A 72,089-nucleotide genomic window follows, 5' to 3' on the forward strand; every position below is an offset into this window, starting at 1 on the left:
GTGGCTTTGTTGCTCTCAGTGGTGACATCCAAGGTGCCACTGGTGGTACAAGGTTAGGTGGTGGCTTTGTTGCTCTCAGTGGTGACATCCGAGGTGCCACTGGTGGTACTAGGTCAGGTGGTGGCTTTGTTGCTCTCAGTGGTGACATCCAAGGTGCCACTGGTGGTACAAGGTCGGGTGGTGGCTTTGTTGCTCTCAGTGGTGACATCCCAGGTGCTACTGGTGGTACTAGGTCAGGTGGTGGCTTTGTTGCCCTCAGTGGTGACATCCAAGGTGCCACTGGTGGTACTAGGTCGGGTGGTGGCTTTGTTGCTCTCAGTGGTGACATCCAAGGTGCCACTGGTGGTACTAGGTCAGGTGGTGGCTTTGTTGCTCTCAGTGGTGACATCCAAGGTGGCACTGGTGGTACAAGGTCAGGTGGTGGCTTTGTTGCTCTCAGTGGTGACATCCAAGGTGCCACTGGTGGTACAAGGTCAGGTGGTGGCTTTGTTGCTCTCAGTGGTGACATCCTAGGTGCCACTGGTGGTACTAAGTCGGGTGGTGGCTTTGTTGCTCTCAGTGGTGACATCCAAGGTGGCACTGGTGGTACAAGGTCAGGTGGTGGCTTTGTTGCTCTCAGTGGTGACATCCTAGGTGCCACTGGTGGTACAAGGTCAGGTGGTGGCTTTGTTGCTCTCAGTGGTGACATCCAAGGTGGCACTGGTGGTACAAGGTCAGGTGGTGGCTTTGTTGCTCTCAGTGGTGACATCCAAGGTGCCACTGGTGGTACAAGGTCCGGTGGTGGCTTTGTTGCTCTCAGTGGTGACATCCAAGGTGCCACTGGTGGTACAAGGTCAGGTGGTGGCTTTGTTGCTCTCAGTGGTGACATCCAAGGTGGCACTGGTGGTACAAGGTCAGGTGGTGGCTTTGTTGCTCTCAGTGGTGACATCCAAGGTGCCACTGGTGGTACAAGGTCAGGTGGTGGCTTTGTTGCTCTCAGTGGTGACATCCAAGGTGCCACTGGTGGTACTAGGTCGTGTGGTGGCTTTGTTGCTCTCAGTGGTGACATCCAAGGTGCCACTGGTGGTACTAGGTCGGGTGGTGGCTTTGTTGCTCTCAGTGGTGACATCCAATGTGCCACTGGTGGTACTAGGTCGGGTGGTGGCTTTGTTGCTCTCAGTAGTGACATCCAAGGTGCCACTCGTGGTACTAGCTCGTGTGGTGGCTTTGTTGCTCTCAGTAGTGACATCCAAGTTGCCACTGGTGGTACTAGGTCGGGTGGTGGCTTTGTTGCTCTCAGTGGTGACATCCAAGGTGCCACTGGTGGTACTAGGTCGGTTGGTGGCTTTGTTGCCCTCAGTGGTGACATCCAAGGTGCCACTGGTGGTACTAGGTCGAGTGGTGGCTTTGTTGCCCTCAGTGGTGACATCCAAGGTGCCACTGGTGGTACTAGGTCGGGTGGTGGCTTTGTTGCTCTCAGTAGTGACATCCAAGGTGCCACTGGTGGTACTAGGTCGTGTGGTGGCTTTGTTGCTCTCAGTGGTGACATCCAAGGTGCCACTGGTGGTATTAGGTCAGGTGGTGGCTTTGTTGCTCATAGTAGTGACATCCAAGGTGCCACTGGTGGTACTAGGTCGTGTGGTGGCTTTGTTGCTCTCAGTGGTGACATCCCAGGTGCCACTGGTGGTACTAGGTCGTGTGGTGGCTTTGTTGCTCTCAGTGGTGACATCCAAGGTGCCACTGGTGGTACTAGGTCGGGTGGTGGCTTTGTTGCTCTCAGTGGTGACATCCCAGGTGCCACTGGTGGTACTAGGTCGGGTGGTGGCTTTGTTGCTCTCAGTAGTGACATCCAAGGTGCCACTGGTGGTACTAGGTCGTGTGGTGGCTTTGTTGCTCTCAGTGGTGACATCCAAGGTGCCACTGGTGGTACTAGGTCGGGTGGTGGCTTTGTTGCCCTCAGTGGTGACATCCAAGGTGCCACTGGTGGTACTAGGTCGGGTGATGGCTTTGTTGCCCTCAGTGGTGACATCCAAGGTGCCACTGGTGGTACTAGGTCGGGTGGTGGCTTTGTTTCTCTCAGTGGTGACATCCAAGGTGCCACTGGTGGTACTAGGTCGGGTGGTGGCTTTGTTGCTCTCAGTAGTGACATCCAAGGTGCCACTGGTGGTACTAGGTCGTGTGGTGGCTTTGTTGCTCTCAGGGGTGACATCCAAGGTGCCACTGGTGGTACTAGGTCAGGTGGTGGCTTTGTTGCTCTCAGTAGCGACATCCAAGGTGCCACTGGTGGTACTAGGTCGTGTGGTGGCTTTGTTGCTCTCAGTGGTGACATCCAAGGTGCCACTGGTGGTACTAGGTCGGGTGGTGGCTTTGTTGCTCTCAGTAGTGACATCCAAGGTGCCACTGGTGGTACTAGGTCGTGTGGTGGCTTTGTTGCTCTCAGTGGTGACATCCAAGGTGCCACTGGTGGTACTAGGTCGGGTTGTGGCTTTGTTGCTCTCAGTGGTGACATCCCAGGTGCCACTGGTGGTACTAGGTCGGGTGGTGGCTTTGTTGCCCTCAGTGGTGACATCCAAGGTGCCACTGGTGGTACTAGGTCGGATGGTGGCTTTGTTTCTCTCAGTGGTGACATCCAAGGTGCCACTGGTGGTACTAGGTCGGGTGGTGGCTTTGTTGCTCTCAGTGGTGACATCCAATGTGCCACTGGTGGTACTAGGTCGGGTGGTGGCTTTGTTGCTCTCAGTAGTGACATCCAATGTGCCACTGGTGGTATTAGGTCGTGTGGTGGCTTTGTTGCTCTCAGTGGTGACATCCAAGGTGCCACTGGTGGTACTAGGTCGTGTGGTGGCTTTGTTGCTCTCAGTGGTGACATCCAATGTGCCACTGGTGGTACTAGGTCGGGTGGTGGCTTTGTTGCTCTCAGTAGTGACATCCAAGGTGCCACTGGTGGTACAAGGTCAGGTGGTGGCTTTGTTGCTCTCAGTGGTGACATCCAAGGTGCCACTGGTGGTACTAGGTCGGGTGGTGGCTTTGTTGCTCTCAGTGGTGACATCCAAGGTGCCACTGGTGGTACTAGGTCGTGTGGTGGCTTTGTTGCTCTCAGTGGTGACATCCAAGGTGCCACTGGTGGTACTAGGTCGGGTGGTGGCTTTGTTGCTCTCAGTGGTGACATCCCAGGTGCAACTGGTGGTACTAGGTCAGGTGGTGGCTTTGTTGCTCTCAGTGGTGGCATCCAAAGTTACACTGGTGGTACTAGGTTGGGTGGTGGCTTTGTTGCTCTCAGTGGGGACACCCAAGGTTCCACTGGTGGTACTAGGTGGGGTGGTGGCTTTGTTGCTCTCAGTTGTGTAATGAGTGTACAAGGCCTCATGTCTCAGAGTACAGAGTGTACCAAATAAAACAGGAAACGTCCTGACCTCAATTTGACTCAGTGTGCCAAACACTGCACATACAGGAAACAGATACTTGAGCAACAACGAGCATAACAGGAAACCAAGAGTAGTTAAGCATAATTATCCCTAGACACGAGACACATAGCAACAGACGTCAGTCAGTAGACTGACCAATCAGATAACTACTGGCACAGTATAAAAGCAGCTGCACAGCAAACTCTCATGATATCGCTTTGGGTTTTACTGGTACTACTGTTCAAGTGTACTGTACGATCTCCGCTCTCTGCAGATTGCGTTCAATAAAATACTTCTACTTGACTCAACTCCTGCCTCCTCGAATTGTGTTCCTGCTCCCGGCCCGGGTGAGACGGCACTAAAAGTGCCTCTCAACAATTTGGGGGCTCGTCCCGGGATCGAGGGAGTTGTGAGGACAACATCGAGTGGACCATTCGGACCTAAACATTTTCTTCATGGACAAAGACACTAGCCGGCACTTACAAATAAGGTAAGCAGAAAACCTGTTAAAACAAATTCTGCATATTGGAAACTACTAAAATAGTGTCCTGTCCTATGTACTTGTAAGAAAACATAAAAACTAAAAGAGTCAGTAGAAGTGTAAATCTAAAATAACTTCGATACAGGAGGAATACACAGTAACCTCGAGAGTGGCGTAACTCCACCTGAGATCCGACGGGGTCCAGGAGCGGTTAGTACCGCGGCTGGGTTAGAGTCCCGGGGGTTGAGGTCCCTAAATTCTAGTTGTTGTTACGATATGAAAACTCCAAAAACGTTTGGGAAAATAGGTTTATAAACCTTGGAGAGATTGAAATATCGCTGTATAAAACTCCTCAAAACAACAAAATTGGTTATTTTACGTTGGAAAAACGAGGGGAGAAGAAAAATACAGTCGAAGGAAACTGCAGTTGAAAACAGAGACTGAGTAGTCTTTCGATAACACAACTTTAAGCTAAAGAAAATACTGTGTGGGTATCGAATGTGTATGTGACACTAACTTTGTGTGTGTATTTTAAGTGTTGTTGAGGTAAGAAGGGAAGTGGGGAGAATAAGACTCTGAGTAAATCGTTGTGTGAATACTCGTTGTGTGCTGGGTCTGCGGCTGATGAACTGACGGGATACCTAACGGTGTAAACGAACGTCTTTCATTCGCTACAGTTTAGGGCGGGGTGGGCGGTGAAAACCGTCCATATCTGACCAACAGACACGCAGCGAGGGCTAAATCACCCAGTTGATAAGCGAGACATCTTATCTTTGGAGTAAACGCTGTGGTTCTTGTAATAGGACACCCAGTGGGAGACCGGACCGACCTTTAGGGCCGGCCTAGAAGCTTGTCTCTCAGAGAACCGCAGTGGGCTAACGCAGCTATCTCCGGGAAGATTGTTGTCGCAATAAAACTGCGGAGCTCAGAGTCTAGTTAAAATGAAAGGAGAGTTTGATAGAAAAATAGATGATGATGGATGGGGCCCGGTCAGCCCATATGTCACCCTATAGACCCAAATTGGATCCACAGCTAATGCCCTAGCTGCTACATCAAAGCCAACAGAGAAGAAAGTAACAAAAGCAAAACAAAAATTAGAACAACTTATTCAGGACATGGGGAAAACATTGGAACATAGAGGGCCCTTAGGACAATTGATACTTGATCAACTGAACATAGCCGCTCTAAAGAGAGATGAAGCGGAAGAGCAGGGAAAGATTGCAGGTTTGTTGCAGAAGTCCAGTTGGAGGAAAAAGGAGCGCGACTGAGAGAAGGAGCGACGGGAGTGGGCTGAACTGTTGATCTGCTGGCAAAGGACCAAACATCTGCACCAAAAGGAGCTTCACTCCAAATCGGTAACTGCACCCCATGTCCCCACATGTCCTCCACCCTATGCGCCTCCAACCCATGGCATGTATCCCACATTTTACATTGAAAGAGGCACACTCTGGCATTAGGAGATTTCTGCGCTGTTGCTGCTCGGTGCATGACCCAGATTAATCTTAGAGATGTAGAGACGGACGCAAAAACTCTAACACTGTCCGATGAGGTCAGATTCACCCAACTATGCACTGCTCTTGGTGCTGCAATGCGTAGTCATTTCCCACTGCCTAATTCAGCCGTTATGCCTAAAATTAGATGGGACCCCAAACAAAACCCCAGGCAGTTTTTATGTGAACCCAAAGAGGCCTGGACCAATCAAACCGGCCAGCACCCCGGTAACACTGGGTCACAGGCTGAGTGGTTCCGACAAGCAGTTCTGAGTGGAGTGCCTGAGTCAGTGCAAACAGCCATGAAAAGTACCCCTGACATGTTAGGATGTCAACTTTGTACATGAGAGAAGCATCTCGTTCATCACCTTACCGCGGCTCAAGACAAAACACAACAAGATGAGAAAGACAAAGCAGATTTGCAGGCACAATTACTGAAGTTACAACTAGCCAAAGCTAGAGATGACTTAAACGACAAAAAGAAGGGCAAGAAAGATCAGGTCAAGGTTATGTCTCACACTGTACAGCAGTGGGACGGCGATAACGCTCAGGAGTCTGGGATGCCACATTTTAGAAGAGGGGGAGGACAAAATAGGGGAAGGGGAGGCCCACTGGGTGGAGGAAGGAGAGGGTTTTCCGGGGGAAGGCCTCAAGGAGGAAACCAAGGCTGTTTCCTGTGTGGGGACTCCTCCCATTGGGTGAGGGAGTGCCCATATAACCCTGCTCAGTCACAAGGAAGGTTTCCACAGAGAGGAGGAGTTCAGAACAGGGGAGGAACACACCCTTCTCAGTCTCAAGGGAGGGGACCCGCACCACAGTTCCCCTTGTGGCAAGACACTGAGTGACACACCCCACAGAGAAGCCCTGAACAGCACCTTACGGCAGAACCGGTGCTGTCAGTGACAGTAAATCAGGACTTGCTGCCTTTCTTAGTGGATACAGGTGCTACCGTCTCCACTATCAAGACTGTGGAAAAGAAGCTGCTTTCATCAGACGTCATGGGTTTCTCTGGGGTTCGTACTACGCTGCCTTACACCAAGCCTCTCACAACACGGCTTGGCAATCAGACTGTGTTGCATCCTTTCGTCTACTCCCCTGAGGTACCTTCCAACCTGCTGGGGAGAGACCTCCTGACTCGATTGGGGGATACTATTCTCTGCTCGCCTGACGGACTAACAGTCTCATTCCCTGATGGAACATCTCTACCCTGCGCCAGTATTGAGTCTTCACATTTAAGCCAATACATGATTCAGCCAGTTGCAGACAGATCGGCTGACATCTACTGGGGTCTCCTACACAGTGAAACTAGTGATAAAGGTGGAATCCTGTCGGCTTACCTGACTTGGAAACCCTGGATCTCCCAAATACACCCCTATGTGGCCCCTCCTGACCCTCCTCATATTACATTGTTTTATGATAGAGAGGATACACAGTGGTATGAGGAACAGTTTAGCAGGGACATAGAGGGAACTAATTGGGCTCTTTCCACTAATAACATTTATGTGGCTCCCATAGGTGTAGCGGCAGAAGTTTCTCTCACCCCAGAGCAACTACAGTGGTACATGATGAGTGACGAGGCTTCCCCCCATGTGTCTTTAGCCTTACATCCAGAGCACCAAGCCAAAGAGCTGGGTTCTATAGTTAAAACAGCACAACTGCAAACTGATTGGCAGAGGGTTGGCTCTTCGTTGTGGTATTCACCCGCAACTCAAATCTACAAAATACAAGTTTCTTGCACTAACCACGCTCTCCTTGAACACGCTCAAATCTCCCGCCACCATGGCCGAGAGAAAACAGATCACTCCGAAGTAGCATTGTTGTTAGATTCACTGCCTGACTCACTATGGTCCACTGGGCCCACGGATGTTGGCCTAGTCGACTGCCCCCCAGTTACTTTCAAGCTGAAAAATAACAACCCAGTGTGGGTTCCCCAATACCCAAGTAAAAAAGATGCCGAAATCGGCATTGCAGATACCATTGAAGGTCTATTTGAAAAGGGGGTGTTGGTAGAAACATCCTCGGAATGGAACACTCCCATATGGCCCATTGAAAAGAAAGGCACTGGTAAATATCGCATGGTTCATGATCTTAGGGCCATTAACTCTGCGTTATGCACGCAAACCATCCCAGTTCCCAACCCTTACGTTGCGTTGACTAATCTTGATCCTAGCCACCAATGGTTCACCTATATCGACCTCGCTAATGCATTTTTCTGCTTACCACTAGCCGAAGAATGTAGAAACATTTTTGCCTTCACCTAACGAGGGGTCCAACTGACCTATTCTCGTCTTCCTCAGGGATTTGCTCTATCCCTTGGCCTATTTAATCAGGTATTAAAGGATGTTTTGACTGATTTCGAGCTGCCACCGGAAACTACTCTTGTCCAGTACGTTGATGATCTTCTTCTTGCTGCACCCACTGCCTCACTCTGCTTGAAAGCCACAAAACAGGTACTACTACATTTAGCTGAGAAAGGTTTTAAGGCCAGTAAGTCCACACTACAGGTAGCTCGGAGAGTCGTTTCCTTTTTAGGCAGACAGATCTCACAGGAAGGGTCCGGTTTGTCACGAGAACACAGGGACACGATCCTACTCCACCCTAAACCCAAAACAGTTAAAGACATGCTTTCTTTCCTTAGGCTTACGGGCTACAGCAGGAATTATGTCGCTAACTACACAGGCCTTACGTCATCCCTTCGTGACCTCGTTCGCGAACACGGCATGCGAAAACTGTCTGCACAGCTTAATTGGACTACGGAAGCTGAGGTTTCGTTTATATCCCTCAAACAGCAACTTTCCCCATGCGGCTGAACTTGCGGTCCCTGACTACTCCTCCACCTTCTATCTTGATGTTTCTGGTACATCATACTGTGTCAACGGTGTGCTGTTCCAGAAAAAAGGGGGAGAGAGGAAAATATTGATGTACATCAGTACGATACTCGACAGCATGGAAAAACGTCACCCAACGTGCACACAACATGTCGCGGGAATAGCAAAAATCATACAAAAAACGCCACACATTGTCATGGACCACCCACTGCACGTTCTAACCACTCACAGCGTCGTGGCATACGTCAATTCTGCAACATTCACGCTCACAGCGCTCAGACAGAGGCGACTAGCGAAAGTACTAGAAGCGCCAAACCTGACATTCACACATGAGGGGGTTAACATGGCAGACCAAATGGGTACAGGTACACCACATCTATGTGCAGACAAGGTTCAGAAAGAGGAAAAAATCAGACCAGACTTACAGGCAGAACCATTTGAGGGAGGAAGAAACTTGTACACAGATGGATGTTGTTTCTGACATGAAACACAAGGCCTAATCTCAGCCTATGCTGTAGTGGAAAAAACAGAATCAGGCGTAAAAACAGTTGCTGCAGACAAGATTGAGGGACCCCAGTCAGAACAGAGAGCAGAAATAATTGCTGTAATCAAAGCGTTGAAAGCAGGAGAGGGCCAGGTAATCAACATTTACACTGACTCAGCTTATGCAATAGGGGCGGTACACATAGAATTGCCACAATGGCAAAGAACAGGATACCTTACGGCGTCCAACAAACCCATTAAGCATGAGGCAGAGATGAAAGAACTAGCGGAAGCACTGATGTTACCACATAAGGTAGCCGTAATCAAATGCAAGGGTCATGAGAAAACACACTCGCACACGAAAATAAGAAATAGGAAATGACGCGGCTGATGCAGCTGCGAAAAAAGCAGCCGGATATGTACATAATATGATGATGCTCTGCTCTGACACTGAGACAACCCCAGACACCGATAGGGAACTTGTACATGTAAAAACGGAACAGAGTAAAACCTCACCGGAGGAAAAATCACTATGGCTGGCCAGAGGCTGCACAAAAACCGACGATTTGTGGCGAAGTCCGGATGGCCGTATTGTGCTACCACCTGGAGTAAAAAACATAGCACTAACTGAGGCGCACGGAGTGGGACATATCGGGGCTGTACAGATGCAGAGAAACCTCGAAAATTGGTGGCACCCATTTTTGAAAGATATGTGTAAATATCATGTACATACTTGCTCTGAATGCACAATGTATAATGCACGACCAACAGTCAGACCGCATCCTGGACGTTTCCCTCTCGAGACGAAAACAGGGAAAGAAATCATCATAGATTACACAGATATGGTGAACTCAGTAAAAGGATACAGGTATATGTTGGTATGTGTGGATGCGTATTCAGGTTGGCCAGAGGTACTCCCTACAAAAAGGGAAGACAGTAAGACAGTGGTGAAGTTGTTGGTAAACCAGTATATCCCCAGACATGGTTTTCCTGAGAAAATCCGATCAGATAATGGTACACATTTCAAAAACCATGATCTGCAAAAGGTTGAAGAAATGCTGGGGTTGAAAAACAAGTTTGGTTCGGTCTACCACCCACAATCCCAAGGAAAGGTTGAAAGAATGAACCAAACACTCAAATCTAAATTGTCAAAAATCTGTGCACTGACCAAAATGAATTGGCTAGATGCGCTACCCCTTGCCCTCATGTCTGTTCGAAGCTCAATAAACCAAAGCACGGCCTTTACTCCCTTTGAGCTGACCACAGGCAGGAGGTTTCCAGGGCCCCAGTCCAAGCTTATTGGACTCAAAGGTGATGATCAGTCATTAACCCACACGCAGTATTTCCATGCTTTACAAGCCCTTGTTGCAGAGTATGCCAAGCAGGTGGGGGAGAGAAACAAGGAAGACACAGCGGCCCCACCAAGCACAGAGTGGGTCCTACTGAAGGTGCTCAAGCGAAAGTGGACCGAACCCAGGTGGACGGGTCCATATCGAGTGACTGAACGCACCTCGCATGCTGTTCGGCTGAACAGCAAGGGAGACACGTGGTTCCACTGGAGCCAGTGTGCAGCGGCGGACGCCCCTGCACGCACGTTGGGAGAGACACGTACCGAGTTACGTGAACAACAACAACGGGAGAAGACCACCAATAAACAAGGGGCAGAATAATCCCCTGGTGGCATCAGGGTGAGGTAGTCTACCCAAAATCCCTGTGGGAGGAGGTGAAATAGCGCTCCTCTCCTACACGTGGTGTGCCAAACCACCAACCAGATTCGTCGAGGGACCAAGAAGATCATGACAACCATCGACCTCCTTATTCTCTGTTGGTTTGGGGTACTCATGGTCTTTCTTTGGGCCCTGATACGTCTGTCCATCACGGGTACAACTCAAGTTTAAGGTGCCACTAAGTATTAGTACTTAGTCGAATTTTCACATATTATACGATGTTTTGATTTGTGATCTCTTTAATAGAGATCAAAAGGGGGATTAATGAGTGTACAAGGCCTCATGTCTCAGAGTACAGAGTGTACCAAATAAAACAGGAAACGTCCTGACCTCAATTTGACTCAGTGTGCCAAACACTGCACATACAGGAAACAGATACTTGAGCAACAACGAGCATAACAGGAAATCAATAGTAGTTCAGCATAATTATCCCTAGACACGAGACACATAGCAACAGACGTCAGTCAGTAGACTGACCAATCAGACAACTACTGGCACAGTATATAAGCTGCTGCACAGCAAACTCTCATGATATCGCTTTGGGTTTTACTGGTACTACTGTTCAAGTGTACTGTACGATCTCCGCTCTCTGCAGATTGCGTTCAATAAAATACTTCTACTTGACTCAACTCCTGCCTCCTCGAATTGTGTTCCTGCTCCCGGCCCGGGTGGGACGGCACTAAAAGTGCCTCTCAACAGGTGACATCCACGCTGCCACTGGTGGTACAAGGTCGGGTGGTGGCTTTGTTGCTCTCAGTGGTGACATCCAATGTGCTACTGGTGGTACTAGGTGGGATCGTGGTTTGGCTCTCAATGGTTCTGTCACCAGATGTGGTTGTATTGAGGTCTGGATAGAATTAATGATCAAGCGCAAAGTTAAGTGATTCACACAATAAATTGATAAATGGGTTTGTTTGTCTGTGTTAGGGTTGATAACTGGACCAAGAATTAGTCGTATATAGTAGCAGCTGAAACAGCTACTGACAATGTATGGATGAAAAATAGATATTTTGGGTTCGGTCCTTGGCCCTGTACTCTTCAGCATCTACATGCTGCCGCTGGGTGACGTCATACGCAAATACGGTATTAGCTTTCACTGTTATGCTGATGACACCCAACTCTACATGCCCCTAAAGCTGACCAACACGCCGGACTGTAGTCAGTTGGAAGCGTGTCTTAATGAAATTAAACAATGGATGTCCGCTAATTTTTTGCAACTTAACGCCAAAAAAACGGAAATGCTGATCATCGGTCCTGCTAGACACCGACCTCTATTTAATAATACAACTTTAACATTTGACAACCATATAATAAAACAAGGTGACTCGGTAAAAAATCTGGGTATTATCTTCGACCCAACTCTCTCCTTTGAGTCACACATTAAAAGCGTTACTAAAACGGCCTTCTTTCATCTCCGTAATATCGCTAAAATTCGCTCCATTTTGTCCACTAAAGACGCCGAGATCATTATCCATGCGTTTGTTACGTCTCGTCTCGATTACTGTAACGTATTATTTTCGGGTCTCCCCATGTCTAGCATTAAAAGATTACAGTTGGTACAAAATGCGGCTGCTAGACTTTTGACAAGAACAAGAAAGTTTGATCACATTACGCCTATACTTGCTCACCTGCACTGGCTTCCTGTGCACTTAAGATGTGACTTTAAGGTTTTACTAATTACGTATAGAATACTACACGGTCTAGCTCCTACCTATCTTGCCGATTGTATTGTACCATATGTCCCGGCAAGAAATCTGCGTTCAAAAGACTCCGGCTTATTAGTGATTCCTAGAGCCCAAAAAAAGTCTGCGGGCTATAGAGCTTTTTCCGTTCGGGCTCCAGTACTCTGGAATGCCCTCCCGTTAACAGTTCGAGATGCTACCTCAGTAGAAGCTTTTAAGTCTCACCTTAAAACTCATCTGTATACTCTAGCCTTTAAATAGACCTCCTTTTTAGACCAGTTGATCTGCTGCTTCTTTTCTTTTTTCTCCTCTGTCCCCCCCTCCCTTGTGGAGGGGGTCCGGTCCGATGACCATGGATGAAGTACTGGCTGTCCAGAGTCGAGACCCAGGATGGACCGCTCCTCGGGACCCAGGATGGACCGCTCGCCTGTGTATCGGTTGGGGACATCTCTACGCTGCTGATCCGCCTGCGCTTGAGATGGTTTCCTGTGGACGGGACTCTCGCTGCTGTCTTGGATCCGCTGGAACTGAACTCTCGTGGCTGTGTTGGAGCCACTATGGATTGAACTTTCACAGTATCATGTTAGACCCGCTCGACATCCATTGCTTTTGGTCCCCTAGAGGGGGGGGCGGGGGTTTCCCACATCTGAGGTCCTCTCCAAGGTTTCTCATAGTCAGCATTGTAACTGGCGTCCCACTGGATGTGAATTCTCCCTGCCCACTGGGTGTGAGTTTTCCTTGCCCTTTTGTGGGGTTCTTCCGAGGATGTTGTAGTCGTAATGATTTGTGCAGTCCTTTGAGACATTTGTGATTTGGGGCTATATAAATAAACACTGATTGATTGATTGATTGATTTAGACTTCTAATGAGAAACATCGACATCATTGTGCAAGATAACCAAATGTGTCTATCTCACCTTCACCACTCAAGTTGCTCAGGATGCTTCTGGTCTCCAGCTTGGTGACGATGTTCTCCTTGACACCAGTCAGCTGGAACACACATTCGTACTTGCCCTCCATGTCGTCCGTCACATTCAGGTTCACCGACATCTGGAAGGTTCCGTCCTGGTTTTCAAGCATTTCTGTTTGCTCCACACCCTCGAGGAGCTTCTCGCCGCCTTTTCTCCAAAACATGACGGCTTTGTTGGGGTAGAAACCTGTCGCGTTGCAGCTGACTGGAGAAGACGGTGTCTCCTGGTTTAGAGACACCATTGGAAGGTCTGCACAGGAAGTGAGGCCACATATAAGAGGACAATATGGAGAGAGAGAGAGAGAGAATGAAAAGAGTATAGTATGTAATAAAGATGCACAGATAGGCAATCATAACATCCGCAACCGCATCACCAAAGTCGTTATCCACCCGCCGTCCACCCGAACTAACATTTTATCAAGACCGTACCCGCCCGCCAACCGCCCGCTATAATATAACAGAGGTCGGCCACCTTTACTGCTCACAGAGATATTTAAACCTGTTTCACAGAGTATCTAAGACAATTGGAGCCACTAATGTTCTCGCGATTATCCAAAAGCGTTCATCCTGATGACAAGAATATGGCCATGCTGTGAAGCTATTGCCTTAGACACCTTCAACAACATGTACAAACCGATTGTTAGTCCGGCAACATGTTGTGTGCAGCTTCCACAATTACACGTACAAGATTGAAAGGCATACTGGGTGATACAGAGTACACTGATGGTTGTCATATAAACAACTTTAACCCTTACTAATATGTGCCACACTGTGAAGCCACATAACACAAGATTGACAAACACATTTCAGGAGAACATCCTCACAGTAACACAACATAAATGCAACACAACAAATACCCAGAATCCGTTGTATTCATGACATTTCCTGAATATATTTTACACCCCCGCACCCCCAACCCCGCCCACCTTACCGACGCATGTATTTGTTGTGTTGCGTTTATGTTGTTACTGTGAGGATGTTCTCCCGAAATTTGTTTGTCGTTCTTAATTGGTGTGGCTTCACAGCGTGGCGCATATTACTAAGAGTGTTAAAATTGTTTATATCACAACCATTAGTGTACTCTGTGTCACCCAGTATGCCTTGTTGTCGTGTGCGTGTTGCTGCGGAAGCCACACACAACATGTTGCTGGACTGACAAGCAGATCGTACATGTGTTGTTGGACTGACAAGCAGATCGTACATGTTGTAGAAGGCGACAAAGACAATGACTTCATGGCATGCCCTAATACTTCTTAATATCTGGGTGACTGCCGACAGTCATTCAATAGAATAATAGCGTCTCCTATTGTCTTCTTTGCTTTGTAACACGGGTCTTAAATGGCTCTTAAAATGGCAAAAGATACCAATCCCAGTACCATGTATCACACAAATAATAAATGAACCCACGCATCGCAATGGTAATACGAAAGACCTAGTGCTTATCAGGGGTATCACCGTGTGGACGACTGTTGCTTCCGGGTTCACCGGACCACCAGGGACAGACATGACAGGCTTCGTTCGATTTTGACAAGGCTTTATTTTACAATAAATATCCTTTCTGCTTTCCAGCAATTGTCTTTTTTCACATGTCCTTCTGCTTTTCAGCAATTCTCTGTCAGTCTCTCTCCCTCGCCGCCTCCCGACTGTGGCCTTTTACAGAGCGACAGGTGATTAGACAAACACTTTCAGCTGTGTCATCTAATCACCTGTCGCCAACCTCGAGGCCGGCCCTGCCAAACCCCGCTTCCCAGCAGGCGCACAGGCCACGCCCATCACATACCTCCACCGCCCGACTCAGGCCGGGACGCCGTCCGGCCGCACCAACTCCCCCCCCCCCCCCCCCCCCCCCCCCCCCTCCTGGAAGAAAACGGGACAGGAAGTCAGCCACAGCCATCTGTGCACCCGGTCTGTGGATCACTCTGAAGTTGTAGGGTTGCAAAGCCAGATGCCAACGGGTGATCCGCGCGTTGGCATCCTTCATGTGGTGGAGCCACTGGAGGGGTTTGTGGTCCGAGCAGAGGCTGAATGAGCGCCCCAGGAGATAGTATCGGAGGGCCCCGACCGCCCACCTGATGGCGAGGCACTCCCTCTCTACTGTGCTGTACCTGGCCTCCCGTTCAGACAGCTTACGGTTGATGTAGAGGATGGGATGGTCGACGCCCTCCCCCTGCTGGGACAAAACAGCTCCCAGTCCTCTGCCCGACGCGTCAGCCTGCATACAAAACGGGAGGGAAAAACCAGGCATGTGTAGAACCGGCTCCTCGCAGAGGGCCTTCTTAACCCTCTCAAACGCCTGCTGGCACCGCTCCGACCACTGGACCAGATCTGGAGCACCCTTTCGGGTGAGGTCAGTTATTGGGCTGGTCAGGTCTGCAAATCGGGGGATAAACCTCCGGTAGTACCCCGCCAGACCCAAAAACTGCCTCACCTCTTTTTTCGTCTTGGGGTTTGGGCAGGCCGCAATTGCCGCTGTTTTATCTACCTGCGGCCGCACCTGCCCTCCTCCCAAGTGGTACCCCAAATACTGTACTTCCCTCCGGCCAACTGCACACTTCGCCGGGTTGGCGGTACGCGCCGCCTGCCTCAGGGACTCGAGCACTGCCCCCACCCGCTGCATGTGTTGTTCCCAGCCGCTACTCTGGATGATGACATCATCCAGGTAGGTGGCCGCGTATGCAACGTGGGGTCGCAGCACCCGGTCCATGAGGCGCTGGAACGTGGCAGGCGCACCGAACAAGCCAAACGGAAGTGTGAAAAATTGGTACAAACCTTCCGGAGTGGAAAAGGCCGTTTTTTTCCTTGGACTCTGGTGACAAGGGAATCTGCCAGTAGCCCTTGGTCAAATCCAGTGTCGTGAAAAAACGAGCAGTGCCCAGTCGATCCAGGAGCTCGTCGACCCGAGGCATGGGGTACGCGTCAAATCGTGATACTTCATTCACCTTGCGGTAATCCACACAGAACCGCACAGACCCATCTTTCTTCCCTACAAGAACTATGGGGCTACACCACGCACTGTGGGATTCTTCTATTACCCCCAATTCCAGCATGGATTTTAATTCATCCCGAACTATTTTTCGTTTGTGTTCGAGGAGCCTGTATGGCCGAGAGCGCACCGTAACCCCCGGGCTGGTCTCGATATGATGCTGGATGAGATTCGTGCGGCCGGGCCGAGGGGAGAACACGTCAGAGAAGCGCCGCTGCAGTTTAGCAACATCCGCTTTCTGCGCTAACGTGAGCCGGTTATCGCAGGGGAGAGGAGAGGGAGGGACAGAGCGCGGGATCTCTGGTCCCAACTCCTCCTCCTCTCTCACTACCGTTACCATGGAGACAGGGTCCGCCTCCCTCCATGCCTTCAACAGGTTAAGATGGTAGATTTGCATGTCTCCGCCCCGGTCCGAGCGTCGAACCTCATAATCCACATCCCCCACTTGCCGTGTGACCTCAAAGGGTCCTTGCCACTTTGCAAGTAATTTTGAGCTGGATGTTGGGAGTAATACAAGGACTTTTTCTCCCGGTGAAAATTTTCTTAGCTTGGTCCCCTTGTTATACGTGCGCTGTTGTCGTTCCTGGGCACGGAGCAAATTCTCACGTGACAAGTGCGCCACCGTGTGGAGTTTTGCTCGCATATCCATAACGTACTGCACTTCATTTTTACTGGAGCTTGGACCTTCCTCCCAACTTTCTTTAATTACGTCCAACACTCCGCGTGGTTTTCTGCCGTATAACAGCTCGAAAGGCGTAAAGCCAGTGGAGAATTGGGGTACCTCCCGCATGGCAAACATGAGGGGATCCAGCCATTTATCCCAATTTGGTTTGTCCTTGTGCGTAAACTTACGGATCATGGTTTTTAGCGTTTTGTTTAGCCGCTCCACCAGCCCATCCGTTTGTGGATGATACACGGTGGTGCGGATTGCTTTAGTTCCCAATAATCCGTACAGGTCCTTTATCGTGCATGACATAAAGGACGTGCCTTGGTCCGTCAAAATCTCTTTCGGGATTCCGACACGGGAAATGATCGTGAAGAGTGCTTGCGCCACATTCTTGGCAGAGATGGAGCGCAGCGGCACTGCTTCGGGATACCGCGTTGCGTAGTCCACCAGAACTAACACAAAGAGATACCCCCGTGAGCTCGAATGAAATGGTCCGATGAGGTCCATCCCAATTCTGTCGAATGGGACCTCCATGAGCGGCAATGGCCGCAAAGGGGCCTTCGGGGTGGCCGCTGGGTTCACCAGCTAGCAGTCCGGACAAGCAGCACACCAGCGGCGCACGTCTGCCCGGATGCCCGGCCAATAGAACCGGACCATGACCCGATTTAGTGTTTCATCATACCCCAAATGTCCAGCCATAAGATTAATATGCGCCGCCTGGAAAACAATTTCCCGGCGGCGTTTCGGCACCAACAACTGGGTGATTTCTTCTCCTGTTTGAGTGTCACGGGTCACTCGGTATAATCTATCTCTCATAATGGAGAAGTGAGGGAATACCCGTGCTGTTCCCGGGCGCATCGGCTGACCGTCTATATAATCTACTTGGTCCCAGGCCGCGCGCAAAGTTTCGTCTCGAGACTGCTCAAGGGGAAAATCCTCCGTAGGACGCCAATAGGGGGCCGGGGAGGCTTCCCGCGAAGCATCCGCCGGTTCCCGCTCGGCAGTGTCGGATGGCCCCGCCTCGCCACTGAGAACTGTGCGAATACTCCCTTTTCCTACGGTCCGTGAACGCACCCCTACGCATTGTGTCAGTAAAGGCCTAGACCCCGGCCAAATTGTGCCCAAAATTACGGGGTGCGATTGGTGCGTACTTACAGCTACCTCTACCCTATGCTTTTTGCCCTCATACCAAATTTCTACTGGCACCATCGGGTATTCGTGCATATCCCCATGAACACACCTGATTTTTAGCCGTGTTGCATGGCTCAAAGCCTCGGGTCGAACCAGGTTCTGGTGGATCATGGTCTGCCCGCAGCCCGAATCCACCATCGCCTGATATGTACTCCCTTGTATCATTACCTTGATACCGTACGTCTGACCCGGGTCGGGGGAGGGCACTGAAGAGCCGGCCACCGCGGCCACGCGCCCCACCTCCACCTGCTGAGGTCCCTGACGCGCGCGACTGGGCCGCCCACGCCTCCAGCACGCCTGCCCAAGCGTTTGAGGGACCGTCTGCGCGGGAGATGTTCTGGGGACAGCAGTCTGGACCTGCGGGTAAAGAACGGACGGGGAGTCATGCGGGTTAAGGCGGGAAATGTGCAGCGCTCTCTCCTCATCTCGTGCGCTCCGTCCGTGCGCCATTGGTGCGGGTTGCGTCTCGCGGTGGACAGCCAGGTGATCCTCAGCGAGGGTCACCGCAGCTGCCAGGTCACATTGCCGGTGGCACCGGACCAAGTCGGCCGTCTTCGTGGGGATCGCTTCCAATAGCTGCTCCCGGATAATCTGATCCAGCAGTCGGCCCTCTCCCTCTCCTGGCTGCAGCCAGCGCGTCGCTGCCTCTTGGAGCCGCTGGGAAAAGGCGAATGGCTGGTCCTCCTTCCCCAGACGCATGGACCGGAACCGGCGTCGATGTTCTTCAGCGGTGCCTCCCGTCTGGTCCAGCACCGCCCTCCTCAGGTCAGTGAAGCGCACCCTGGATGCCGCCTAGAGGCTGAGTGCCGCACGCTGCGCCTCCCCTATCAGGAGCGGCAAGAGCCGCACACCCCACTCTTCCTCTGGCCACGCGCATGCTATGGCCGTGGCTGAAAAAATGTCCAGAAAGGCATGGGGGTCCTCTTCATCCCCCATGCGGTGCATGGCGACGGCCGTTGGCCCTGGCCGTGCCCTGGCCGTGCCCTGTCCATCTGGTCCGCCAATGCCCGGAAACTCGGCACTGTTGGCGGCTGCTCGCTGCCACTTCGGCGAGCACACTCGCTAAATTTGTCAGATGGTCATCTTCCCCTACCTCTGGTGATCCTGCCAGATTGGGCGCCAAATTGTGGACGACTGTTGCTTCCGGGTTCACCGGACCACCAGGGACAGACATGACTGGCTTCGTTCGATTTTGACAAGGCTTTATTTTACAATAAATATCCCTTTCTGCTTTCCAGCAATTGTCTTTTTTCACATGTCCTTCTGCTTTTCAGCCATTCTCTGTCAGTCTCTCTCCCTCGCCGCCTCCCGACTGCGGCCTTTTACAGAGCGACAGGTGATTAGACAAACACTTTCAGCTGTGTCATCCAATCACCTGTCGCCAACCTCGAGGCCGGCCCTGCCACACCCCGCTTCCCCGCAGGCGCACAGGCCACGCCCATCACACACCGTTTCCAAAGTTACGAAACTCCCGTATACTAAAGTATTGTCCGATCATTACCTTATAAAATTCGAGGTTCAGACGCATGTTCGTCAAACCAATAATAACAATAACTGTTATTGCAGCCGCAACATTAATACGTCCACAACGACTACTCTTGCTGACCTACTGCCCTTGGTAATGGCACAATTCCCAAAGTATGTGGGCTCTATTGATAACCTCACTAACAACTTTAACGACGCACTGCACAAAACCTTTGATAATATAGCACCGCTAAAGTTAAAAAAAGCTCCAAAAAAGCGTACCCCGTGGTTTACAGAAGAAACTAGAGCTCAGAAATTATTATGTAGAAAGCTGGAACGCAAATGGCGCAAGACTAAACTTGAGGTGCACCATCAAGCATGGAGTGATAGTTTAATAACTTATAAACACATGCTTACCTTAGCTAAAGCTAAATATTACTCAAATCTCATCCACCGTAATAAAAACGATTCTAAATTTTTGTTTAGTACGGTAGCATCGCTAACCCAACAAAGGACCCATTCCAGTAGCTCCACCCACTCTGTTGATGACTTTATGCAATTCTTTAGTAAGAAAATTGAAGTCATTAGAAAGGAGATTAAAGACAATGCGTCCCAGCTACAACGGGGTTCTATTAACACTGACACGATGGTATATACGGCGGATACTGCCCTCCAAAATAGTTTCTCTCATTTTGAGGAAATAACATTAGAGGAATTGTTACAACGTGTACATGGAATAAAACAGACAACATGTTTACTTGACCCTCTTCCTGGGAAACTGATCAAGGAGCTCTTTGTATTATTAGGTCCATCAGTGCTAAATATTATAAACTTATCACTCTCCTCGGGCACTGTTCCCCTAGCATTCAAAAAAGCGGTTATTCATCCTCTTCTTAAAAGACCTAACCTCGATCCTGACCTCATGGTAAACTACCAACCGGTGTCTCGCCTTCCCTTTATTTAAAAAATCCTCGAAAAAATTGTTGCGGAGCAGTTAAATGAACACTTAGCGTCTAACAATCTATGTGAAACCTTTCAATCCGGTTTCAGGGCAAATCACTCCACGGAGACAGCCCTCGCAAAAATGACTAATGATCTATTGCTAACGATGGATTCTGATGCGTCATCTATGTTGCTGCTCCTCGATCTTAGCGCTGCCTTCGATACCGTCGATCATAATATTTTATTAGAACGTATCAAAACATGAATTGGTATGTCAGACTTAGCCCTGTCTTGGTTTAACTCTTATCTTACTGATAGGATGCAGTGCGTCTCCCATAACAATGTGACCTCGGACTACGTTAAGGTAACGTGTGGAATTCCCCAGGGTTCGGTCCTTGGCCCTGCACTCTTCAGCATCTACATGCTGTCGCTAGGTGACATCATACGCAAATACGGTGTTAGATTTCACTGTTATGCTGATGACACCCAACTCTACATGACCCTAAAGCTGACCAACACGCCGGATTGTAGTCAGCTGGAGGTGTGTCTTAATGAAATTAAACAAGGGATGTCCGCTAACTTTTTGCAACTCAACGCCAAAAAAACGGAAATGCTGATTATCGGTCCTGCTAAACACCGACCTCTATTTAATAATACAACTCTAACATTTGACAACCAAACAATTAAACAAGGCGACTCGGTAAAGAATCTGGGTATTATCTTCGACCCTACTCTCTCCTTTGAGTCACACATTAAAAGCGTTACTAAAACGGCCTTCTTTCATCTCCGTAATATCGCTAAAATTCGCTCCATTCTGTCCACTAAAGACGCTGAGATCATTATCCATGCGTTTGTTACGTCTCGCCTCGATTACTGTAACGTATTATTTTTGGGTCTACCTATGTCTAGCATTAAAAGATTACAGTTGGTACAAAATGCGGCTGCTAGACTTTTGACAAGAACAAGAAAGTTTGATCACATTACGCCTGTACTGGCTCACCTGCACTGGCTTCCTGTGCACTTAAGATGTGACTTTAAGGTTTTACTACTTACGTATAAAATACTACACGGTGTAGCTCCATCCTATCTTGCCGATTGTATTGTACCATATGTCCCGGCAAGAAATCTGCGTTCAAAGGACTCCGGCTTATTAGTGATTCCCAAAGTCCCAATAAAGTCTGCGGGCTATAGAGCGTTTTCATTTCGGGCTCCAGTACTCTGGAATGCCCTCCCGGTAAAAGTTCGAGATGCCACCTCAGTAGAAGCATTTAAGTCTCACCATAAAACTCATTTGTATACTCTAGCCTTTAAATAGACTCCCTTTTTAGACCAGTTGATCTGCCGTTTCTTTTCTTTTTCTCCTATGTCCCACTCTCCCTTGTAGAAGGGGTCCGGTCCGATCCGGTGGCCATGTACTGCTTGTCTGTGTATCGGCTGGGGACATCTCTGCGCTGCTGATCCGCCTCCGCTTGGGATGTTTTCCTGCTGGCTCCGCTGTGAACGGGACTCTCGCTGCTGTGTTGGATCCGCTTTGGACTGGACTCTCGCGACTGTGTTGGATCCATTATGGATTGAACTTACACAGTATCATGTTAGACCCGCTCGACATCCATTGCTTTCCTCCTCTCCAAGGTTCTCATAGTCATCATTGTCACCGACGTCCCACTGGGTGTGAGTTTTCCTTGCCCTTATGTGGGCCTACCGAGGATGTCGTAGTGGTTTGTGTTGTGGTTTGTGCAGCCCTTTGAGACACTAGTGATTTAGGGCTATATAAGTAACCATTTATTGATTGATTGATTGATGTATATCAAATATTTCCGGATGGTTCAACCGCCACCCGCCCGAATCTAATTCAAATGTATTTTTTCGTCATGTCAACCGCCTGACCCGCGGTTTATCCGCGGACTCCGCGGATGAGACCGCAAACCGCGCATCTCTAGTTTGTAAAGTTGACATGGTTACAAATGTAAAAGTGAAAAGTATGGTTCCACCTGTTTTCAATAGGACACCCAAGAACTTCATCAAGTTAGAAGGACAACTCTCAACGTAGTCCTTGAAGTAGTCTGGCGGAACTCTGCCGTGATCCCAGATCGGTTTGGGGGGATCTGCTTGTTCTTTTGCTGCGGTCCATGTCCATGGATTCATTCCCACATCGTCATCTTCTCCATCATACATATCCCAATACCAACCTATGATCTCATCGGTGTCGTCATCCCATTGGCATTCAGAACCCCACTCACCGATGTAAGTATCTAAAAGAGTAAAACAAAGTACTTATGTGAAACTAGGTTCATTTTACTGACTTCAATTCTTAGGAGTCACTCACTGAAGAATATCTGGGTACTCAAGTTACTCTTCTCAAACAACTTTCTCCTTAAGACTTGAGTGTTTCTAAAGCACTCGGGAGTCAGTAAAACTCAAGTCCTTTAATTGGTTAGTCAGAGGGACTTACTGAATGAGCGAGTAAATTGTTCGTTTAGTCGAGCTTAAGATGCAGCTCAGGCAGGAAGGAAAAAAAATTGATCTGATTTGAGACAAGCGCCAGATCTGTAGCTTAGCACAACTTGGTTCTTGGTTCCTTTTCTTAATTTAGTGAGTGGTAGCAGGTATACAGGCACGTACACACATCGGGCCCTATGGGTGCCTGAGCCTGTGCCCTTTTTTGCCTCGTCTTAAAAAGTGCCCTCTGCCAATGCGTCTGTGTTTTTTTTGTGTGTTTTTTTCTTTAAGCAACATTAATAAATTCCTGTCAGGGACATAATAAAAAAATAAAAATAAAAAAACAGCGGTACAAAAACTCCACCTGACAGTGGAGCAACTTGATCCTGTGAGTTATGGTCTAGTTGCCATCCACTTATTCAGCATTTAATATGGGTAATATTTCAGAAAAACGCTGTATTATTCTATTATTCAATGTGTCAGCTTCTGTTTTTGCCGGACGTCGGAGCACAGCGCATCAATTGAGCATGGCACATCAATTCCGCACATAGCAGAGCGGATCGTGCGGGACAGGAAGTAGTGTAAAAAATACATAATAAAACACCGGGTCAATTTTCAAAATAAAATGCACTGTGTTTACGGCAGATCACATTTCTCTCACAGTAGAGGTTTAGATATAAAGTTTATTGTGACTTTGCTATTACTGTTTGGGTTGACAAAATAATAATAATGCTGATTATAACAATAATAATAAGAATAAGAATAATAATGAAGGTTGCTGCTTTAAGGCCCCCAGAAGGTTTGGCTACTGATTGTGCACTGATTTTACAGCATTTCATGGAAGCCCTGAATTTACATTGAGGAGCATATTTGAGTATGGGTGGCCTCCACCCTACAGCACTCTACTGGCCCCTGGTCCATATTTTTGGCCCTGTATTGCGTCTCAGTTGTTTAGTCTGAGCATTAAGTTAGAAAGACCATGAGTTACAACTTGATGGTGTTTTCATCAAGTTAAGGGAAGAAGGACAGATTTTTACATTGAAGTTTTTTTCCATTTGGGTATTTATTTTAGTATCTTTTTTCAAAGTTCATGTTGCACTGTTCAATGTTCAATATTAAAGTGCTTATCTTTAACAATAAATAGCCTAATAATAAACCAGTGTTTTGTTGATTTTCATGTCTTCCAAGCCTATGATAATGTCAATGAACTCATTATGACAATAATTTGTTGACACAAAAGAAATGGCAATCACTTTTACCTACAAAGGACACACAGCTAAGTAGTTAGCTTCCTATTAGGAATTTTAATTTTACATTAATTTCCATATTGTGTAAAGGACCAAAAAAAAAATGTCCTGCCCTTTTCTGACTTTGAGCCCCTGCCCCTCTATAATCATGTGCACGTCCCTGCAGGTATAAGTAAGCGAACGAGTTTACTGAGACGAGTACCTGAGAGTCCAGATTCAGTAACACACACACACACACACACACACACACACACACACACACACACACGCGTGTTATCATTTGGAATGGAGACCAAGTTTTTGATCATGACTTGTGGGGACCACCCTTTCTACAGGTTGTGGAAGCATAAAACAAATACGGTAAAATGGCCACTGCCCAGTTAGCTCATACACATCTTTAATCTCTGGAGTGATGAAGTAATGTGCTGATCATACTTAGTGGGCCCCCTGGGGAAAAAGAGGTAAAATGGTTCCATCCTTTACATCCATTTTCATACCGCTTGTCCCTTTTGGGGTCGCAAGGGGTCGATAGAGCCTATCACAGCTGCGTTTCGGGCAGAAGGCGGCGTATACCCTGGACAAGTCGCCAACTCATCACAGGGCCAACACAGATAGACAGACCACATTCAGACTCACATTCACACACTAGGGCCAAATTAGTGTGGCCAATCAACTTATCCCCAGGTGCATGTCTTAGGCGGTGGGAGGAAGCCGGAACACCCGGAGGACCTTCGTATTGTGAGGCAGACGAACTAACCCCTCCTCCACCGTTGTGCCTGGTAATATTGTTCATGGGGACCAAACTTAAATGATTTCGCATAATTCACACAAATTTGTACGTGACTACTGAGGACCATTTTTTAAAAAAAGTTCACATTTAAATTAACCAGTAAACATGTTTTATGGGCCAAAGCTTAAAAATCACTTCGGCATCTGACTATCATTTAAAAATGTTTCCCTTTAGGGCAGGGGTGTTCAAAGTGCGGCCCGGGGGCCATTTGTGGCCCGCGGGTCATTTTTTAACAGCCCCACAGCATATTTTAAGAATACAATTGAAAAAATTTAAAAACATAAAAAGGGGTATGAAAGAGCAATCAGGTGAAATGTAACAAGACATTGTTGCAATGCTTACTCTTATAACACAAAGCTGCCATGCAGGCTGTTTCTTTCTTTGAAAAATAATAATGAATCAAAATCATTGTCATTTTGAATTATTGACCTATTCAAGGCTTCGATTACGTCACATTAAATATTCTACTTTGAGCTATTTTTGGGGGAAAATGTTGTATATTTTGTGTTTTGCCATATAAAAGACTGAGCTGTTTTTTCAAAGAAGGGCCTAAAACAAACAAACAAAACATAAACAACAATAACACTTAAAATTGACGGATATATCTGAAGTTGATCTCGAGATTATTGTGCTGAAAGTAAACAGTAAAAAAAATTATAATTTATTTTTTAACACTTTAATAAGTAGGACACTTTTGGATCCCCAATTATTTTAGAGTGATTTGTTTTTAAGTGTCATTGCTCAAAAAATAATAATGAATCAAAATCCAAAATTAAGGCTCCAATTATTATATAATTTCAAATATTCAACCTAAAAAAGTTTTTGTGTGAAAAAATTGCATATTTTGTGTTTTTTCCATTTTTTTTTCTAATGTTGATCCAGAGATTTAAAACTTGCATAATAATAAAAATTATAATACTGAATAATGACACATTTTTAATATTTTTTTTTTTACCAAAACCCTTTGGGGTCTCTGGGATCATAACTGAGTGGAGGCCTAAATATATATTTTTTATACATATATTGTATTGTTTTTTAAAATAAAAATTATGAAAATGGCCCCCACTTGCTCTGATTTCTCAGTGTGCGGCCCTCAGTGGAAAAAGTTAGGACACCACTGCTTTAGGGGACCTGTTTTTTTGTCCCCATACCGTCAGAGGTCCCCTAAAGGTGTAAAAAGCGCGATATCCCCATTAAGTCAGAATTGCCAGAACACACACACACACACACACACACACACACACACACATATACACTATTTTTGTGTTTTTTTATAGGTCATTCTGGAATGGAAAGAGACAAGATATCTGTGATACCTTCAAGGTAAATCTATCTTAAAGTACAGTATTAAGGAGCACATTGAACACATTTTACCATCAAAAGTTCAACATAAACAAACCTTCAGGACTGGTGTAGTACTTCATGTGAGGTTTATACATGCTTGTGCAGAACTGCTCGGCAGCAACACTGGTCTCTGTCGCTCTCTGCCAGTACTGTGGGTCCTCCGCTGTGATCTTCTTCAATCAGTTCTGTTTGGGTACGACGTTCCTGTTGGTTTGGTCATACTGCGCGATCTTAACTCCATCCAGATAGCACAATTCCTTGTACTTTATGATGATTGAGTCTTCAGATTCGATAGTTTGAAAATACAGCAGGCGGTGAGTCACTGAAAGAAAAAAAAAACAAGATGACTTTAAAAAAAAAAATCATGTACAAAATTCTTAGAAGGCGCGAATCAAATTGTGTTCTTGATCAAAAATACAACATTTTATGTTATATTTCATGAGGTCCCCCACATCTGCGGTCCTCTCCATGGTTTCTCATTGTCAACCCATTGGGTTGAGTTTTTTTTTTCTTGCCCTGAAGTGGGATGTGAGCCGAGGGTTGTTGATGTGGCTTATGCAGCCCTTTGAGACACTTGTGATTTAGGGCTAAATAAATAAACGTTGATTGATTGATTCATACTGTGCAATCTACTAATAAATGTTTCAATCAATCAATCAGTCCTGCAGGTTATTTAAATACAGGTGTTATTGTTTAGTGTCATTTAGGTTATCTACTCTTTCTTGGTTTGCAAGAATCCACTGCTGGGATAAACAATTTTAGATTTTTTGGTGATTTTAATATTCACACCTGCTGCCCAGATGAACCTTTATCCAGGAGCTTCCTGAATGTCATTGACTCTTTTAACTTTGTACAGTCTGTGTGTGCTTCTACACATGAACGCGGGCATACTCTCGATTTAGTGCTCTCGTATGGTTTGTTACAATATGATTGTTATGTTGATACTCCATCATATTAATACATGTTGCAGGGGGGAACGTTTTGAGTGAGACACACGGTACCGGAAGTTAGCGGGCTACTGTGAGTGAGTCACCTTGATTTGTAACTGCACTGAAGTTGCCAATAAAGTACAAGTGAGCAATAATACTGCACTAACCGTCCACTCTTTATGGTTGGGAATATAACAGACTAGAGTGAAACATGGTGGCAGCGGTAGTTGAACTTTGAGACCGCCACGAACTTGAAGAGGCGCCGCTAACGCTAACAGCTAACAGCTAGCAGGACCGGAGCTGACAGAAACCGCGGCATCGAATGACGTGAGTGAAACGAAAATGGAGCAACTGAGACCTCCGCCAATACTTCGTTTGGACTCTGCTAACTTGGCGAAGTCGTGGAAATGTTGGAAAGAGGAGTTTACTCTTTACATGGAGCTGACGATGCCAGAGGCAGAGGAAGTTATGAAGGTGAAACTTTTCTACTACCTAATCGGCGAAAGTGGAAGGGAGCTACTGAACACGCTAGAGGGCAGCAGTGGATCGGCGAGGAGGACTCTGAGCTCAATGATGTTGCTGTTTGATGGACATTGTTACCCTAAACTGAACGAGACAGTAGAAAGGTACAGATTTTTTGTGCGCAATCAAGGATTGGAAGAAAATATTGACAAGTATGTCACAGAATTGAAAGTTTTGGCAAATACGTGCAATTTTGGAGGTATAAAGGACTCCCTAATAAGAGACAGAATTGTTTGTGGCTCACACAGCTCTGCAATGAGAGAGAGCCTGTTGAGGGAGGAAAACTTAACCCTGGAAAAGTGCCTGCAAATATGCAGAGCGGCAGAGCTGTCAAAAGAAAACAGCAGAACTCTGCAAGGACAGACAGTGGAAGAAATACATGTAGTGCACAAAATACCGCAACATAAAGATATGATAAGTTGCAATTTTTGTGGTAAAACACATGCAAGGAACAAGAAGTTGTGTCCAGCTTATGGTAAAACATGCAAAAAATGTGGCAAAGACAACCATTTTGCCGCCAAATGTAGGTCACATGTTGAACAAAATAGAAGACAGAGAGCCGTGCATGCTGTAACAGAGGAAACTGATGTATATGAGGACGTCGCCACGATTACAGAAGCATGTAAAAACCAGGAAATGGTGAACCATTTGCAGGAGAACAAAGCTCAAAGTCAGCAACTTTTCGCAGGTGTGTTGCTGAACCAAAAAAGGGTTGACTTTCAAATAGACTGTGGTGCTACCTGTAATGTTATACCTATACAACTGCTGAGCCCAAACACACAATTGGAGCCAACAGAAAAAGTGTTTTTGATGTACAATAAGAGCAAACTGTGTCCACTATGCAAGTGTAAGGTAAAAATCAGAAATCCTCGCAACAATAAATTGTACAGATTGGAGTTTCAAGTGGTGGACCAGAAGGATAGGCTCCCTTTGATTGGCAGGAAGGCCTGTGAAGCCATGAAGCTGATTAAAGTACAATATGATAACATAATGGCGATGGACAGTATTGTTAAAGGACATTGTGCTGGCGAGGACAACATCAAGAGAGGCATGACACTGGACAACATCAAAGTGGAATATGAGGATGTTTTCAGTGGTGTGGGGTGCCTGGAGGGGGAGTACCACATAGAACTGGACAGAAGTGTACCCCCAGTGAAACTGCCTAAATGCAGAGTGCCAGTAGCTCTGCTGACACCACTAAAAAAGGAACTAGAAAAACCACAAAAGAAAGAAATTATAGCACCAGTAGAATGTAGCACTGACTGGATAAGCAGCATGGTGACGGTGACAAAACCAAATGGAAGACCTAGGATTTGCATTGATCCTAAACCGCTGAACAAGGCGCTGAAAAGAAGCCATTTTCCTCTTCCTACCATTGATGACATACTTCCGGAGCTTTCGAAAGCAAAGGTGTTCACAGTCTGCGATGTCAAGCATGGCTTTTGGCATGTGAAGCTGAGCGAAGAATCCAGCTACATCACAAACTTTGCTACTCCATTTGGCCGGTTCCGTTGGCTCAGAATGCCGATGGGAATCAGTCCGGCTCCTGATGTTTTTCAAAGAAAACTCATACAGGCGCTTGAAGGTCTGAATGGTATATATGTTATTGCTGATGATGTGCTTATTACTGGGGAAGGTGAGACAAAGGAAGAAGCAGAAAGAAATCATGATGCAAACTTAAGGTGTTTCCTGACTAGATGCAGGGAGAAAAACATTAGACTAAATGCTGACAAGTTTAAACTGAGGCAACAGTCTGTGCCTTACATTGGTCATCTGCTGACTGCAGATGGTCTTCAGATTGACCTTGATAAAGTGCGAGCAATTATTGAGGTGCCCCGTCCAACTGATGTTAAAGGGGTACAGAGGCTTGTAGGTATGGTAAACTACTTGTCCAAATTTTTTGATCATCTATCTGATGACTGTGAGGTTCTGAGACAACTTACACACAGAGACAATATGTGTGAATGGACAGATGTGCAAGAGGCAGCGTTTCAGAGCATGGCCGGCTCTACGCAGGGGCAAGAGGGGGCAGAGCCCCCTTAAATAAATGTCTTGCCCCCTCAAATCAAAATTTGAGAGAGCAAATTTTAATAAACTCACAAAATTACTACATTAGAAATTGACAAAATTATCTGTACTAGCAGAAAAATCCGCCGAAAAAGGGACACACACAATATAGTAGTGTCGGCTTCCCTCTCAACTTTCCCTCCGCTGTGCGTGTATTCAACATTCCACAGGCTGCGCAGCAGACACACACCCGCACACACCCCTCAGCCCTCAGTAAACATCCAATCACTGTTGCTGTATGAAAGTAAAAGAAAAAGAAAAATTGTCTACATTTATCATATACTTGTTAGGATGGGTGTATTTGTGTTGTCTTATCTGTCATAAACACGCTTATCGTCGCGGACTTTCGGTGCTACGGAGTTCCTTTTTTTTTTTTTTTACAACTTGACGAGAGCAGTGACAGCGGAGGCTCTGAGCAGCAGTGGTTTGGAAGGCAGAGAGCCTCCACTGTCCCTGTAACAAGCTACAAGTCATTTATGATGCTGTTAATGACGGTAAAAATTAAACATAAGGTATATATCCTGCTTAGCAGTCCTCCTCTGCTGTCACCTGTTCAGAATGGAGTCCCTAGCAACGGCCCGTTTTACTTAGCAACGGTCTGGCAATCGACTGCTGGAATTCTTTTTCTGTTGTTTTTCTTATAATTCTACATAGTCAACCTTTAATGTTTCAATCTACATTTTGTAATAAACGAACTATAAGTTTCATTTGATATGACCAAGACACCTAAAAACAAAAACACAGCCGTTTTCATCAATTTACAAGCAAGTGGGCAACACACATACATTGGAGTGAATGAATTTATTGCCCAGATGAGTGCCCACGTCCACTGCATGTGACAAACTGAAGACAAGTGACCTATGTCTGACAGACCCCTAGGTAAAGCCCCGCCTCAGGTTGTAGTCCTGTACTGTTGTTGTTTTTGTAATCACAGCGGGTTTTTTCTGTTGTTGTTCAAGCTTACTTATTTTCTGCTCCAGCTTCCAGCAGCTCACAAAGAGAAAGTCAATGCTCTGTAATGCATCCATTTTTCAGAGTATTTAAAAAGTCTAGTCCTGCTCCTGCATGTAGTAGTAGCAATGATGCTACTGCTAGTACATCAGGGACATCAGCTAGCAATACTGCACCTTTAGCACCAGCAAGCACGGTTTCTCCTGCACCAGCTCCCTCCGTCCCGCCAACAAGCGCTCCCCCAAAGCAGCCTGCTCAGCTACCCAGTGACTTAAATGGCAACGCACCATCTCAGCCAATACTGGGTGGCTACCCAAAGCGTGCATTTGGTACAACATTAAGATCATTCAATCCTGCCTGGTACCGCACACGACCATGGCTAGAGTATTCTGTGGTGCGAGACGCCTGCTTCTGTTTCCCCTGTCGGAAATATGGCAGCGCTGTTAATGTTTCCCCCCCTGAGGGATTGCCACCTTATTGTGGTCAGGGGGTTTGCGTGCCTCAGTGACCGTAAGAGCTATACCAGCAGGAGCTTAGTCTTCAGGTGGGACACCCAAGTTGGACAGGTCTGAAGGTAGAGGCCTGACAAAGTGCAATCCACTACTCCAGGTTGGGGTTGGACACATAGCTAAAGACCCATTTCAATGAAGAAATCATCGTTACTATAAGCACAGAAAAAAAAGTGCTGGAGCATGATGTGTACACATGATGCCCCCTTCACATTTCTGACTGCCCCCTCATATAAGCATGCCTAGAACCGCCCCTGTTTCAGACACTTAAAGACCAAATAACTAAGGCACCTGTGTTAAAGTATTATGATCAGGATATGGAACTGACACTACAGTGTGATGCGTCAGACACTGGCCTAGGAGCTGCTTTAACTCAGGAAGGCAATCCTGTGGCATTTGGTAGTAGAGCTCTCACTCCTACCGAAAGAGGATACGCGCAGATAGAGAAAGAATGTTTGGCTATTGTTTTTGGTATGGAAAAATTCCATCAGTACACCTATGGCAGGAAAGTGACAGTGCAGAGTGATCACAAGCCACTAGAGAATATTCTCAAAAAGCCACTCCTTAGTGCTCCTAAAAGATTGCTACTTAGGCTGCAAAAGTATGACATAAATGTTGTGTATTTGCCTGGGCGAAAAATGCTATTAGCAGATACTTTGAGTAGGGCATATTTGCCAGACAGCGCGAAAGGAGATGTTGAGACTGAGGTCGAGACTGTGAATATGGTGGAATACTTGCCTATATCGCTTGAGAGATTAGCTGCCATTAGAGATGCCACTAGGAAGGATGCTAAACTGCAGAAGGTGGTAGGCTTTATTCTATCAGCTTGGCCAAAGACTAAACAGGAGCTGCAACATGACATTCAGCACTATTTTTCATTACAAGATGAACTTAGTGTACAGGATGGTATTGTATTTAGGGGCGAAAGGGCAGTTATACCGGATAAACTGAGAGCTGATCTGACACGCCGCCTTCATTCATCACATTTAGGAGTTGAGGGATGTCTCAGCAGAGCTCGTGAATGTGTATATTGGCAAGGTATGAATGACCAGGTAAAGACTTTTGTTTCAAAGTGCGACATTTGTAGATCAGTTGACCCTAAGCAGCCAAGGGAGACACTTAAACCGCATGATAGGGTGTTTAGACCATGGGTCAAAGTTGGAACGGATTTGTTCAAATGGAAAAACAGGGATAATTTGATTACAGTAGATTATTACTCCAATTTCTGGGAGGTAGATTACCTGCCAGACACAAAAAGCAGCACTGTAATTCATAAGATGAAGGCTCACTTTGCAAGACATGGCATACCGGATGTGGTTGTGTCAGACAATGGGCCACAATATTCGTCCGAAGAGTTCCAGAGATTCAGCCTAAGGTGGGAGTTTGTGCACAGAACTTCATCACCAGGATGTCCACAGAGCAATGGGATGGCCGAGTCCGCCGTAGATGACAGCCAAGCGACTAATGCCAAAAGCTGAAGCTGCTGGGCAAGATCCTTACTTGGCTATGCTGGATCATCGTAACACACCCAGTCACAAAGCCTGGAGTCAAGCCCTGCACAGAGACTGTTTAGTAGGAGGACTCGGACCCTACTGCCAACAAAGGATACCCTCTTGACACCAAGGGTCATGGACTGTGAGCAGGGACTAAAAGGCAACAGACTGAGGCAGGAGAAATATTACAACCGCTCAGTCAAGGATTTGGATTGTCTCAAGAGTGGAGACAGTGTGAGAGTTCAGCCCTTTGAGCCGTGTAAAGTCTCGAAAGTCGCAAAGGTGGTGAAGGAAGTACACCCCAGGTCTTACGAGGTGAAGTTGGAGTCAGGTGCTGTTCTGCGGAGGAACCGACGACACCTCAGGCGCAGCCATGAAGCACCTGCCTGGCCTCTGCAATCAGGAACATTCAGTGACACGACTACTATGGATATTCAACAACATAGAGATGACCAGTCGGTTGCTGTAACCAGACCAGGTCAAAGAGTTTTTCGTCCACATTTTCTGAAAGACTACACAAAATGACTCTTGAAGCTTGAAAACAGTTGTAAGAAGTTGCTGGGTTATATGTTATTTTGGTTGTGTTAGGGAAAAAAAAAAAAAAAAGGGGAAGATGCAAATACCTTGCTATTTGATGTGAAAACCATACTGTAAAAGTGAAGAATGACAGGTGATACTGTTATTTTTTGTTTTCATCCTGGGTTGGTTTGTAAGTAAGATGATACTTTCATTTTCTACTGTAACTCTTTTATAGTATGTGTACAATCTAAGTTTATTGCATTTTGCAATACTATGTTTTTATATTTAATTGGGCAGGATAGGGTTTTGGTAAAGTAATCTCATTTGAAAAAAGAAAAAAAAAAAGAGAAAGGATGTTACAATATGATTGTTATGTTGATACTCCATCATATTAATACATGTTGCAGGGGGGAACGTTTTGAGTGAGACACACGGTACCGGAAGTTGGCGGGCTAGTGTGAGTGAGTCACCTTGATTTGTAACTGCACTGAAGTTGCCAATAAAGTACAATGAAGTAACCGTCCACTCTTTATGGTTGGGAATCTAACAGACTAGAGTGAAACATGGTTTGTGTGTTTTAAATTTGGACATTTGCGACGCTGTGTTCTCTGATCATATGCCGATCCTGTTTGATATCCCCACTCAGTGTCCGGTTAAATTGTGCACTCCGCCCCAACGCTCTCACATGTTTAATTCTTCATCTCCTGCTCTGTTCTCCTCCATTTTTTCAACTCTTTGTGATGATAATTCTGCAGCCTCTGTATGTCCAAATACTGAAGAGTTGGTTTCTGGGTTCAACTGTATTTGTTTACAAACACTGGACACGATCGCTCCTTTAGAGTGCCGCCGCTCTAAAGCCACGCCTCAACCCTGATTGAATGACGTCACTCGTGCAGCCAGGCGCGAATGTAGAAGAGGAGAGAGAAGATGGAAAAAGGACAGGCTGCATGTGTCCTTTGCCATTTTTAGAGAAAGCTTGCTTTCTTTTCAGATGACTGTAAAAGCAGAGATGAATGTATATCTATCTCAGATTATATCTTCTAACTGTAACAACCCCAGAGTTCTGTTCAAAACTATTAACACTGCCATTGATGCTCCCAAATCTGTTGGTTTTGAAGCTTCTTTTGAATTCTGTGAAAATTGTCTCCATTTTTTCACTGACAAAATTGCGTCAACTATAGCCAGTTTATCCCAGCCTTCATATGACCCCTCTGTTCTTCTGCATTTCTCTTCTGTTTTCCATCATTGGGGCCGGTGTCCTTTCCTTTTTTAAATGACTGAGTTAGTCTGGTTCCCCTGCAGATGCCCTCCCACCTTGCCTGTTTAAGGAGGTATTTGCTACTATTGGATCAAGTGTCCTTAACATTATCAATAGTAGCCTCTCTTCTGGAATGGTTCCAGTAGAGTTTAAACATGCAGTGGTACGACCTCTACTTAAAAAAACCAAGCCTCGACCCCTCTCTCCTCTCTAACCATAGATCTATGTCTAATCTTCCATACATTTCCAAAATATTAGAGAAGGTTGTCTACAGTCAGTTGTTGCCCTTCTTAGAGGATAATAGTATCACTGAGCTGTTCCAGTCCGGTTTTAAAGCCCTCCACAGCACAGAGTCAGCGCTTCTAAAAGTTTTTAACGATGTCCTCCTGTCAACTGATTCTGGCAAATATGTCGTCCTGGTGTTTTTAGATCTGTCTGCTGTGTTTGACACCGTCGACCATGCCACCTTAATCACTCGTCTTGAGAACTGTGTGGGTATTAAGGGCGCCGCCCTGAACTGGTTCCGGTTGTACCTAGCCAACAGGAGTTTTTGTGTAAAAATAGACAGTTTTATGTCTTCCACAGCTCCTTTACCACACGGGGTCCCCCAGGGCTCAATCCTTGCCCCAATCCTATTTGCGCTTTACCTTCTCCCCCTTGGTTCTATTTTTAGGAAGTATGGTATTGCATATCATTTTTATGCCGATGATTGCCAGATCTATTTTCCCATGGCACAAAATAACACGCTTCAACGTCTCATTGACTGCCTGCACGACATCAAAGCCTGGCTTTCAGCAAACTTCCTGAGTCTAAATGAAGAAAACAGAAGTTATGTTGTTCGGTCCAAGTCGCTCTTTCTCCCCCAACGTTGACCTCAGCACTCTGACCCCGTATCTCAGAGACTGTGTCACAAACCTGGGGCTCAAGTTCGATTCAGATTTTAAATTAGAAAAACAAATCAGCAGCGTCGTTCAAAAAAGCTTTCATCAATTACGCCAAATAGCGAAAGTGAAACCGCTTCTGTCAGGACATGATAACGAGAAATTAATTCACGCCTTTATCTTGAATGGTTTAGACTACTGCAATGCCTTGTATGTAGGCATTAGCCAGGCCTCCCTCGCCCGCCTGCACCTCGTGCAGAACTCTGCTGCTCGTCTGCTAACACAGACCCACAGACGTGAGCACATCACCCCTCTATTAGCGTCCCTTCACTGGCTCCCTGTGCGTTATCGGATCAATTTTAAACTACTCCTATTTGTTTTTAAATGTCTAAACAACCTTGCGCCAACATGTCTCTCCGACCTCCTTCAGCCTTACTGCCCCACCCGATCCCTAAGATCGTCAGCTGCTACTGACGGTCCCTGACACAAGGCTGAAGCTTAGAGGTGACAGAGCTTTCGCTGCTGCTCCCAAGCTCTGGAACGACCTGCCTCTGAGTGTTAGACAAGCCTTCTCTCTTCCTGTTTTTAAATCTCTCTTAAAAACATACTTTTATTCCTTGGCTTTTAACACTAAGTGATATCCATCCTGCAATGGCGCCCCATTATACACCTGCTGTGAACCTGTTTTTATGTTTTATTTATTTATTTTTTATCATGTTCTGTTTGTGTTGTGTTGTTTGCTCGGTCCTCGTATTATCTTTTAACCTGTCCATTGTACAGCACTTTGGCTACCCCTGTGGTAAATTCTAAATGTGCTTTATAAATAAAGTTGATTTGATTTTATTTGATTTGATTTAGATTTGAAGGTGTTTCACTGTTGCTATTTAACAATTGCTTGGCGAAGGTCCTTTTTTTTTACAGTGTGGGTGTTGTCGCTCCTGACTTCTTTCAGTTTCCGTCTCATCAACACCCCCCGCCCCCTGCCCAACTCCCCATCCTCCAGCACCCTGACTTGCCTTCTCTGCAGCAGAAAAAAAAAACACAAATGTAAATTCATAAGAGCATTTTTTAACAGACTTGATAACAACTTGTTAGTTTACTTAAAAGGCTCCAGACCTTAACTCCCTATTTCTTATCTCTCCCTCCTGTCGCTGTTTCATTATTGCAGGACTTCAACAGTAGTCATGCAATAATGTTTCATTTGGTTTTGATTTATTTATTTTTTTACTCCGGGCGGTGTTCAGTCAGCCCCCAATACTGGCCTGCAGCTCCTTTATCCTGGGGCATGTACCCCGGTTAAAGGGGTCTGGTGAGGGCCATCAAATATGAAAAGTAAGCTATCTAAAAGCTTATTTATTTTGAAAAGCGTTAATTACAGTTTCCTGTATAATACAATTGCAAAAAAGCAATTTGTATAATTTTTACAGTGGGACATAGAGACCACACAAATCCACTCTTCATTGGGTCAGGATTATTACAACTAAAAGACATTGTAGAATTGCATACTCCATTAGTGATGTTCAAAGCTAGAAATAAAGTTCTTCCGAAGGACTTACAAAAGTAATTCCTGTTCACGTCTGAAGATGAGACTCACAGAAGGCTGCATGACTTTAAACACCCAAAAGTGCCAACAAATTTGAAAAAAAATGTGCTTGTCTGTTGCTGCTGTGAAAGCATGGAAGTCTGTAAACAAAGACTTAAAAAGTTATAGCCCATTTGATTGACTCTTAGTGATATCTAGTGGCGATATGAAAATACTACACCTCATTAGTTTGAGCACTTCCGGGATGTCAGTTCATTTCATGAGACAATTGAGAAGTAGACAAGTTGTGTTAGCTCTTACAAGCCTTGGAAAAGATAAGTCTGTAAGTAAACTGTTTAACTTGTTTATCTAACTCAATAATAAGGTGGAAAGTGGTTCAATTTAACAGTTAAATGTTTATTGAAAAAACGATTTTTGTGCAGTGTTTTAATGTTTTGAGGACCTAAAATGGCCGCCAGTCGTATATTTCCACCATCGAAATAGTTTCAACACTCGGCAGTATTTGTTTGATGATAGTAATGTATATTTGTGTAAAGATAATATTTACATATTGTGTATTACATTTCAGTATGATATTTGAATCACATAGCTTATGTAGTATCTTGACACTTTGGAATGATTCGAGTCGCTCCGGTTACTCGCTGGCCGACATCTTCTGCAATCCGCGTCTTAGAACTTTCCGCCGTCCTCCCATCGAACAGCTTTCCAAAAGTTCACCGATTTTCTCGTCGCCAAATGTAGTATCTTGACACTTTGGAATGAATGGACGCCGACACCAGGCTGAAGAGTAGTGGGTAGTTTACTTCTGTGCTCCGGAAGAAGTGCAACACACAAAAGGTTCCCACTGGAAGTATTGCCCCAAACAGGAGGGTTCCGCCTACCGGACCCTCTATAATACAAATACTACATCCCTCCCCCCTTAAGCTAAAACTTACTCTTCATAACACTAAACTAAATAAATTACACATTCAATTGTGCGAACCTATTTGTGATTCATAACCGTTCAAAAATGTGCAAAATAACAGTATTTTTGTCATTGTTTTGTTTTTGACTACCTTGTTTCCGTTCCACTTTTGTTCTGAGATCTGGATGGACTAAATCTAGCGTTGACCTCAACCGCCTGCCTTGCAGTAATTCTGCTGGTGATCTCCCTGTTGTCGACTGCGGTGTGATGCGGTAGCTAAACAACACCCGTGCCACCCTGGTGTGGATGGTGCCCTCCCTGGCTTTCTTCATCATTGATTTGAATGTCTGAACTACCCGCTCTGCACAGCCATTTGAAGACGGGTGATATGGTGCTGAAGTGACATGTTCAATGCCATTGTTGCTGAGGAACTGCTGGAACTCTGTACTAACAAAACATGCACCATTATCCGATACAATCACTTCTGGTAATCCTTGATTACTGAAACTTTTTCGGAGGCATTCAATTGTGCTGTTTGCTGTTGCCGAGTGCACTGGGTAGGCATCCATCCATTTTGAATATGCATCCATCACAATCAAGAACATGTGTCCCATGAATGGCCCTGCATAGTCTATGTGCAGCCGCTGCCATGGTCTGCTAGGCCACTCCCACAGGTGAAGTGGCGCTGCGGTGGGCACATTTCGATGCTCCTGGCATGTATCACACCTTTTTGCTGTTGCTTCAATGTCAGCATCCATTTTGGTCCACCAAAAGTAGCTACGGGCTAGTGCTTTCATTCGGGTGATTCCCGGGTGTCCATGATGCAACTGGCTTAGTAATGCCTTCCTGCCTGGCGGCGGCACTACCACCCGTGACCCCCACAAGATGCAACCATCTTGCACACTCAACTCCGTTTGCCTCACTGCATATGGTTGGAGCACTGCATCTGTTTTTTGTTCTGGCCAACCTTGCTGTGTGAATTGATACACTCGTGACAGGACTGGGTCTCTGATTGTCCACTGGCTCACCTCTTTTGTTGACACAAGTGTTTCTTCCTCCATCATCAACACTCGTCCCTCATTTTTGTGAGTGGTCACCTGTGGCATGGGAAGACGGCTCAGCGCGTCTGCGTTGCTGTGATGTTTGCCTGGTTTGTACACAATTACATATTCATACGCTCGCAATGTCACTGCCCAACGTTGGATGCGGGGGGATGTCATTTGCGGCACAGCTTTCATCTCATTGAACAGAGACAATAGTGGTTTGTGATCGGTACAAATTACAAACTTCCTTCCGTAGAGATATTTATGGAACCGCTGGATGCCAAATATGACTGCCAAGCCTTCTTTGTCTAGTTGCGAGTAGTTTCTCTCTGCATCTGTGAGTGTTCTTGACATGAACCCTATGGGTCGCTCTTGCCCGTCTGCCATTCGATGCGATAACACCGCCCCCCCCCCATAAGGCGATGCATCGCAAGACAACACCAAATCTTTTTGGCTGTCGTAGTCCACTAGCACTCTAGAAGACTGCATGAGTTCCTTGGACTTCTCAAACGCTCGCTCTTGCTCCTCTTCCCACTGCCACTTGATGTCTTTACGCAGCAGTTTGTGCAATGGTGCCAACAACGTCGAGAGGTTCGGTAAGAATCGATTGTAATAATTTAGGAGTCCTAAATATGCTCTCAGCTCTGTGATGTTGTTAGGCGCGGGTGCTTCCTGAATGGCCTGTACCTTGTTCGGTAGCGGGTGAAGCCCCGAGGCGTTCACAATGTGACCCAGAAACTCGGCCTCACTCTCTAGGAAAGCACACTTCTTACGTTTCAATCGAAGTCCCGCCTCTCGTAGCCTCCGCAGGACTTCACTCAGCGTCTCCAAGTGCTCGCGGTCACTCTTCCCGGTCAGCAAGATGTCATCTAAGAAGACTGCCACGTTAGGGATGCCCGCCATCACCCCTTCCATCAGCCGCTGGAAGATCGCTCGACTGGAGGATACCCCGAATGGCAAACGATTGACCTGGAAGAGACCTTTGTGAGTGTTGAGAGTTACATATGGTTTTGACGCTTCGTCGAGTGATATTTGTTGATAAGCATGGCTCAAGTCTAGTTTCGTGAATTTTTCACCTCGTGCGAGATTCTCAAATAGGTCTTCCATCCTTGGCAATGGGTACTGTTCTAGCTTGGAAGCTAAGTTCACTGTGAGCTTATAGTCACCACAAATGCGCACTGAATTGTCTGGTTTTAGCACAGGCACAATTGGTGCCGCCCACTCTGCAAACTTGACTGGTTCTATTACCCCTTGCTCTGTGAGCTTCTCTAGCTCCGCTTCAACTTTCTTTCTCATGGCAAATGGTACCGGTCTGGGCTTGTAGAACTTCGGCGCCACGCCACTGTTGATGTATATCTTGGCTGGCGGACCTGTCCAGGTTCCGAGCCCCTCCTTAAAGACGTCTTCATTCTGTTGAAGCAGCTCTTCCAGAGTGAGCCGTGGTTGGTCTAGCATTTTAACATACACACAATTCATGTCTAACTCTCTGAGCCATGCTCGGCCCAGCAGGTTTGGTCCTGCTCCTGCTACCACAACTCCAGGTAGGTGTTTGACTTTGTCTTTGTGTGTCACCGTTACGCTGGCTTTCCCCAGGGTTGCCACTTTTCCACCCGTATATGTTTTCAATGCAATTTCACATTTTTGCAATTTCTTTGCTTTTCCAGTCGTCCACAACTTCCAATATTCTTTCCTCGTCAGGATAGTAACACTGCAACCAGTGTCCACTTCAAACTTCACACAATGTCCATTTAAATCTAACTATGTGTGGTTATGGGGTCAACTTTTTCCAATTTTGAGTCTTTGAAATTGTTCATTGAAAACTCTTCCTCCTCACTGGATTGTGCCCCTTGGGACTCTTCCACGTAATGTGTTTGCTGTTTTTTTACTTTCTTGGTCATTGACTTGTCTATTTTTCCTCCCCCCTTAACTTGCCGCCGCTGGTCACTAGCGGGCGCTGTCTTGCACATTCTCCTCAGGTGTCCTTTCTTACCACACCCGTGGCATGTCTCATTTACAAAGCGGCAGTCTGGTGCCATGTGCTCAGCCCCACACCTGTAGCACGTCACCTGCCCACTAGTGTTCTTCCATTTAGGTTTTATGTCGATGTCATAAACCGCTTGTGCCGCCGTGTTTACATTTACTGCAGCCGCTGCTGCTCTGCCCTGCAGGTCACGCACATCTCTGTTCGCTGCTTCCATGGACTGTACCAACTCCAAAACTTTCTCGAACGTTAGCTCTGACTCCGCTAACAACCGACATTGCATGCGATCATCCTTGATGCCACACACTAATCTGTCTCTCAGCATTTCTTTTAGCTTGTCCCCATAATTACAATGCCTCGCCAGGTCCCTCAACACAGCTACAAACTCCAACACTGTCTCGTTTTCATTTCTTGTCCTTGAATTAAACTTGAATCTTTGGACAATTTCACTGGGTTTGTGGTTGTAATGGGACTGAAGCAATTCTGTCAACTACTCAAATGTTTTCTCCGACGGCTTCTCCGGGCTCAGCAAGTTTCTCATTAAACTGTACGTTTTCCCGCCAACGGAGCTAAGTAATATCGCCCGCTTTTTTCCCGCGTCTGCGATTCCATTAGCCTCAAAATACTGTCCCAGCACCTCACAATACTCTTCCCAACTCAGATCTTGGCTGTCAAACGCCGTTAGTGTTCCTACCAGACCCGCGGCCATCCCGTCACCGATACTGGTGGTCCAGTTCCACGCGTTAGCTCCGCCGTTAGCACTCCGATGCTATCTCCGCATAACCGAGTCGCTCCGGTTACTCGCTGGCCGACATCTTCTGCAATCCGCGTCTTAGAACTTTCCGCCGTCCTCCCATCGAACAGCTTTCCAAAAGTTCACCGATTTTCTCGTCGCCAAATGTAGTATCTTGACACTTTGGAATGAATGGACCACGACACCAGGCTGAAGAGTAGTGGGTAGTTTACTTCTGTGCTCCGGAAGAAGTGCAACACACAAAAGGTTCCCACTGGAAGTATTGCCCCAAACAGGAGGGTTCCGCCTACCGGACCCTCTATAATACAAATACTACAGCTTATACATTTGTCATTGTGTGTATTTCAGTTTTACAAAAAATGAAAGTCCAGTGAAAAAAAATACAAGTCCAGTAAGACAAAAGTAAATATACTAAAAGGAAAAAGCACGATCAACAACAATAAAGAGCCTCAATGGAATAATCTGCTTTTTGAACTTTAATAGATGTATTGGATTGTTTGTTAGCTGCCAAGCTGTATAACCCCAACACATATAGTGAGGGTAGAACAAAGAATATATTAGAATTTAAAAAGACTTACAAAAAGAGACAACTGGAATGATATCAAACTTGATTTTGATTTTTATTCTATACGTGTCATTGTGAAAATGCTTGAGGAAAATTAAAAAGTTTGTTGGAGTTAAGGTGTTGGTGGAGGGAACAGTTATAAAGTCATCTAAAATTATTTGTGTTAAAAAGGGGGCAGATAAATATAAGAATAGTATTCTTCCATCTGCTCCTTTCTGATCACGGAAATGTATAATAAAGAAAAAAAAAACAATGAAAGCGTCAACTGCACATGGCTTTTATATATGCATTTTCATGAAAGGAATAAAAATAAATGATGATGATGAAGCAGCACCTTAATACAGCCAAGCTGGAGCACATCGTTCACCACCCTTCTACGACTCTCTCTATCCATACTTTTTAATTCATGACATGTCAAAAGACAGTGAAGAGCAGATTTATGACAAGATACCAGACAAGTGGATTAAACACTGACAGCAACAAAGTGTTTTTAACTCCGTTTCATATCAACATATATTAAAAAGCAATTAAAAACAGTGCAATACATTTTCATAACATGGTCACTATTGCCTAGTTTCTCCTGTTATATTCTTATTTTTACTGTTATGTTTTTATTTTTAATTTTATTGTTATATTTTATATTTTATTTCCATTTATACCCGCATTATTTACATTTTAAATTTGATCTCAATTCTGTACACTGCAGCTGGAATTGTAATTTGTCTGAGGGAACTCTCCTGAAGGAATCAATAAAATACTAACTATCTATACAATATACATTTTTATGTGGCTAATATAAAAACACACTCATTTACATTATGGTGGCATTAAAAAGTGTGTTGAAGATACAATTTATAACAGGGAGTGAAAGTCACAGACATTGTGTAGCTAGATAACTTAAAGTTAAGAAAAAAAGTGTTGACAATAATGAGATAAAGTAAGACGACAACAGAAGAATAAAAATAATACAATGTAAGACAAGAGTATGAAACCACTCCAGTCCACTTAAGATGTTACAAAGAAGTTGACCAAGCTGTAAATTAAAAACAACTTACTGAGTGACACGCTCTGCATTTGCACGGCCAGAAGGACGAAAAACAACAAATTCATGATGTCGGTGCAACTTTAAAAGATATTAAGACTCTTTTACAGAAGCAAAATGAAGCTATCGTCTATTCCCAGATCCTCTGAGAGACTCGCAGGCCACTCGGGCGATGGAGGTCACACCTTTTGCAGGCTCCTCCTCCTCCTCCCGCGGCCCGCGCCACGGTGGTGTCACGTGCTGGCACCTTCGCCCTGACGTCATCACACCAAGGTACCTGCCGTCCAGGACCGCCTTATTTGTTTAACATGAATACATGTTTTGAAGAAAGAAGACTTGTGAAAAAAATGAAAATAATCATATTTTTGTAAATACTGCATATTAAATATTTGAAAAACTAATTAGTGAAGTAAACGGGACTGACATTGGTCATTATTGCACCATAATTAATTTATATATAATAATATATACAATATATGGTATTATTATAACAATATTACTAGTAATAATGTTAACAAGGAAGAATAATATGTATTTCTACTATCTCCATTACTATCATCTCAAATGTATTAACAACAATACCATCCATCCATCTTCCTCCGCTTATCCAAAGTCGGGTTGCGGGGACAGCAGCCCAAGCAGAGAAGCCCAGACTAGGCCTGGTGTGTGTGGCAATTATTGGTAATTTAACTTTGATTTTAACAATAGTTTATTAGATTAAGTGTTGGGATGTCGCATGGCTGCAGTTGTGTGTCCCCGAGTATGCAAGAATCCAGGAGAGTTGCGTGGAGGTAAGATGAATTTAATACACAAAAGAAAATAACAAAAACAAACATAAAGCAGTCGTGCAGATAAACGTTCTCAACATAATATTATCATCGAGCACTGAGGAGTGCTCGAGTGAAACATAAATAGACACTAGTGTGATTGACAGCAGGTGTGAACCGCTGCCAATCAACGAAAAGAGAAAAATAGTGCTCCGTGAATAAAAACAGGAAATACAACAAAATAAGAGCACTGAACCGGAAGTAAATACAAAAACACAAAAAACTAACAGAAATGAAGTGACACATCGTTACAGGACCTCCCCCTCAAGGAACAGATACCAGATGTTCCCTGGGAAAGAAAAAAAAATGGAAAAAAGTCCAAAATGTAAGGGAGGGTGGAGGGAGGATTTGGTGGAGGGTTGCCAAACCTCGTGTCCCCGCAGCCAGCGAGGGAAAGTCAGGTGGCGGCGCCGCGTAGAGCGCCGCTGGAACTGGCGAGGCGGGCGGCCAGGGAACGGCCAAATCACTGGCCGAAAAAGAGGAGAGTGCGCAGGGCACGGCCACATCCACGGCCGACGTAGAAGCGGGCGCGCTGAAGCAGGCCGGGAAGCAGAAGACGTAACCGGCGGCGTGGAAACCGCAGGCGTCATCAACGGCGTGGAAGTGGCAGATGTCATCGGCGGCGTGAAAGCGGCAGACGTCATCGGCGGCGTGAAAGCGGCAGACGTCATCGGCGGCGTGAAAGCGGCAGACGTCATCGGCGGCGTGAAAGCGGCAGACGTCATCGGCGGCGTGAAAGCGGCAGACGTCATCGGCGGCGTGAAAGCGGCAGACGTCATCGGCGGCGTGAAAGCGGCAGACGTCATCGGCGGCGTGAAAGCGGCAGACGTCATCGGCGGCGTGAAAGCGGCAGACGTCATCGGCGGCGTGAAAGCGGCAGACGTCATCGGCGGCGTGAAAGCGGCAGACGTCATCGGCGGCGTGAAAGCGGCAGACGTCATCGGCGGCGTGAAAGCGGCAGACGTCATCGGCGGCGTGAAAGCGGCAGACGTCATCGGCGGCGTGAAAGCGGCAGACGTCATCGGCGGCGTGAAAGCGGCAGACGTCATCGGCGGCGTGAAAGCGGCAGACGTCATCGGCGGTGTTGAAGCGGCAGGCGTCATCGGCGGCGTGAAAGCGGCAGATGACGCCGGGCGAGGAGCAGCAAATGCTGGCCGAGGAATAGCGGATGCCGGCGGTGACGAAGCCCGGCGTGGTGCTGCTCTTGGCGGCGTTGGGGCTCGGCGTGGAGCCGGCGTTGGGGCTCGGCGTGGAGCCGGCGTTGGGGCTCGGCGTGGAGCCGGCGTTGGGGCTCGGCGTGGAGCCGGCGTTGGGGCTCGGCGTGGAGCCGGCGTTGGGGCTCGGCGTGGAGCCGGCGTAGGGGCTCGGCGTGGAGCCGGCGTAGGGGCTAGGCGTGGAGCCGGCGTAGGGGCTAGGCGTGGAGCCGGCGTAGGGGCTAGGCGTGGAGCCGGCGTTGGGGCTGTGCGAAAGCCCGCCAGGCACGTAGATGTCTCCGTGGAAGGAGACGCTTGCGAAGATGACAGCAGTGTGTGCCTGGCTGCACCGCAGTGTATTGTGGGCCCCCCTCCACTAGGCGGCTGCCAGAAACCGTCCACACTTGCGGGAAGACATGCCTGCTCGTCGGCGTCCCCCGGTGCGAAAACCAGGGACGGGCGGGAGGAGGCCAGGAAGAGGGACGAAGACACGTCCCGCGCCGAGTCCCAGCAGGAGGACAAAAGTGACCTCACTGTGGGCTCCACTGGAGCTCTCGGCGATCCAAAAAAGAGAGCGGGAGCTGGCAGAAAGAGCAGCCGGGGAGCAGCCGCTGGAAGCTGCGTAGGAGCAGGGAGAAGCAGCTCAGCAGACGACGGGAAGGATGGCGGCGGCGGACGTGCCGGTCGGAGAGCCGCAGTAGGCGACGGAGCCGCAGGAGCCGCGAGACGTGAAGGAGGAGGTGGGCGCGCCGGTCGGTGAGACGTAGCCGGCAGCGTTGCCGAGAGGAAGGATGGCGGCGGAGGACGCGCCGGTCGGTGAGCCGTAGCCGGTAGCGTTGCCGCGGGAGCCGCGAGGCATGCAGGAAGTGGCGGACGTGCTGGTCGGAGAGCCGTAGTCAGCCGTCGAGCCGAGAGGAAAGATGGCGGCGGGGGACGCGCCGGTCGGAGAGCCGAAGCCGGTGGCGTTGCCGCGGGGAGAGGGTCCGCGTCTGTAGGCTGGGACCGCACAAACCTGGCCTTCAAGTCCTCCAGGAATTGTGCGGTCCAGAACGTCGGCTGAGGATTGCCGACAGGGATTCTCGCGAGGACACTTTCTTCTGGCTCGATGATACTGTTGGGATGTCGCATGGCTGCAGTTGTGTGTCCCCGAGTATGCAAGAATCCAGGAGAGTTGCGTGGAGGTAAGATGAATTTAATACACAAAAGAAAATAACAAAAACAAACATAAAGCAGTCGTGCAGATAAACGTTCTCAACATAATATTATCATCGAGCACTGAGGAGTGCTCGAGTGAAACATAAATAGACACTAGTGTGATTGACAGCAGGTGTGAACCGCTGCCAATCAACGAAAAGAGAAAAATAGTGCTCCGTGAATAAAAACAGGAAATACAACAAAATAAGAGCACTGAACCGGAAGTAAATACAAAAACACAAAAAACTAACAGAAATGAAGTGACACATCGTTACATTAAGGTTATGAAAGTAAGTGGAATGATGCGGCCACGTTTCTTTCCGGATACTTTCTAATAAGCTTCTACCTGGGACACTTTGTATCTGTAAGTAATAGGCATCTATAATTATTTTGATACTTGTTATTGACAAATATGACGTTCTGGACGGCATCATTGTTCAATTAAAGACACTTATTACATATGTTTGGCTTTTTTTTACTGAAATACTTAGAAAGACCTTAGGGTGGCGTGGCTCGGTTGGTAGAGCGGCCATGCCAGGGTTCCATCCTCCTAGTCACTATGTAAAGCGCTTTGAGTCACTAGAGAAAAAGCGCTATATAAATATAATTCACTTTGTCCAGCTCTTCCCAAGGTGTTCCCAGTTCAGCTGGGAGACATAGTCCGTCCACCGTGTCCTGGGTCTTCCCCGTGGTCTCCTACCATTATGATAAAGAATAATAATATTTTACCTTTATTATCATCATTACTACCAGTTTATATGGAGAAATACACTTACTAGATTAAAAAGTAGATTATAAAGAAAGAAGGAGAAAACAACTGAAGAGAAATATATAAACGTATAAAGTGTTATGATAGTCTACGTGTAAATGTATGTGTGTAATAAGTATATGGACCTCTGTATTAGGGATGTAATGATTAATCGATAGATTGATCTATTAATTTATATTCCTAAAATTCATCTACATCAATTTGTACTCGGCAAATTGGTCTTCTGGAAGATATATATCGATCTAACACCGCATTAAAAGAAAATCAATTTTATCGATACAAACAAAACTTTGGATTTAAGGATGACAGACTTTACATTAAGTTGAACCCTTTTAATGATAAAGTTAAAGTAGCAGTGGAGTGGAAAAACAAGTGGCTTCTATATCGAAGCTATTATTATATACATCTGATGTAGGACACCTATAGACTCCCAAAGTTTCCGATTAAGTAAATACGATCAAAATAATATTAATCTCATGGAGATTCCAGAGACATTCTGAGAGATATTAAAGCCATGGTGTGACGTAGAGGAGGAACCACGGATCCCTTCATCACCAAAAACAAAAAATGCTAATCATGCAGACGTTGTGAAAACCAACAAAGACTACTTTGGGAAAAATGATAATCCAGAAACTTACGTATATTGTTGATTCTGAACATAAAGAGGATGATCTACAACTTTTAGAAGCTCCGCTAAACAGATCCAGCTTTGGTGAAACCGTAGGCAAGCTTAAACATAACTTGCGGTGTTAGAAATAAAACCTGTGGTCATTGACCATTGATCCCAACGTTGACCAAAAGATGGTGGCAAAATTGCAGAGATCTAACTCTTAGTTAGTTAAAGTAAGGTTCAAGACACACCGCGGGCCAGAACTTCTTATTAAACTTGTGATGCGGGCCAGACTGAAGACGCCGGCAGGCCACACTTGGCCTGCGGGTCATAGTTTGGACACCCCTGGCATAGCGCAAAGAACAAGTTTGCTTACAGATATATAAGGCTCTCTGATTGGCGATCAGAAGCAGGTGAACCTCCTGGTCACTAATCAATGGCAGGTTTTTGATTGATTGATTGATTGACACTTTTAGTACGAGATTGCACAATTCAGTACATATTCCGTACAATTGACCGGTAATTGGTAACACCCGAATAAGTTTTTCAACTTGTTTAAGTCGGGGCCCACGTTAATCAATTCATGGTTAGAGGTGAGATTAATCAGTGCTCAAAGTAAACAAACAAAGGAGCACTGAAACAGAAACATGTCGTGATCTGTGGTCTAGATCAAGTTTTGTTTAGTTATGTTCTGTTAGTTCTGGACTCCATTAGTTCCTGTTTTTGTGCACTCTTGTTTGTACCTATTTGATAATGAATATTTAAAATATGTTCCTACCTTCACGCCTGGTCCAGAATAGTTTGTTTGCATCCTGGGAGAACAATCCTCGCAGTAAGCTGCGAAAAACCCCCTCGTCTTGACAGAATGTCCCCAGCACGACTAGCGGGAAAAACAGGCTTAAATAATAGTCTCTGATTAGAGCAGGTACGTGATCCGAACACATGAGGCAGGTGGAACTAAGGAGTCGTCATGGAAACTAAAACAAACAAGAGTGCACAAAAACAGGAACTAATGGAGTCCAAAACTAACAGAACATAACTAAACAAAACATGAACTAGACCACAGATCAGGACAAAATAGACCTTGGAGATAGGAGAACTAAAACAAAACACAAAACAAGACACGGCTTAGAGCAGAGCTGGGCAAATATTTTGACTTGGGGACCACATTGATAGAAAAAAAATTGTCTGGGGGGTCAATGTGTATGTGTGTGCATAAATTATATGTACAAATTTAGCTGTAAAAATCTGTTGTACTTTTTTGTGTCCCTTTTTTTTCCAGGGACAGTAATATCAAAAGTCACAATGTCCCATAGAATAAAAAAAAAAAAGATGACAGACCGCCTCGGAAAAAAACGGAATGGAATTTTACAGTTTTTCACTGATTTGGACACCCCAAATGTACATGAAAATAAAGAAAGTGTGATTAACAATATTAAGAATGAATAATAACAATATTAAGTATGAACAAGAAAACACTGAATATTAACAACATATGAACATATTTTACTTCTCAGACCCGCTCCTTGATAGTTGTGTATCTTTTACAATCAAGCAAAAAACAACAAATATGTAAAAAAAAAAACACACAAAAAAACGCAAAATATGAATGGAACGTGAAATAAAAAGCTACAATATGATATATTATCACGTAAAAATCTGTGACCTAGATTAGCGTAAGAAGTCCTATAACACCCAAAAGTGCAGATTTCGACCATTGAAATACTTTCTATAGTTCAAGACTTACGGTCAATTAAAAACATCACTACACATCATTAGGGCCGCTACAGTTTTGATGTAAAAGGTCTAAAAAAAAAATGTTGTAGAACAGGCCTGGGCAATTATTTTGACTCGGGGGGCCAAAGTTAGAGACAACAATGTGTCTGGGGGCCGGTGTATCTCTTTTTAGGAACACTAATAACAAACCTCACAATATTGTCTGATTGAATGCTAAAAACGTTATGAGCAGTCCGCCTTGAAAAATGGAATGAAATTATAAATTGGTTTACTGAATGAGACAGCCAAAATGTACATGAAAATAAAAAATTGGGGATTTACTGTTAAGGCTCAACGTCTTGCCAACGCCGCTCATCCGTCTTTGCGCTCCAGTGAGATGGCCCACGGGCATTTCCTCTCCGCTGCGGGTGCACCTCCGAATGGCTGCAGGAGATTTGTAATCAGCGCACCTGCCTGGGATGAACGGGCTGCCTTCATAAGCTCGCACAACCTGCCATGCTGGGCCGGAAAATAGTCTTCGAGTGGCGTTCATACCCTCCGTGCGTCTCACTTTTGCCCGAATCTCCCTTTGGACTTTGACTGCCTCCCTCGATCCTTGACTTTCCTGGCTTTGGACTCGGACCTTTAGACTTCTCTCTCCCCTAGACTTCCTTGTATCTCGTTCAACACACTTGGTAACACACACTTCGCTAACCACACCCATAGTTTTACACTATACACACTCTTGGATTTTGTCACACTCCATTTCCTTAGTTTATTAGTTAGTATTGTTTTATTATTATATATATTGACTATATATACGTATAATAAATTATTGAAAATTACTTCCCTGTGGTGTCTGCCGTCATCTCCCCTCTGCAAACAATAACATTTACAATATTAACTATTAACGATAAAACTCTGAATATTGACAACATATGAAAGTCACCTACCCTCTCCATCGACATATTTTACAATCAAGCGAAATGCAACAAACACCGTGAAACATGAACGCGAAGGGTAAAAAAAAAACCACCCACCTACAATCTGATATATCACTAAGCTTTAGAACTTTGTTGTTAAAATCTCCTTCCGTGTCTGTCCCTGACACCCGCATTTCAGTCTGATACTCTGTGGAAATGCTCCCCACCCACACTGCTTGGTGCCTCGTCTGAGCTGCTGTGACTTACATTACCATAGTAACTAATTAGATTACCATAGTAACTATTATATCATGCAAAAGTGTAGATTCCAACTATTGAAATACTCTGTATATTCAAGACTTACGGTCATTGGAAAACATCACTGCACATCATAATGGCAGCTACATTTTCCATCTTAAAGATCTAAAAAAAAAAATGATTTGGGAATGTCCGGCGGGCCGGATTGAAAAGCTTAACGGGCCGCATGTGGACCCCGGGCCTCAATTTGCCCAGGTCTGCCTTAGAGATAGGAGAAGTACAACAAAACACAAAACAAGACATGGCCCAGAGCAGGGGTCACCAACCTTTTTGAAACCAAGAGCTATTTCTTGGGTACTGATTAATGCGAAGGGCTACCAGTTTGATACAAACTTAAATCAATTGCCAGAAATAGCCAATTTGCTTGATTTACCTTTAATAAATAAATGTATATATAAAAAAAAATGGGTATTTCTGTCTGTCATTCTGTCGTACATTTTTTTTCCTTTTATGGAAGGTTTTTTGTAGAGAATAAATGATGAAAAAAACATTTAATTGAAGGGTTTAAAAGTGGAGAAAACACGAAAAAAATGAAAATTTAATTTTGAAACATAGTTTATCTTCAATTTCGCCTCTTTAAAATTCCTAATTCAACCGAAAAAAATGAAGACAAAAACTAGCTAATTGTAATCTTTTTGAAAAAAATTAAAAAATGATTTATGGAACATACATAGTAATTTTTTCTGATTAAGATTAATTTTAGAATGTTGGTGACATTTTTCAAATAGGTTAAAATCCAATCTGCACTTTGTTAGAATATATAACAAATTGGACCAAGCTATATTTCTAACAAAGACAAATCATTATTTCTTCTAGATTTTCCAGAACAAAAATTTTAAAAGAAATTCAAAAGACTTTGAAATAGGATTTGAATTTGATTCTACAGATTTTCTAAATTTGCCAGAATAATTTTTTTGAATTTTAATTATAATAAGTTTAAAGAAATATTTCACTAATATTCTTTGTCGAAAAAACAGAAGCTAAAATGACGAATTAAATTAAAATGTACAGGTGCTGGTCATATTATTAGAATATCATGAAAAAGCTGATTTATTTCATTAATTCCATTTAGAAAGTCAAACTTGTAGAATGTATACATTCATTCCAAACCGACTGATACATTTCAAGTGTTTTTTGCCAAAAAGGAGATGATTATAGCTGACAACCAATGAAAACCCTAAATTCAACATCTCAGAAAATTAGAATATGGTGAATAGTCAGATATTGAAGACACCTGGTTCCACACTCTAATTAGCTAACTAACTCAAAACACCTGGAAAAGCCTTTAAATCATAGGTGACAAACTCTGGCCCGTGTAATTTCATTTGGCCCTTGAGGCAATATCAAATTAACATTAGAGCTGGCCCGCCGCTGTAACACCGCATTCACCGCTAATACTTTTACTTGCCAACCCTACCGATTATCCCGGAAGACTCCCAAAGTACAGTGCCCCTCCCAAATTTCATCCCGGACAACAATATTGGGGGTGGGCCTTAAAGGCATTGCCTTTGGCGTTCTTTACAACCTGTCGCCACGTCCGCTTTTCCTCCATACAAACAGCGTGCCGGCGCAGTCACATAATATATGCGGCTTATACACGCACACAAGTGACTGCAACGCATACTTGGTCAACAGCCATACAGGTCACACTAAGGTGGCCGTATAAACAACTTTAACACTGTTACAAATATGCGCCACACTGTGAACCCACACCAAACAAGAATGATAAACACATTTCGGGAGAATATCCGCACCGTAACACAACATAAACACAACAGAACAAATACCCATAACCCCTTGCAGCGCTAACTCTTCCGGGACGCTACAATATACACCCCCCGCTATCACCAAACCCCGTCCATCTCAACCCCGTCGCCAAAAAGAGGCATTCCATTTTTATTTAAATTGTATTTGATATGCCATTGGCGCCTATCTCAGCTGCAATCAATCATCAAAATTTAAAGAAATAAACGTTTCAAATATATCACTATGTGTGTAATGAATTGATATAATATGTAAGTTTCACGTTCTGAATATAATTACTGAAATAAATCAGCTTTTTCATGATATTCTAATAATATGACCAGCACCTGTATTTATTATTCATTACAATAAAATAAAAAAATGTACTTGAACATTGATTTAAATTGTCAGGAAAGAAGAGGAAGGAATTTAAAAGGTAAAAAGGTATATGTGTTTAAAAATCCTAAAATCATTTTTAAGGTTGTATTTTTCCCTAAAATTGTCTTTCGGAAAGTTATAAGAAGCAAAGTAAAAAAAAGGTATGAATTTATTGAAACAAGTGAAGACCAAGACTTTAAAATATTTTCTTGGATTTTCAAAATCTATTTGAGTATTGTCTCTCTTAGAATTAAAAATGACGAGCAAAGCGAGACCAGCTTGCTAGTAAATAAATCCAATTCAAAAAATAGAGGCAGCTCACTGGTAAGTGCTGTTATTTGAGCTATTTTTAGAACAGGCCAGCGGGCGACTCATCTGGTCCTTACGGGCTACCTGGTGCCCGCGGGCACCGCGTTGGTGACCCCTGGCCTAGAGGACAGGTCATGACAGCAAATTGACAATAAATACACATACTTGTCTTAAAAAACTTATTTAAATGTGTTAAATGCAGAGAGAAATGTCACTGGATGTTGTAAATGTCAAAGTTACATTCTTTTTGTCCCGGTGGATCACAGACTTCAAAGGCTTGCTTTGGCACAGGACATGGACTTTTGTAGCAATTCATGTTTTAGGGAGTAAAAAACAAAAACCCCACTGATCTGTCAGTGAAATACATTTGAACCTGTGACAATGTTTCAGCACACCCTCCTTTTTCCAGTAAACCAGGGGTTGGGAACCTTTTTGGCTGAGAGAGCCATGAAAGCCTAATATTTTACTATGTATTTCCGTGAGAGCCATATAATATTTTTTAACACTGAATACAACTAAATGCGTGCATTTTTAAGTAAGACCAAAAATGTTCTAAGTATTATAAGTATCTTCTTTTTAATATAATTGTGTTTCTGAAATTAACCAATAATGAATAAAATAGTTTTTACCATTAATGCGACTTCTTGAACAAGTGGGGTAGAAAACGGATGGATAGGTTAAAACGAATAAGAATGTTTTATATTTTGAACGTTATTTTTCACACTGATTACCGGCGGAATTATTCATTACTTATCGCTGTGTTTTTCAACTGCTGTGCCATGGTACACTAGTGTGCCATGAGATACATTCAGGTGTGACATGGAAGATTATGTAATTTCACCTAATTGGGTTAAGAATATGTTTTTCAAACCAGTAATTATAATCTGCAAATGTGTCTTTGTTGAGTGTCTGTGTTGTCTAGAGCTCGGCAGAGAAACCGTGTGATACTCTTCCATGTCAGTAGGTGGCAGCAGGTAGCCAATTTCTTTGTAGTTGTCGAGAACATGGTATGTCGTGATCCCAATATGCGGGAGGCAGGGTGTAGGTAAAAAGGTATCCAACACTTAAACCAAAAATAAACAAAAGGCAAGTGCCGCTAAGAAAAGGCATTGAAGCAAAACGAAACTAAAACTGAACTGGCTGCAAAGTAAACAAAAACAGAATGCTGGACGACAGCAAAGACTTACAGCGTATGGAGCAGATGGCGTCCACAAAGTAAATGCGTACATGACATGACAATCAACAATGTCCCCACAACGAAGCAGTGCGTCCGCACAACTTAGTCTTGATTGCGAAAACAAGGCAGGTGCGGGGAATAGCATTCAAGGAATACATGAAACTGCTACAGGAAAATACCAACAAAAGAGGAAAAGCCACCAAAATAGGAGCGCAAGACACAGGAAAACACCAAAAAACTCTAAATAAGTTACGGCATGATCTGATAGGTTGTGACAGTACACCGACATTGAGACAAGAGCTATATTGATGCATGGTTGGTTATGGTTTGAATTCATTTCAAACAATTGCGAGAACGATTTTTTATTGTCAGTATTGGCTACTGAGTTTCATTTTTTTATGTTTTCTGCTGGTGGTGTGCCTCAGAATTTTTTCAGTTGAAAAAAATGTGCCTGGGCTCCGAATAGGTGGAACAACACTGACTTATTAAGCAATGTCAGCTAAGATTTATCTGAGAGCCAGATGCAGTCATTAAAATAGCCACATCTGGCTCTAGAGCCATAGGTTCCCTACCCCTGCAGTAAACACATCTGACTGTGATATTTGGCCACATGGCTCCTGCATTCTTTGCATTCCAATATAGAGCAAGGGTCTCCAACAGGTCATTTGTTACTGATTTTGAGTTGCCAATCAAAAGGCTGTTTGCTTCAACTCTTAGTATCTCATTGACTTTGACTTCCCGCTTTATTCGGACAAACAACAACATCCACACACGAGCAAGTAAATTCACAGATCATCCCAGTTTGAGTTGAGTCCAAAAAGGAGTAGAAAGAAGCAGGAGCGATGTACACAGACTTCTGGGTAATTACCTACACTTCCCATACAACCTGATGGAGCTTGAGAGGTGCTGCAAAGGAATGAGAGAAACGTGCCCAAAGATAGGTGTGCCAAGCTTGTGGCATCGTGTTCAAAAAAAGACTTGAGGCTGTATGTGCTGCATCAAAAAAGCATTGAGCAAAGGCTCTGAATACTTCTGTACATGTCATTTTGGGTTTTTTCAAAACACATTTGCAATTCGAAAAAAAAAAGCCTTTTCACATCGTCATTATGGTTATGGGGAATTTAAGGACCACAATACATTTATGACATTTTGAAATAAGGCTGTAACATAACATCCATCCATCCATCCATCCATCTTCTTCCGCTAATCCGAGGTCAGATCGCGGGGGCAGCAGCCTAAGCAAGGAAGCCCAGACTTCCCTCTCCCCAGCCACTTTATCCAGCTCTTCCCGGGGATCCCGAGGCATTCCCAGCCCAGCCGGGAGACATAGTCTTCCCAACGTGTTCTGGGGCTTCCCTGTGACCTACTGCCGAACCACCTCTGACTCGTCTCCATGTGGAGGAGCAGCGGCTTTACTCTGAGCTCCTTGCGGATGACAGAGCTTCTCACCCTATCTGTAAGGGGGGGACCCAAACTCATTTGGGCCGCTTGTACCCGTGATCTTGTCCTTTCAGTCATAACCCAAAGCTCATGACCATAGGTGAGGATGGGAACGTAGATCGACCGGTAAATTGAGAACTTTGCTTTCAGGCTCAGTTCCTTCTTCACCACAACGGATCGATACAGCGTCCGCATTACTGAAGACGCCGCACCGATCCACCTGTCCACCTCACGATCCACTCTTCCCTCACTCATGAACAAGACCCGGAAGTACTTCAACTCCTCCACTTGGGGCAGGGTCTCCTCCCCAACCCAGAGATGGCACTGCAACCCTTTTCCGGGCGAGAACCATGGACTCGGACTCGGGGTGCTGATTCTCATCCCAGTCGCTCGTATGGAGACAGACATATCACATGATAAAATAAGTCCTCATTCATGTTAGCATATTATGGACTACATGCACCAAGTTATATGGCAATCTGAAACGTTTGAAACAGTAGCCCATAGACATACCTTGGTAAAATGTCACTTATTTAGTTTTGGTCGTACAATAGTCTGCTAAACATACTCTACTTATTTTCACTAGTACAACCATTGCTAGCGTTGGTTGTAGTTTGTTTTAGTCTTTGTTTTCTGATAGTACTGAAAACAACCATATGATTGCCCTTTGTTGTGATATTGTACACAGGCATGACGTACTTCTTCCTGAAAATAGCCATATTTCTGTGTAAAAGGGAGTAGCCCTGTCCATCAAGCTGGATTCGGCTGAGTATCTGGCAACCTCAGTCAGAATTTTGACCGTGATTGCAGTACCATTTCTGGCCACATTATTACATATGGCTCCTTTTAAATCAATGGTTCCCAAACTTTTGCAGGCTGGCGCCCCCTTGGCTCCCCAGTGAATTCCTAGCGCGCCCCCCCCCTACCCCCTACCCCCCCCCCCCCCCTCACCCGCCATGCCCCCAATCCCCCCCAACCTACACAGACACATATGGAAACAAACACCTCTTTCTTGATATTTGGTATGCTGCAATTTGAAAAGAGAAAGGTTAAACACGTATTTCACAAATAAAACCCAATTTAGTAAACCAATTTATTTTTTAGCAGTTTTAACTGTTTCAGCAACATAGAATGGTAAATAAACATTCCACCAGTAACCTTCTTTGTCTCACACTTAATATTAATGGGATGGATGTGCTTGGTGCAGGGACATAAGCTTCTCAACATCAGGCTGGAACTCACTAAGAAGAAGTCGTAGATCCCCGCGGATCTACGATGGATCTGACTGGGCCAGAGCGGCGTGTGGTAACCGGACCCTGATGCGTCATCCACTGACTCGTCCTGCTGCACGTGTTGTGTACAAATCGTCAAACAAACGTTCGAACTTCTGACGTCGACTTCGGACTGCCGCCCCCATACCGCCCCCTTCTTCCTCACCGCCCCCCCAGATCTTTCCACCGCCCCCTGGTACCGCCCACTTTGGGAACCACTGTTTTAAATGATTGTCAGTGGCAACAAAGGGAGCAGTGGGACAAAAAAGAACACCCAACTAAGGAGAAATAATAACAAATACCAGAATATGACCTGATGTTACATGTCATAACAATTTCCCCTGAAAAGCGTTTCAAAGGGGAATATTTTTTTGAAGTAATTGGAGCCTTAAATAGGTCAATAATTCATAACTACATTGATTTTGATTTATTATTATATTTTGAGAAAATACAGTTTTTAGGAAGTCACACTAAGACCTTCAGGGCCCCACTTATAAAAGTGTTTTTTATTTTTACTCTAAATCCAGAAATTTCTATATTAACTTCAGATCTCTACATCAACTATACGTTTTTATTATTTTTTAAATTTTTGCTTTTGTGTTATACCCTTTTTGTGGTAAAAAACGTTGTTTCATTAAGGCAAACAGACAAAATATGCAACATTTCCCCACCATTAAATATTGATGTGAAGTAATTGGAGCCTTCAATAGGTCAACATTTATTTTGATTCATTATTATATTTTGACACGTTGGGAAGACTATGTCTCCCAGCCGGCCTGGGAACGCCTCGGGATCCCCCGGGAAGAGCTGGACAAAGTGGCTGGGGAAAGGTACTGTAAGTCTGGGCTTCCCTGCTTAGGCTGCTGCCCCCGCCACCCGACCTCGGATAAGCGGAAGAAGATGGATGGATGGATGGATAATATTTTGAGCAAATTAACTTTTTAATAAACAAAATCCTACTGTAATCTTCAGGGCCACACTTATAAAAGTGTTAAAATTGCATCATACGCTATTTTATTTATTTATTCTTTTTAAACCTATACATTTTGATGTAAACTTCAGATCCATCCGTCAATTATAAGTTTTTATATTTTTGTTTTGTGTTATTTTTGTCAATGAAAATGTTGCTTTTTATATGGAAAACACAAAATATGCAATATTTTTACCCTAAAATAATTCAAAATGGAATATTTGGTGTGAAGTAATTGGAGACTTTAAATAGCTCAATAGTTCTTAACAACATTTTTTTTTATTCATTATTATATTTTGAGCAAAGACGGTTTTTAAGAAACAGAATCCTACTAAAATCCTCAGGGCTCCACTTATAAAAGTGTTAAAAATACATCATACGTTATTTTTGTATTTTATTTATTTTTTACCTTAAACCAGTGTTCCCCAACCACCGGGCTGCGGCCCGGTACCAGGTGCCGGGCCGCAGAAGAATTTTTTAATAAATCAACATAAAAAACACAATATACACTTACAAATAGTGCACCAACCACAAAAAACTCCCTTTTTCATGACAAAAACGTCCCTTTTTCATGACAAAGAAGAAAAGAAAAAAAAGGACACTCTTTGGGGATTGTAATAGAGATCCATCTGGATTCATGAACGTAATTCTAAACATTTCTTCACAAAAAAAGAATTGTTTTAATAATGAATCCAAATAACGTTGTTTAGAATTATTGACCTATTTGAGGCTCCAATTACTCAAAATATTCCATTTTGTATATTTTTGGGGAAAATATTGCATATTTTGTGTGGTTGCCATATAAAACGCAATATTTTATTTGCCAAAAATAGCATAAAACAAAAACAAAAATATAAAAACTTATAATTGACAAAGAGATCTGAAGTTGCTCTGGAAATTTATGGGTTAAAGTAAAAAAACCCATAAAAAGTAGGAATAAAAATCAACACTTTTACGACTTTTCTAGGTGGGGCCCTGAGGATTTTAGGACGATTTTCTAAAGACTGTCGTTGCTCAAAATATAATAATAAATCAAAATCAATGTTGTTTTGAACCATTGACCTATTTAAGGCTCCAATTACATGTTGCGGTCATTAACATTCTATCTTAATTTGTTATTATTTATACTTTCTGAATAAATGTGATAATGTTCATCAGTCAAGTAGGTGGAATTGAGTCTGGCAGAGTTTTCCAAATCTCCCATTGGTGTTAATTTTTAATCTAAAGATGAAATAATATCAATATCAAATTACAGGATATTATTAATGTAATCTATTAATTTTCCTCATTTGAGGTATGAACATTCATTCATTTTTTACCTCTTGTCCCATTCAAGTCGCCACCTCATCTAAGGGCCAACACTAACATCACGTGGTTTATACCGTACATACTGTATGTAACATCATTTGAAGTGCTGGCTGTCCAGGGTCGGGACCCGGGGTGGAGTGGTCGCCTGTGCGTCGGTTGGGGACATCTCTGCCCTGCTGACCCATGTCTGCTCAGGATGGTCTCATGCTGGCCCCACTATGGACTGGAATCTCACTATTATGTAAGATACACTATGGACTGGACTCTCACCATTACGTTAGATCCACTATGGACTGGACTCTCACTATTATGTTGGATCCACTATGGACTGGACTCTCACTATTATGTTAGATCCACTATGGACTGGACTCTCACAATATTATGTTAGATCCACTATGGACTGGACTTTCACTATTATGTTAGATCCACTATGGACTGGACTCTCACAATAATATGCTAGATCCACTATGGACTGGACTCTCACACTATTATGTTGGATCCACTATGGACTGGACTTTCACTATTATGTTAGATGCACTATGGACTGGACTTTCACAATTATGTTAGATCCACTATGGACTGGACTCTCACCATTATGTTAGATCCACTATGGACTGGACTCTCACTATTATGTTAGATCCACTATGGACTGGACTCTCACTATTATGTTAGATCCACTATGGACTGGACTCTCACAATATTATGTTAGATCCACTATGGACTGGACTTTCACTATTATGTTAGATCCACTATGGACTGGACTCTCACAATAATATGCTAGATCCACTATGGACTGGACTCTCACACTATTATGTTGGATCCACTATGGACTGGACTTTCACTATTATGTTAGATGCACTATGGACTGGACTTTCACAATTATGTTAGATCCACTATGGACTGGACTCTCACCATTATGTTAGATCCACTATGGACTGGGCTCTCACTATTATGTTAGATCCACTATGGACTGGACTCTCACTATTATGTTGGATCCACTATGGACTGGACTCTCACACTATTATGTTAGATCCACTATGGACTGGACTCTCACAATATTATGTTAGATCCACTATGGACTGGACTTTCACTATTATGTTAGATCCACTATGGACTGGACTCTCACAATAATATGCTAGATCCACTATGGACTGGACTCTCACACTATTATGTTGGATCCACTATGGACTGGACTTTCACTATTATGTTAGATGCACTATGGACTGGACTTTCACAATTATGTTAGATCCACTATGGACTGGACTTTCACAATATTATGCTAGATTCACTATGAACTGGACTCACACTATTATGTCGGATCCACTATGGACTGGACTCTCACAATATTATGTTAGGTCCATAATGGACTGGACTTTCACTACAATGCTAGATCCACTAAAGACTAGACTCTCACTATTATGTTAGATCCACTATGGACTGGACTCTCACAATATTATGTTAGATCCACTATGGACTGGACTTTCACAATATTATGCTAGATTCACTATGAACTGGACTCTCACTATTATGTCGGATCCACCATGGACTGGACTCTCACAATATTATGTTAGGTCCATAATGGACTGGACTTTCACTACTATGCTAGATCCACTAAAGACTAGACTCTCACTATTATGTTAGATCCACTATGGACTAGACTTTCACTATTATGTTAGATCCACTATGGAATGGACTCTCACACTATTATGTTGGATCCACTATGGACTGGACTCTCACTATTATGTTAGATCCACTGAGGACAGGACTTTCACACTATTATGTTGGCTCCACTAAGGACTGGACTTTCACTATTATGTTAGATCCGGTATGGACTGGACTCTCACACGATTATGTTAGATACACCATGGACTGGACTTTAACTATTATGTTAGATCCACTATGGACTGGACTTTCACAATATTATGCTAGATCCACTGTGGACTGGACTCTCACTATTATGTTGGATCCACTATGGACTGGACTCTCACTATTATGTTAGATCCACTATGGACTGAACTCTCACACTCTTATTTTAGATCCACTATGGACTGGACTCTCACAATATTATGTTAGATCCACTATGGACTGGACCCTCACAATATTATTTTAAATCCACTATGGACTGGACTGTCACTATTATGTTAGATCAACTATGGACTGGACTCTCACAATATTATGTTGGATCCATTTTGGGCTGGACTCTCACTATTATGTTAGATCCACTATGGACTGGGCTTTCACTATTATGTTAGATCTACTATCGACTGGACTCTCACACTATCATGTTAGATCAACTATGGACTGGACTCTCACACTATTATGTTAGATCCACTATGGACTGGACTCTCACAATATTATGGTAGATCCACTATGGACTGGACTTTCACAATATTATGCTAGATCCACTATGGACTGGACTTTCACTACTATGCTAGATCCACTAAGGACTAGAATCTCACTATTATGTTGGATCCACTATGGACTAGACTTTCACTAATATGTTAGATCCACCATGGACTGGACTTTCACTATTATGTTGGATCCACTATGGACTGGACTTTCACTATTATGTTAGATCCACTATGGAATGGACTCTCACACTATTATGTTGGATCCACTATGGACTGGACTCTCACTATTATGTTAGATCCACTGAGGACTGGACTTTCACACTATTATGTTGGCTCCACTAAGGACTGGACTTTCACTATTATGTTAGATCCAGTATGGACTGGACTCTCACACGATTATGTTAGATACACTATGGACTGGACTCTCACTATTATGTTGGATCCACTATGGACTGGACTCTCACTATTATGTTAGATCCACTATGGACTGAACTCTCACACTCTTATTTTAGATCCACTATGGACTGGACTCTCACAATATTATGTTAGATCCACTATGGACTGGACCCTCACAATATTATGTTAAATCCACTATGGACTGGACTGTCACTATTATGTTAGATCAACTATGGACTGGACTCTCACAATATTATGTTGGATCCATTTTGGGCTGGACTCTCACTATTATGTTAGATCCACTATCGACTGGGCTTTCACTATTATGTTAGATCTACTATGGACTGGACTATCACACTATTATGTTAGATCCACTATGGACTGGACTCTCACACTATTATGTTAGATCCACTATGGACTGGACTCTCACACTATTATGTTGGATCCACTATGGACTGGACTTTCACTATTATGTTAGATGCACTATGGACTGGACTTTCACTATTATGTTAGATCCACTATGGACTGGACTCTCACAATATTATGTTAGATCCACTATGGACTGGACTTTCACTACTATGCTAGATCCACTAAAGACTAGACTCTCACTATTATGTTAGATCCACTATGGACTGGACTCTCACAATATTATGTTAGATCCACTATGGACCGGGCTTTCACTATTACGTTAGATCCACTATGGACTGGACTCTCACTATTATGTTAGATCCACTATGGACTGGACTCTCACAATAGTATGCTGGATCCACTACGGACTGGACTCTCACACTATTATGTTGGATCCACTTTGGACTGGACTTTCACTATTATGTTATATCCACTAGGGACTGGACTTTCACTATTATGTTGGATCCACTATGGAATGGACTTTCACTATTATGTTGGATCCACTATGGAATGGACTTTCACTATTATGTTAGATCCAGTATGGACTGGACTCTCACACGATTATGTTAGATACACTATGGACTGGACTCTCACTATTATGTTGGATCCACTATGGACTGGACTCTCACTATTATGTTAGATCCACTATGGACTGAACTCTCACACTCTTATTTTAGATCCACTATGGACTGGACTCTCACAATATTATGTTAGATCCACTATGGACTGGACCCTCACAATATTATGTTAAATCCACTATGGACTGGACTGTCACTATTATGTTAGATCAACTATGGACTGGACTCTCACAATATTATGTTGGATCCATTTTGGGCTGGACTCTCACTATTATGTTAGATCCACTATGGACTGGGCTTTCACTATTATGTTAGATCTACTATGGACTGGACTATCACACTATTATGTTAGATCCACTATGGACTGGACTCTCACACTATTATGTTGGATCCACTATGGACTGGACTTTCACTATTATGTTAGATCCACTATGGACTGGACTCTCACAATATTATGTTAGATCCACTATGGACTGGACTTTCACTACTATGCTAGATCCACTAAAGACTAGACTCTCACTATTATGTTAGATCCACTATGGACTGGACTCTCACAATATTATGTTAGATCCACTATGGACTGGGCTTTCACTATTACGTTAGATCCACTATGGACTGGACTCTCACTATTATGTTAGATCCACTATGGACTGGACTCTCACAATAGTATGCTGGATCCACTACGGACTGGACTCTCACACTATTATGTTGGATCCACTTTGGACTGGACTTTCACTATTATGTTATATCCACTAGGGACTGGACTTTCACTATTATGTTGGATCCACTATGGAATGGACTCTCACACTATTATGTTAGATCCACTATGCACTGGACTCTCACAATAGTATGCTGGATCCACTTTGGACTGGACTTTCACTATTATGTTATATCCACTATGGACTGGACTTTCACTATTATGTTAGATCCACTATGGACTGGACTCTCACACTATTATGTTGGATCCACTTTGGACTGGACTTTCACTATTATGTTATATCCACTATGGACTGGACTTTCACTATTATGTTAGATCCAGTATGGACTGGACTGTTACTATTATGTTAGATCCACTATGGAATGGACTCTCACACTATTATGTTGGATCCACTATGGACTGGACTCTCACTATTATGTTAGATCCACTGAGGACTGGACTCTCACTATTATGTTGGATCCACTAAGGACTGGACTTTTACTATTATGTTAGATCTATTATGGACTGGACTTTCACTATTATGTTAGGTCCACTATGGACTGGACTCTCACACTATTTTGTTGGATACATTATGGACTGGACTTTCACTATCATGTGAGATCCACTATGGACTGGACTTTCACTATTATGTTAGATCCACTATGGACTGGACTTTCACAATATTATGCTAAGATCCACTTTGGACTGGACTCTCACTATTATGTTGGATCCACTATGGACTGGACTTTCACTATTATGTTGGATCCACTATGGACTGGACTCTCACAATATTATGTTAGATCAACTATGGACTGGACTCTCACTATTATGTTAGATCCACTATGGACTGGACTCTCACAATATTATGTTAGATCAACTATGGACTGGACTCTCACTATTATGTTAGATCCACTATGGACTGGACTCTCACAATATTATGTTAGATCAACTATGGACTGGACTCTCACTATTATGTTAGATCCACTATGGACTGGACTCTCACTATTATGTTAGATCCACTATGGACTGGACTTTCACAATATTATGCTAAGATCCACTATGGACTGGACTCTCACTATTATGTTGGATCCACTATGGACTGGACTTTCACTATTATGTTGGATCTACTATGGACTGGACTCTCACTATTATGTTGGATCCACTATGGACTGGACTTTCACTATTATGTTAGATCCACTATGGACTGGACATGGGGCGCTCACACTTTTTCTGCAGGCTAGCTACTTTTCAATTGACCAAGTTGAGTAGATCTACCTCATTCCTATTTATAATTTATATTTATTTATTTATGAAAGAGACATTTTTGTTAACAAGTTAATGGTCTTTAATGATAATACAAGCATGTTTAACACACATAGATTCCTTTCTTTCATGAAGACAAGAATATAAGTTGGTGTATTTGATTCTGATGACTTGCATTGATTGGAATTAGACAGTCGTGCTGATAACGTCCGCATTTTCAAATGGAGGAAAAAGAAAGTCTTCCTTTCTGTCCAATACCACATGAAAGTGGTTGGATTTGGCATCTCATTTGTCCAACTTGCATACTCGTTTTTAAACACTTTGTTATGAGAGTAGCATATGTGTGTGGCCCTTTAATGTCTGGCAGCAGGTGAGTGACGTCAGTGAGTGTGTGGGCGAGGGAGGAGAGGGAGCAGTCGCTGAGGGCGGGGGAGAAATACATTGGCATCAAACTCCGTAGCTTGCTAGCTTGTGCACGTTAGCTTTCTGAGACCCTTATTTTGTTAGCACAGGCAGGATGAAACAGGTCTTTTATGGTGAAGACAGGAACTGTGCAGTCGGTGTTTAGAGTTTTGACAGTAGGTACGGAGTCTCTAGAAATAAAATGTGTTTCTCTGCGTCCGCCCTGTTAGTGATTTTTTTCTTAAATATGAGCTTGCAGCAGCCAGCGTCATCTCACAAGATCCTCGGGTGCCGAGAATGTCAAACAACTGACGAAAGTGAAGTCTTGGTATGATTGATGATTGCTCATTTTTATGTATATTTTTTAATGCCTGGCTTGAGATCGACTGACACACCCTCCGAGATCGACCAGTCGATCGCGATCGACGTAATGCCCACCCCTGGACTAGACTCTTACCATTATGTTAGATCCACACAGACTGTCTCACACTTTTATGTTGGATCCATTTTGGACTGGACTCTCACTATTATGTTAGATCCACTATGGACCGGGCTTTTACTATTTTGTTAGATCCACTATGGACTGGACTCTCACACTATTATGTTGGATCCACTATGGACTGGACTTTCACTATTATGTTAGATGCACTATGGACTGGACTTTCACTATTATGTTAGATCCACTATGGACTGGACTCTCACAATATTATGTTAGATCCACTATGGACTGGACTTTCACTACTATGCTAGATCCACTAAAGACTAGACTCTCACTATTATGTTAGATCCACTATGGACTGGACTCTCACAATATTATGCTAGATCCACTAAGGACTGGACTCTCACTATTATGTTAGATCCACTATGGACTGGACTCTCACAATATTATGCTAGATCCACTATGGACTGGACTTTCACTACTATGCTAGATCCACTAAGGACTGGACTCTCGCTATTATGTTAGATCCACAATGGACTGGACTCTCACAATATTATGTTCGATCCAGTATGGACTGGACTTTCACAATATTATGCTAGATCCACTTTGGACTGGACTTTCACTACTATGCTAGATCCACTAAGGACTAGACTCTCACTATTATGTTAGATCCACTATGGACTGGACTTTCACTACTATGCTAGATCCACTAAGGACTGGACTTTCAATACTATGCTAGATCCACTAAGGACTGGACTCTCACTATTATGTTAGATCCACAATGGACTGGACTCTCATAAAATTATGTTCGATCCACTATGAACTGGACAGTCAATTATTAAACAAGAACAAAAACAACATAAGAGCAACATGGGGCATCCTAAATAGCATTATCAAAAATGGTGCTAAGAAAGATTACCCCCAGTACTTTCTAGATGGGAATACAAAAAATGACAATATGAACCAAAAAGTTGAACGTTTTAATGATTACTTTGTTAATATCAGGAAAATGTGGAAGAAAGAATTCCAAATGCAGATGATGGGTCAGTTGAGAACTTGAGTGAGCTCATAGACAGAAATTAGTAAAGTATCATTTTTAACCGGCAAATTCCCTGACAAAATGAAAATTGCAAAAGTTGTACCAATTCAGGAGAATGGAAAACATACACTAGTTCACTAACTACAGACCAATTTCATTACTTCTACAATTCTCCAAAATCATGGAAAAACTATTCAGTAGCAGATTGGATTAATACATCAACAAAAGTGAGACACTCGTGGAGAACCAATTTGGATTTAGAGCAAATATCTCAACATCAATAGCATTAATCAAAATAGCACAGGAAATTACCAATGCAATAGACGGTAAAGAATGTGCAGCCGCAGTATTCATGGATTCAACAAAAGCATTTGACACAATTAATCATGATATTTTAATACAAAAACTAGAACGATATGGCATCAGAGGTTTGGTATTGAACTGGGCAAGGGCGTAGAATTGGGTAGGGACGCTAGGGACACGTCCCTACCAATATCCAGCCGCTACTGTGTAGTAACTATCAATACAAGCGCTGCCCGTAATGTTTAGTCGATGATTATGGCACAGAAAGGGTTAAATGTCGGTCTCTGTTAGAAGTCCCGCCTCTAACTTAAATATCGCTCCCTGATTGGTTCCCACTTTCATGCTAATTTACCTGTGATTGGCTATCCCCGCTGTCACTCCTTCTGCTTGTAGAAGCTAGCCCACGTGCTAGTTGCTAGCTAGCGGACGAGAGGCTGTGCAACTCGGTGTAAGTTGTAAGTTCTAACTTGTAAGTAAGTGTAAGTTGTAAGTAAGTGTAAGTTGTAAGTAAGTGTAAGTAAGTGTAAGTTGTCAACATGTTCGGCATTTGTTGTTCCTGGCACACGGTAGCTAGATGGATTTTAATATCAGTGCTGTGATTTACATTGTGTTTGTGTCTGTTCGCGTGCGTGCGTGGTGCTGTAGGTTTTGAAGGATGTCAATGAAAAGAAAACTGGATATAAGAGACTTCTTCAGGAGTCAAACTGTAAGTTACTTCAAGGGTGTATAGAGGCTCAACGATATTAAATAAACAATATATCACTCCAGTCACGCCCCTTAGAGTGCTATAATAAGCATATACCATGGACTGGAGTGATATAATGCTTTTATTAAACGGTTACCAATAAAGGCATTATGAAATAGGAATACTCAATCAATTAAATGTAGTTTTATTCAACCAGAAATACATATTATCTAATAAAATAGCCTCACTGTGGAAAAAATAGTTCCACCTATCCAGACGTTAGCTCCAAATTAGCACTGCTTCTCGTCTTTTCCTCCGCTTTTTTTCAGGTGAAAGTCAATGCTCAGTCCCCTTTACCATTGTTAACTCTCCCCGGAGGTGAAAGTTAACCTTAAACATGTGAATTCAACTACTTTATTACTACGGACTGCAACAGTCCGTTGTCATGGATACATGACAACAACTTCCATTCATACCAGTCATGCGTGCCTGAGGCGGAGTGATAGCCTACGCTGTGATAAGGCTTTAGAATATTTAAACCACGGTTAACAGCCAATCAGATCGCCGGATTTCACCTTTCCGTTTTATTTTTGAAATTATTTTTTAGTTTCATGTATGTGTGTAGAAGTGAGCTACGGTATGAAAATACCAAAGTGGTGGAAATACAATAAACCCTCACTAGATGATCATGTGATTTTACAATGCTAAAATATAATTCATTAATATGAAGTAATGTTCAGATTTAGTAAAAGCCTTTTTGCTCAAGCAGTAACTGTACCATCAAGCTCTATGGTCATTGTCCTGAATATATCTGTCATGCATCAACATATTTTTGGCCAGCAGTTCATTTCTGTGACAGACCGGCGGAGGCATGTGTTTGGCTCTTTCAAATAGGAACAACCAGTGGACACTAATCTGCTTGTATTTGAGTATTAGTGACAAACATATTTACAGTACAAAAGCAGCAATAGAAAGAAGTAGTTGAAGGGAAAAATTGTGAGTAATTTAAACACAAGTTGGGGAAAGATTATTACAGTTAATTTATGTTTATTTACAATGTTGCATTGCATGAATGTATTTCTGATGTTGTTGATGGACAGTAGGCTTTGTTAATTGACACTATGATGCACAGTTGAATTACAGCCCTACACGAAAGAGTAAAGGTGAGAACTCTTCGAAGTTGTCTCCTTTGCTTTCATTTTAGTTGCTTTACCCTATAACATCTGCATGACGTGAAATTATGATTGCTAATGTAAAAAAAAACAAAAAACTTTCAGAGTGCTGCCTTGGAGCACTTTTGTGTCCCCACCAATCTCAAAATCAAACCTACTCCCTTGGAACTGGATAAGAAGCTATTTAACCAACAGGAAGCAATATGTGAAGATGGGTGAAAATATGTCAACACGGTTGGATTTATCTTGTGGTGTACCCCAGGGATCAATACTGGGACCAAGATTGTTCAATCTTTATATAAACGACATTTTTAAAGTTACAAGGGACTTGAAGTTAGTTTTATTTGCAGACGACGCAACTGCTTTCTGTTCAGGACAGAACACACAGAAGATAAAACAAATAATAACGGAAGAAATTAACAAATAAAAAAAATGGTTTTATAAAAACAGACTATCTTTGAATCTCAGTAAAAATAAAATAATGCTATTTGGTAACAGTAGAAAAGAGCATCAGACACGAACACAAATAGACAGAGTAAATATTGAAAGGGTAAAAGAAACCAGATTTTTGGGAGGATTAATAGATGATAAAATGAACTGAAAATCTCATATACGAAACATACAACATAAGGTGGCAAAAAACATTTCAATAACGAATAAAGCAAAATACGTCCTGGGCCAAAAATCACTTTATATTCTCTACTGCTCGCTAGTGTTACCATATCTGAGTTATTGTGCAGAAATATGGGGAAACAACTACAAATGTGAGCTACATTCGTTAACTGTGTTACAAAAAAGATCAATTAGACTGATCATAATGTTGGATATAGAGAACATACAAACCCTTTATTGAGTCAAAAATATTAAAGTTCGGTGATTGGTAAAATTGCAAACAGCTAAAATGATATACAAAGCAAATTATAACCTGCTACCTGTCAGGACTGTGACTTGGATTAATTTTGCTTCTTCGATGCAGAGAGGATTTGGGACGAGCCAGGCGTGAGTTCAGGTACATAATGAATTTTTTTATACACTATAATACAAAACAAAGGCAAAACAAAGGGCGCTCACAAGGAGGTACTAATATTAGACTACAAAATACAAACATGAAACAAAAACACTTGCTCGATGGCATGAATAATGAATTATAAGCAAAACTAGCACAATGGCTTGAATAACAAAAACTTTACTTGACGTGGACAAAACCGAATAGCATGGCATGAAGGTTGGAGCAGTAAGCAGTGATAGAATGCAACCAGCAATAGCAAAGTTCCCAGGCTGATGAACAGAAAACAAATTATTTATAAGGGCTATGGTGGTGAGAAACAGGTGCGGGACTGAGGGCAGGGGCGTGACTTGGAGACCAGGTGGAAACTAATGCGTAACTATGGAGACAAACAAAACCAGGAAGTGCAAAACGGGAAACGAGAGTCCAAAAACGAAACATAAACATGATCAAACATAAAACTGATTACCAGGCATGACACTACCAAAGAATGTACAACAATTCTTCTCAACTAAAGAGGAGAAATATAACCTTAGAGGAAAATCTAATTTAAAACATTTGTATGCACGTACAACACTTAAAACCTTTAGCATATCAGTATGTGGAATTAAATTATGGAATGGTTTAGAAAAGAAGTTAAACGTTGTACTGATATGATCCAGTTTAAGAGGCTGTTCAAATTAATAGTGCTTACAAAGTACAAAGAAGAATTATGAGAATTACACTTTCAACCTTATTGAAAATAAGATATTCTTCATCTCAGTATGTTAATAATGACTGAACTAATTAATTACATATTAAAAAAATGTTGTATTACTCATTCACGGATGTCATTTTACTATAAAAGAGGTCAGTGGATGAATGTATATAATTGTTGACGCTCTGACGTGGGAAAGAGGTAGGATTAAATAAGCTTTGCTTCTTCCTACTCCTTTTCGGACTTCTTCCTACTCCTTTTCGGACATGATGTGATGTGAAATGATGTGGGATTGTTCGATGTATTATGTTGTAAGTATGTTCATGTTCGAAATAAACTAAGAAAGAAGAAAGAAGAATCATTGTCAAATATTTTATATTGCTTAATTAACACAATACATTAACAAAACCTGGCACATTTGTTCTTGTATTCGGTTTAATGTTGTGTTCAATTCACTATAAATGAAATAAAACAACAAAAACGACACTTGAATATTGCTAAATTAACACAACACATCAGATTAGTTAATCCCTGCATATTTACTTTAATGATTTTGCTGGTGTTGTGTTCTAATTAAATTAAGTCATTCATTCATTCATTTATACAGCACACATTCTCATATTGTGTATTAATTATGATACATTGTTCCATTGTTATATTGCAGTAAAAGCCAAACTGTTACTGCATTCACTTCTTGTAGTTGCGTATCTTCACCTTACTAAACGTGAACAGGTGAATAATACTCTCCCCTCTTCGTATCAGCTGCAGAAAATAAATATTGTTGTTAAGTTGTAGTGTCAAAAAAGTATAAAATATTGTTTTGAAAATAAGTTCCTTTCTTGGGAGCATACTAACCAACCTTGAGACCTCCGATTTCGGGAGGTGGGGGGTGGGGCGGAGGCGTGGTTTGGGGGCGTGGTTGGGGTGGGGGCGTGGTTAAGAGGAAAGTATATTTACAGCCAATATTTTTATATTGGCTGTAATATATATATATATATATATATATGTATATATAATGTGTGTGTGTGTATATATATATATATATATATATATATATATATATATATATATATATATATATATATATATATATATATATATATATACATGTATATATATATATATGAAATACTTAACTTTCAGTGAATTTTAGCTATTTATATTTTTTTATTATATATATAAACAAAATAAATAGTTGAATTTCAGACGGCACCTATCAAATACACAGTAATAAAAACACAGTTCTACTAACTGTACTGTGCTTGCTGCGTACTAAAAAAAACAACAACACTTACCTTTCACTATTTGAGTAACGTCACTTCCGAGTTTCCAGAAGATGGCGCCAGTATGTGCTTTGCCCTGCCGTCTCTCGCTGTAAGCTCTGTTCGTCTGCGCCCTTGGACGTGCTGGCCCCGCCAGGTTCGGTCTTGTGAACC

At 43.7% G+C, this 72,089-nt stretch overlaps 1 protein-coding gene and 2 pseudogenes across 1 annotated transcript; 2 read left to right on the plus strand and 1 right to left on the minus strand.

The window, feature by feature from the left end:
- The first annotated feature begins 5,488 nt into the window (after positions 1-5,488).
- On the plus strand, positions 5,489-9,047 carry LOC133559335 (uncharacterized; annotated as a pseudogene).
- Positions 9,048-9,093: 46 nt separating this feature from the next.
- LOC133536464 (uncharacterized protein K02A2.6-like) lies at positions 9,094-11,011 on the plus strand. The gene has a single exon (XM_061877051.1). The coding sequence runs from the start codon at positions 9,094-9,096 to the stop codon at positions 10,333-10,335; it is 1,242 nt and encodes a 413-aa protein (XP_061733035.1). The 3' UTR covers positions 10,336-11,011.
- A 26,821-nt stretch (positions 11,012-37,832) lies between these two features.
- Positions 37,833-41,419, minus strand: LOC133559394 (uncharacterized protein K02A2.6-like; annotated as a pseudogene).
- Positions 41,420-72,089: the final 30,670 nt, after the last annotated feature.

The sequence above is a fragment of the Nerophis ophidion genome, linkage group LG01 (genome assembly GCF_033978795.1).
Source record: "Nerophis ophidion isolate RoL-2023_Sa linkage group LG01, RoL_Noph_v1.0, whole genome shotgun sequence".
In the NCBI taxonomy this organism is placed as follows: Eukaryota; Metazoa; Chordata; class Actinopteri; order Syngnathiformes; family Syngnathidae; genus Nerophis; species Nerophis ophidion.

What these genes read in the sequence shown, in the direction of transcription:
- LOC133536464 (XM_061877051.1), top strand. Translation starts at nt 9,094, where the DNA reads ATGATGATGCTCTGCTCTGACACTGAGACAACCCCAGACACCGATAGG.